Source organism: Ochlerotatus camptorhynchus, unplaced genomic scaffold (assembly GCF_037179485.1).
Source record: "Ochlerotatus camptorhynchus isolate MF236.1 unplaced genomic scaffold, CSIRO-AGI_Acam_v1.1 ptg000012l, whole genome shotgun sequence".
NCBI lineage: Eukaryota > Metazoa > Arthropoda > Insecta > Diptera > Culicidae > Ochlerotatus > Ochlerotatus camptorhynchus.
The window spans coordinates 1118909-1176786 of NW_027040504.1; the positions used below are offsets into that span (position 1 = coordinate 1118909).

A 57878-nucleotide genomic window follows, 5' to 3' on the forward strand; every position below is an offset into this window, starting at 1 on the left:
TTCGAAATCACTACGTCCTCCATTTTTTTCAACTGATTCAAATGCGATCACGTGTACAAATGCACCAGTTCCACCCGTTTGCTTCAATACATGTCAAACTTTCAAAACAAAAACAATCGAGGGGTTTTCCGATGGAAACTTATCGAAAACATACCGATTTTTGAAGTGGGCACTTTTTTTTGTCACTGTTTTCTTTTTCAATCCAAATTGATTTTCTTTTACTTCAAGTAAAACTTTATATTTTCAGTATTCCATAGGTGTAACTTTAAAAGAATAATAAAGGTAAGACATCGAAACAGACTACGGTGTGTTTATTTGAATTTGAACCAAATAAATGAGAGAAATTTCAAAAATGATGGGGTGGGCACTTTATTTTGCCTATCAGTGTAAGTCGAATAGGAATCTTTACACAAGTTTTTAGAGAAATTTTGTTCGAGCCTCCATGTCTGTTCTCTTTGGTTCGAGCCTCAACGTCTGTTCTCTGTGTGTTTAGTGTAAGGTGCAACGCCAGCCCCATCATGTTGTTAAAGAGGGTTTTTAAGTGGAGAAGTCGGCGTTGGTGGCTTTTACAGAAATTTAGTTTGAGCACAGAGAACAGACGTCCAAGCTCGATCAGAAACTTGTGTAAAGTTAAGCGGAAAAGTCGCCGTTACGTAGCGCGAGCATCTCCTGATTTTCTCTAAAAATTCATCACTTTCGACCAATTTGGCGCTAGTACCGATAAATTATCTGTTGAAAATTGCCACTTGGCGCTACCAGCACTTAGTGTCTAGTGTAAGTTTTGCAACGCCAGCGCTATCATGTTGTCAAAGAGGGTTTTTAAGTGAGGAAGTCGCCGTTAGTGGCGCTTAAGTCGAATAGGAATCTTTACACAAGTTTTTAGAGAAATTTTGTTCGATCCTCAATGTCTGTTCTCTGTGGTTTGAGCCTCAACGTTTATTCTCTGTGATGAACGGTACTCAAATATGAGGTAGATTAATTTAGCGTGCGCTTCTGAGAAATGCACGGCAAATGTTAACGACTCAAATTTGTGTTTATTTTACTCATAAATCGCAAAAAGTCAGGAAATCAGCGATGAGTAAATGTCGCTCATGTTTTCCTGTGGAAAATCTAAAAAATTAGCCGGAATGAGAAAAATTGACGAAATCTTTACTCAGTCTACTGTGTTACCTGACTTATAACGAATAAACGTTGTATACGAGAACCCTGAAGATCGTCTAATCTTACATTGCAAATGCTATGCAAAATAAGACGAGTCATACGTTGTATTCGGTGTACTCGTTTACAACGTATATTCGTTATAAGCACAGAGAACAGACGTCCAACCACCGACAAACCGACATGAATGACCATAGCAAAAGCAAATAAAATTTCTTACCTCGTAAATCTGCTGACATTGCTATGTAATAAGATGGATCCAATCAACGGTACATGTCGAATTGTTTCAGTGTAGTCTGCCTACGCGCCTGTCACTGGGCTGGCAGAACCCAATTAATCATGTTTTGTTGTTTTTGACATCATCCACATCCAGAGGGCCATTCACTTTCGAATGTATGGGAATGGTAGGAAACCATTTGGAAATGCTTGAAAATTTTCAGTTTTTATTCATTATCGTCTTTATAGGCAGTTTAAGATGCACAAAAATTGCACGAGTACATTACTATGGTGATAAGGTAAACGCTCGTTTATTTGTTTTCTTCTGTAAAAGCATGTTTAGTCACAAATCGTGGATTTTCGGATATTCTCCATACTGTAAAAATGATTTTCCTACCACTGTAGGGGTGACATCTCTCGGATCTTCAGTATAGCTACTACTCAAATCATATAATTAATTGAATAGCTGCACAGAGAACAGACGTTGAGGCTCGAACTAAATTTATGTAAAAATTCTTTTTCAACTTAAGCGCTACCAACGCCGACTTCCCCACTTAAAAACCCTCTTCGACAACATGATGGCGCTGGGGTTGCACAACTTACACTAGACACTAAGTGCCGGTAGTGCCGAGTAGTAATTTTCAATCGAAAATTTATCGACACTAGTCCCAATTTGGTCGAAAGTGGAAAATTTATAGAGGAATTCAGGAGATGCTAGCGCTCCGTAAAGGCGACGTTCCCACTTATCTTTAGACAAGTTTATGGTGGAAGTTGGACGTCTGTTCTCTGTGATAGCCGTATGCTTTGTGAGTGAATCCAATTTTCGACCAAATTAAGTCGAGTCCCACTCAATTTCGAGCTGATCTCATCAACCGTGTACGAAGCTCAAAGTGTCTTCACTAAGTTTATTGCACTAGCGTAAAGTTGTCTCCCATTCGAAATGTTTTTGACAGTTCGTTCGTCCCCCCGTATTCGCCACCTGGGCCAATGTGTGCAATCAAAGCGCATTCGTTTCCATTCATAAAACATCACTCAAACATCCATCTTCGGCTCAGAGCGAGTTTGGTTTTCCTTTCGGTCGGATCGCGTTCCGCGTTCGTTCAACCTTCCTTCGTCCTGTGCGTGTTGGTAACAATTTCTGTAACTACTGCTACCTATCATATTATTACCGTAACGTGTACCGCAAAGTGAAAATCGAATGTTTGTGTAACAATGTCCTGCGGAATGACATCACGGGGCTGAATTTTTTTTTACATCGACTACCGAAGAGGCTGCTGGGTGGAAAAGTTTGCAATTTTCCTGTGTGTTTTACGCCTCCCCACCGTTCATTTGTTTACCGTGTGATGGTGGCGACTGCTGTTGGGGAAATGTTTTAGTGTTTTCGTATGGAATGGCGGATGTGTTGGAAGATTAATATAGCACAAGAAGCTTAAATTTTACAGCATAACAACAGCACCGAAAAATTACGAACGGATTCGCACTTATTTTGGTGTAAGCACGAAAGAAGCAAAAACCAGAAAAGTGAAAATTTTCAAGTGGAATTCCGCCACCCCCAGGCAGCAGCTCTTGTTTGCGAAGAAATCGAAACGGATTACAGCAGTGGAAAATGGTGCAAAAGTACGAGTCCTCCGTGAGGATATATAAATATCCTTTTGAGCTGGTTATGGCGGTAAGTGACATTTTCGGTAAAAGCTAGTCCCATTTAATCGACCCCGTTTTTTTGCCCCTCGAGAATAAATGTATTTCGACATCGTTAGCGACAAAGAGAGTGTGTCACCAACCACCACTTAAACACGCGAAGGTTTTTGCACTCTGTTTCAAAGAAAATCTGTCGAAAGAACTGCTGCAACAGTCTACTACCATGGTCCGCTGACTTACAACATTGTACAAGAAAAATGCATACGCAAATAGCAAAAATGATTAGCTTGCAGAGCAAATTAATACTTATGATATAGATAGCCACTTGGCGAGATATGTCGCTTTTCAGCGTAAAAGGCTGTAATTTGCTCACATAACATTACTACCCACGCACATCATTTTCCCCTAAATCCACCAGCCCGCCGGAGTCTGTCTCCTTAGATCAACAAACAACCCAATCAAAAGAGAGAGACCTACTACATACATATACAAACCACTAACTGCAGCTATTGCTGCGGCCACAACATCAACCTCGAAACAGCGAAAGAGTGCAGAGTCAATCACTCTACTAAATGGTTACACGCGACGAAGCTTTTGCGCCATACCAAGCGAATGGTGGTTGCAGTTTTGCACGCCCTGCGCTTCCACCCATATGCCACCGCATTTTCCCTCCTTCGGTACATATAAACAACATTTATCTATCTAGGTACTGGGCATCTTCTCTTCATTCGTAACATAGTCTGAGCCTGCAGAGTGTTTTCATCTGCGTCTGTTGTTACTATTTTCGGCGATGATACCTATCAATGCGCAGTTTTACAATATTCAGTTTATTGAATAATATTGGAAAATGCATTAAGGTAAGTATGGCGTCACCTTCAAAAAGTTATTCAAAAAAAATGTAACGGAGATTTTGGTAATTTTTAGAAAATAATTTTCGGAAGTCCTGTTCGGTAAATAATCGGTGCTAGGTAACACTTGAACCAATTTTTTTTTTTCGAAAATTGTCGAACCTCTTAACGGAATCCTTCTATGAGCTTCTTGAGTGAATTGATTTATTTCCGTTATAATTGCTTATCTTTTGACAGATACGCGTATTTCGTCTACTACTTGCTCAACAGCTGGGTTTCTGCATACAAAATTAAATGCCATGCCAAAAATCCAACATTCGATAATACACTTTCAAAACAAACCGTATTAACATTTTACCGGAACGTTAAGTATTTAGTTGCACATAGTACAGTATTTTTTAGTTTTAGTTATACGCCCAGCCCCTTTTTTATACGGTCTTAATTTCCTTATTTTCCGATATTCATATGAAACCAAGCTTGATGCAACTGGTGTCGAAATATCAGAAAAAAATCATACCTACAAAAAAATTTAACTTCCCAACAGGAATAAAAATTTAACCGCGTTTAAAAAGGGTTTACAGTCAATTTTAGTAATATTTTAAGATCGACGTAGAATGCTAGTAGAAATTATGTGAACAAATTAGTGTTGAACATACGCCACTATGTTGAAGCAAACGGTCCTTAGATATTCAAATCGTCTTCTCCCATCAGAAGATTAGATTTACCTTTATCAATGAGCTAAAGTAGTATCCTCCTTAAATCATGCAATCCTACAGTTTATTTAAAAAATACTACATTGTGAGAGACTTCCAGTTACTTTTAAAACGGGATGAATTGCATTAAAAATATTATTTGGTCATTTAATAACAATGATTAGCGCTGGTACTAAACCTGTTCAGATTTGATTTTGATTAAACCATGTTGAGTTGCTACGACTACCATGACAAACTCGCTCTGTAACATAGCTCAATCGGAGTGGTGAAAAGATTATGATATAGGGTAGAGGACTACTTCGGGCTAATCGCCCAGTTTGGCCCTATCGAGCAGAAAACTTCAAATAAATCCATGATTTCAGAGTTAACAAATCTATTATGCGTTTGATACGATACTTTAGTTAATAAGCTACCGAACAAAGTCAATTAGAACGCGTGATATGAAGGTTTGCACCCACAATTCCCAAAAACAAAAGAAGCGCTCCGACCGAATCAATTTTTATCTTCATCCGATGGGCCGAAGTGATTTCATTGGCGTTTCAATGGCGTTTCAATGCGTTAGGCCGAGTTTAGAATCCGTAGGCCGAGTTTGGCTTCAAGAAGCAGTGTTAGACTTTTGACAATATCTCAACGATTGGTTTCTCTTTATCAAATCTTACGGTACATAAAGGTAAATAAATTTGGAAGTCATAAGTAATAATAACATTCCGTTTGGTGCTAAACTGCGCTAGATTAAGAAAGATTAAATGCGGGTTGTGCTTAATAGGCCGGAAATGGGGTATTTAACCCTATTGCTTACCTGCTTTGTTGCAATATACACGGTCCTATGTCCTATGTTCTCAGCATGATCTGAATCAAGAAAAGACATAACAAAAAAATGCCCATAAGGGCTCTGAACCATATGGTGGATTTTTTTAACTTTTGGTTAAAATTTGACAGATGGAAAGTTATCGATTAACCCTGCTATTCGAGCGTGGTTATTTTTGACAGACAAGAAGTTAAATTTTGACAACCGTGGCTGAGTTCTTCTCGAAAACCGGTCGATCGACAGCACAAGGATTTTCGAACATACAGAATAACTTTCGAAATGTCACTTTTTTAACCACGAATTAAATTTAACTCGGCAAATGGTTCACAGCCTAACATACGTGTATCATCATCGGCTTTACTTCGTGAAGCAGCTTACCAACAATTTGCTCGTTTTCTTGCCCCGACTGAGCTGTGTCGCACGGACTGCTTGTCATGAACAAAAAGGAAGAAGATTATATCATTATTGCTTTCCACTTCTGACATAGCGTTATCATTTGGTTCGTTGATCGCTTGTCATTTGGAGATATTTTTGATTTCTTGATCCCAGCTCTTCTGATCACGCGATGTTAAATAGCTGACACGAAAGTCACGTTTCCCTAACCCCCTTCGAGATTCAAAGGGACTCGAGAGTGTACCAATCGCGTCAGTTGATCCAGAAATCCGTACTCAGGCATAATCTGCCATATCTCGATCGATCGATTATGTCGTACGTGGATTTCAAATCGATGAACAAATGATGAACCTGCCATGATGCTGTCTTCATAAAAGTTGTTTCTTATATATTAAGCTACATGTGCTGAAATTCTGAGCTTAAACGTGTTTGCTGAACCAGTTTTATGCACAAAAGAGTAAAGGGAGGTTCTTTCTCCATGCATTTTAACCAATATCTATCGATCTATCTTCTATATATATATATGAATTTCTGTCTGTCTGTCTGTCTGTCTGTCTGTCTGTCTGTCTGTCTGTCTGTCTGTCTGTCTGTCTGTCTGTCTGTCTGTCTGTCTGTCTGTCTGTCTGTCTGTCTGTCTGTCTGTCTGTCTGTCTGTCTGTCTGTCTGTCTGTCTGTCTGTCTGTCTGTCTGTCTGTCTGTCTGTCTGTCTGTCTGTCTGTCTGTCTGTCTGTCTGTCTGTCTGTCTGTCTGTCTGTCTGTCTGTCTGTCTGTCTGTCTGTCTGTCTGTCTGTCTGTCTGTCTGTCTGTCTGTCTGTCTGTCTGTCTGTCTGTCTGTCTGTCTGTCTGTCTGTCTGTCTGTCTGTCTGTCTGTCTGTCTGTCTGTCTGTCTGTCTGTCTGTCTGTCTGTCTGTCTGTCTGTCTGTCTGTCTGTCTGTCTGTCTGTCTGTCTGTCTGTCTGTCTGTCTGTCTGTCTGTCTGTCTGTCTGTCTGTCTGTCTGTCTGTCTGTCTGTCTGTCTGTCTGTCTGTCTGTCTGTCTGTCTGTCTGTCTGTCTGTCTGTCTGTCTGTCTGTCTGTCTGTCTGTCTGTCTGTCTGTCTGTCTGTCTGTCTGTCTGTCTGTCTGTCTGTCTGTCTGTCTGTCTGTCTGTCTGTCTGTCTGTCTGTCTGTCTGTCTGTCTGTCTGTCTGTCTGTCTGTCTGTCTGTCTGTCTGTCTGTCTGTCTGTCTGTCTGTCTGTCTGTCTGTCTGTCGATTGGCGTGAAAATTGGTATACAGGGGTTTTTGGGGCCGTGGAAGGTTCTTATGATGGTTCGAGACCCCTCCCCCTTCTGTAAGGGGGGGCTCCCATACAAATGAAACAGAAATTTCTGCATAACTCGAGAACTAATCAAGCAAATTGAACCAAATTAGGCATGTGGGGGCGAGTGTGGGAGTATAAGGAGATAATTATAGGGGGTAGCCCCTTAGATAATAGGGGGGGGGCTACGTATATAATAGCATGCTTTTTTTTATTTCGGTGCATAAACTCAAGCTAATATTAAATCCCGAGCAAGACCGGGCACACTCAGCTAGTCCCCATATAAATTTTAAATCAAAAGCGCCAGCTCGTGTTACATCCGAATGAGCTGAAATTTTCAGAGAGTGGTTTTCTCACCTAATGGCACAAATTTATTGGTTGGCCCGTAGAAAAAATGATAAAAAATCTCCCATATAAATTTGGGCCAGCCTATTTTTCCGAGCCGTATTTCTTTGTTCAGTATTTGCAACTTTATGTTTTTTTCAGGGCGGCTTGTCTCGCCGGGGGACCATCGTGCAAAGCTCTGTTTAGAGTCCCACGCTGCCTCTAGGACGGTGATCAGCCGCTCGTAACATGGAGAACTGACGCCGTTTTGAGCCGCACCTCCATGGTGAACAGACGCTCGGGTTTGGAGAAGCATTTTCTCTATCACCGTACTATGGATACCGCGCCAGTGTTCGCGTGGCACCTCTTCACTTTGCTATTGGCGGACTGGCAACATTGCTCAGGCTGTTATCGTTATCATATGACTAGAGGGGCGTGAGGTTGGAACTTGTGAGGACCAGAGCTAGGTATTCCGCTCCTTCCAGTTTGTCAACTCACCATTTTGTAGCCCAGGGTAAGATTCGACACCCGTCTGATCTATTAATTTTTCGGGTTGGAAAATGTCTTGACTTTCTTGGGCATAGGATGGTACATTAACAAGTGGAAGTACTTCAATGAACACTAAATTGATAGGAGGAAAAACACTAATATGCTATAAGCAATAAGCTTGAAATGCCATTTAGTAATAGTAATACAAGTGGTATTCTTAAGCAATGAAAGCATTTTCTTTTGAGAAATTGCGGATTTCGTGGATCAAGTTTTGAAAATCTTGTAACAGCCCTGTATATGAAACCGAAGAAGCCCTGTATAATAAAGAAAGAAGAAGTTGTGCATCCAGAAAAAAAATCGGTTTCAAGAGCCACACAAGATTGGTAAATAATCAATGGTAAAGTTCACCAACGGCAAAACAAAACACTTCTACAACCAATGCTACATCCTTACCACAGTACTCTCAGCGCCATCGAGTAATCTCGCATGCTTAATTTTCAATCATTACACAGCTTTTTGCCAAGAGCTTGAACAAGGGCTTCCCTGCCAGCAAGTTTCATTTAAACGACGTCAAAAAAAAAAGTTCTCAATTACGCCATCAGCAATTATTATAAACTGTGTGTACGATAAAAAACACATGAAGCCAGTATATTTGAAAGTCATTCCCGGGTATAAGTTCATACGTACAGTGCCATGCATATTTATTTACATGTTAGAAGAGCTATTGAGTTACCAGGGAAGCCCCGCTAAGCATCGAAAAACAATTTTCGATCTTACGTAACCTTCTTCAAGTTGTGCATGTACATATTTATGTGCGACGTATATCGATACGCAGTAGTGGGGGGGGGGATGATTAACATGCCTCATGGCTACCGACCGACTGCGAGAGCATTTGAACCGAAATATGAGTTAATTGCAGGATAACGGCCTTCTTTTTGCCGCCTGGAAGACGTGGTATGGTTCTCCTAAATTACCACTTGTCAACGAGATTGTCGTCACTGCCTGGTACTTGCGAGAGCATACTACGCTTAAAAGGTCGTTATCGCGCTTTGACGACAGACAATGCGATTGTATGTTTCGCAGCGAACTAAACAAGTAAAGGACATTATTTCACGTGAAACTGTTGGTATATAAAGCCTGGGTCAGTGGACTTAATACAACTTTTATTAGCTCGTTTGACCGGTACCATGAATTATGACTAAAGTGATTGTGGTAGCATTAATAATTCTGGTATTTTTGTTTCTGTTTGGAACTTTGATTATAGTGATCACAGTGCTTTCGTATAGCCCATGCAATTCTACAGGAATTACTCCACCAGCTGTGGTACTTTATTTGCTGTTGATTTTTTTAAACTGATAAAGCGTTAAGTTATTGAAGTAAACGAAATGAAAATTGTTTTCTTACACATATGGGACAATAACGCGATTATGGACACTACTAGACAGATAACATCAGTAACACGAATACGCATCCCCTGCGAAGACATAGAGCCATTCAACCCGGACGTGGCGTCCTGTTCCAATTTCAAATCGATAAGCTGATAACCCTAACAGCTCTTGTGCAATTTCTTATCTGCTCGTAAATTGAGACGATTGCAAATTAAATCAACATGTTACGAAGCGATTAAACGAGAAGTGGAATGGATTGGAATTCTCGTTCGTTCGTTTGAACTTTTAGCTATTCTCGTAGTTTCCAAAAGAGATGGCAGATGGAGTCCTTCAGCGCTCATTTTTTGTCAGAGGATGCATCATCATATGTCAGAGCATCGATTAGCCAAAATCGAGCGCTGAAGGAATTTGAAGATGTACAGCACCCTAGTCTCTTCACAGCAAAGCTTATGCCTAAATGTATTTGTATAGCGTAATTGTGTATTTATGACCCGGTAAGGATCGATTCGCCCCAATTAAAAGCACCTGTTGAAGTTCCCTTTCGCTTTCCGTGGAAATGTGGCAACACATCATTTTCTGATCCTCATTTTCAATTGCCTCCACCACCATATTGCACAACACCGTGTAGCAAAAGCAACAATTTATAGGCACCAAGCATATGTATGTATGATGCTTTTTTCCATCAATATAAAAGTGCGCGCTAAGTGGAGGAACCACGGGTTCAGATCTAAAGGGGGTTTAAATATTTGATAGGGCTTTGCCACGTTGTAAATCGCGTGTTCGGATAAGGCTGGACTTTTTTTCTTCTTCAATCCCGTGAACCATTTAGCAATAACATCAATCACATAACAATGGATGATTGAGTGTTTAAGAAAATAAATAGCGGTTTGGATCTATGAACTAAAGGTTGTATTTCAGATAGATGTAACCAATGTAACTGCATTGAGGTATTAAGGAAATTGTCGCTGAAAGTGATGTGACATGGTTGTTTGTCATTCCATTAATAAATCAAATTTTTAAACAACCCCTAATGTCAATATGCTGCTAACAAGCTTAAATTATACAGATTTTTTTAAAGTTCCATCCAGATTAGCTGCTTCGTCTCTTTAAGGGAAGCAGGGTGTAGAATACCTGAAAAAAACCTGGAAAACCAGGAAATTCATTTTTGAACCTGGAAATCAGGGAATTTCATTCAAATTCAGAGAAACATTTCTTAGACACAGAAATTTATTAATGAGTATGACTAACTTTGCTAGTTTCAAACAACTGCAGGGCTGTTACAACAGGCGCGGATTTCGCGATTTTCGCGGATTTGTCGCGGATTTGAATTTTCAGTCGCGAAAATCGCGGAAACATTAAATGATGTCGCGAAAATAGCGAATTGAATGATGTACTGTCACACAAATTGTGGAATTCATTGTAACTTTTCCGTCCCGTATTATTTAGCTGTCATCAATTTTGTTGTTCATTTGGCTTTCAATTTTTTACCGGTTCAAACTAAACACCCTGCAAATAATCTAGAAATGATCTTAATTCCATAAGTCACACCGGATTTACACGGAAATTCCCTGAGGTCTGTCCAATGTGAGACATTATCATGTTTTTTTTTTATTTCCAATATGAAAATAGCATTTTTCGTTGTCAAATCATAAACGAATCGTATATATGCGAGTAATTGCCATGTATACTGGATATTCTAGGTTCTCCAAACCGTCCTGGAGTTCAGTTGAGTTGTTCTACTATATCAACCAAGACTGCAATAATGTCTGTAGTATCGAAATATGTCCAAACAGATTCAAAGTGTCTATGTGGATTGTACCCGACCTATTGCTACGTATACAAGATGTTATAGGTTCTGAAATCATTCTGGAGATCAGATTATTTTTCTACTTGATCACCCAAGACTAATTCAACAGCTGTAGTATCGAAATATGCCCAAACAAATTTGCAGTGTCTATGTGGATCATGCCAACCTATTTCCGTGTATGCCAAATGTTCTAGGATTTCCAAATCGATATTTCAATACTACAGATATTATCCTAGTTTTTGTTGATCTAGTAAAACAAATCATCTGAAGTGCAGGACGATTTGGAGAACCTAGTCATCTGGTATACGTGAAAATAATTAAACATTATCCATATAGAGACTATGAATCCAAACAATATTTCGATACTACAGACTTTATCCCAGTCATGGTTGATCTAGTAGAATAAATCATCTGAACTCCAGAACAATTTGGAGAACTTAAAACATCTGGTATACATGGCAATAGTTCATGCATGATCCACATAGACACTATGCATTTGTCTGAAAATATTTCGATACTAAAGACATTGTCCCAATCTCAGTTGATCTAGTAGATCAAATTATCTGAACTCCAGGACGATTTGAAGAACCTACAACATCTGGATTACTCGGAAATAGATCATGCATGATCCACATAGACACTTTGAATCTGATTGGACATTTTTTGATACTACAGACATTATTGTAGTCTTGGTTGATTTAGTAGAACAAATCAACTGATGTCCTGGACGATTTGGAAAACCTATAATTTCCGGTATACATAGTAATAAGTCGTTCATGATCCACACAGTCACATGAATATGATTCGGCAGACCCCAAGGAATATCCGTGTAGATACAGAACCGCGACGTAACCAATAAGTGTGACTTATGAAACTCTGGCAATTTCTCGATTATGTGCAGGGTGTTTGGTTTGAATCGGTCAAAAATTGAGAAAACTAGAGCCAAATTAACTACAACATTTAGGACACCAAAATACGTCAGAGACGCAAAGGTTAACTTTCAAGAAAATTTGCATTTCAAATGAAAATACATAAATTTTTTAAATAATGTTTCATCAAATCTAGGCCGGTATTATTCAATAGAATCTCATAATGTAAGGGTATTACATAATTACTCAGAATTTATACTATGCATGAATATTTTTTTTTAAGTTTACAAACGATACTCCTTCAGCTCAGTTGGTAAAGACGCAGCTACAAAGCAGGTCCATGCTGGAGGCGACTGAGTTCGATTCCCGTCCGGTCTATAAATTTTTGGGGTTGGAAAATTTAGGATAGGATGGTACAGGTATAGGTCTTTAGCTCTCAATTAAAATGTTAAAGTTGAAGTACTAAGTTGAGAGAAGGCAAAAATCTAATATGCTATAAGCAATAAGCTTGAAATACCATGTAAAGGGTGTCCACGATGAAATTGCCACACTATGAAATTGCTCTAACTTTTTAACCGTTGGGTAGAATTTAATGAAAATTTGGGTGGATTTAGTTCATAGTGCATTATTTACATCCTGCAATTTTTAAAGTCCTGTGATCAAAACTCGCGGAAATGGAGTCGAAAGAACAGCTCGTGCGTGATAAAATCTTGCGCATTCATCACGAGAACAAGGATCTCTCGCATCGTTCCATCGCTAAAACGTTGGGAATCGCGAATTCCACGGTGTCGCGAGTGATTAAGCGGTTCGAGGAACGGTTGGCCACCGATCGGAAGCCCAGAAGTGAAGGAAAAAGTATTCCGTACAACACCAAAAATCACAACCGCGTAGTTGGGGCCTTCAACCGAAATCCGAACGCCTCCGTTAGGGATGTGGCTAAGAAGCTGCACCTAAGCCGAAGTTTTGTCCAGAAGGCCAAAACTAAGGCTGGACTTCGAACGTTCAAGGTACAAAAGGCCCCTAATCGCGACGAGAAGCAGAACAAGTCCGCCAAAACCCGTGCCAGGAAGTTGTACCTCAACATGCTGACGAAAGTTGAATGCTGCATCATGGACGACGAAACATATGTGAAGGCCGACTTCAAACAGATCCCCGGCAACCTGTTTTTCACGGCCAAGGATAAGTTCAGCGTTCCGGAGCATGTCCGCACTCAGAAGAACCCTCCCAACACTCCGGAGCTCCGCCCCATCGAGAAGTACTGGGCGATTATGAAGCAGCACCTTCTTAAACGACCTAAGGTAGTGAAGACAGTCGAGGAACTGAAGAAAGTATGGGTTTATATGCAAAAAACGGTTGATTCACAGGTTGTGCAGAATCTTATGGCCGGGGTTAAGGCCAAGGTGCGGGCATTTGCGTATGGACTGTAAATAAAATACGAGTAAAATGGTAAAATGAAGTTTAATAGTTATTTCTCAATCCCTGAAAATTTGATGGCAATCGGATGAAAACTCGAATTTTGCGAATCAATTTTGAGTGTGGCAATGTCATCGTGGACACCCTTTAGTATTATACAAATGGTATTTTTAGGCAATGAAAACAGTTTTTTTTTGTCGCGGATTAGTATTTGAAGTCGCGGATTTATTTTGAGGAATCGCGGATTTCGCGGATCGATTTTAGAAAATCTTGTAACAGCCCTGCAACTGAATTACTCGGTGTAGTTTGAGGAAGGTTTTTCATTTTATATTTTAAATAGAGCTTGATGTTGCATTTTTGCAAGTTGAGCAAGAATTGCTCAAATGAAAAGATAGTTTGATGATTTTGCGCCCAATATAATTTCAGCTCCCACTGGGACACATTCCTGAGTTGAACTGAGATACGGAGGGTTGATGAAAATCTTTCCGTAGACACTATACGTTGTTATTTGTTGCAAAATTAAGCCTCCAAATGGGAATGTGCGTCACTTCGTAGATGTTACACTTAATTGCGTCTGACGAAGATCCTTTGGGCGCATTGGAGAGCTTTTGCGTAAATTCAACACTTGTAGTTCTTGTTCCTTCTTGTGTTATTTATAGCCTGATTTGCTCAGAGAATCAACTAAATAAAAATTTAGGATAATGGTCTTGCTTTGGTGGATTTTTGCTTTGATTGCTTGGAGTAGCACTTTTATGATTAAATAATGATTCATAGAAACGTAGACAAGGATTGCCTCGACAGCATAGAGTGGCTTTATTTAGTATTCTACACACTTAAAAAAATTCATGTAAATTTAGGTGCTCTGAGACTGACATATACGAGCGTCATTTTTGACATAAAATTGAGTCGTAATAGACGCAAAACTCAGCTCAATCAAACGTACTTTTCGTCGAGTAACGAACTTTTCAGTCTCGGAGCACTTAATTTTACATGACATGTTTGTTTACGTCTCATCCTTTATGTCAAAGATGGATTCCGTCACGTGTAAAATTAGGTATTTCTAAGTGTGTAGGTCTTCACTGTAAATCTGGTTAGTTCGGAAAATGATCTTCTCAGTGAAGCTTCAGCATTGCAATTGCGATGAAATTTATTTACAGAATTTTGGTGGTGAAGGCACTGTTCTTACGATTTCCCAATATAGGAATCTGGCCGCGAATTAGTGTTTGGTCAAGTGTATTATCCAGGATAATTTTCTTGTGGACCTGGGCCTCAAATTGTGCTCAAGGGAATAAAAATATGAAGGGATTAAAGACAAGTGTTTCATATGTAAGATGTAGGGGAACTGGGTGAATTTCTGTCCCTAACGTTTAGTTCGGAAACAGTAAGAAAATAACTTCAAACCAGGGTCGAAAAAGTTCACGATATTTCACGAAGTTCGACAAGAGAAAAGTTTGCGAGTTATAGTGAGTTATGGTGAATATTTTCAACACTGCTTCTAATACCCCGTTCCAGGGCTGAAAAAGTCACTAAAATTCATCAAAGTTCACTATGGATGAAAAATTCATTTCATAGTGAATGCTGGTGATTTTTTCATGATTTTTTCAACTCTGCCCCGTTCACTTTACAGCGTATATCACGTGATATACGCTGTCTTGCAATGAGCACTTATACATCTAGTTTTCACTGGAAATCCTATGTATGAGTGCTCATTGCAAGACAGCCTATATTACGTGATAGGCTGTAATGTGAACGAGGTATAAGGGCGAGAAAATATCCATGCCAAGGACCTATTCTCATATCATGGAATAATTCGAGCAAACTTGCTGAAAATTTTAAGCGATTAAGTAAGCCTTGTTTGCTGCTTCTGCGGTGCCTTTCCGTTTTTGGCAACACGTGATTTCTGTCTTTTCTACATTCAATAAAATGCATCGAACGCTTTATTCCATTTGAGATTGTACTGGACCACTCTTCATGGGTTAGAGAAGAGGTCCACGTGGTATTTCATGGAAAAAGTCCAGAAAGCACTAGCCAACTAACAATTTCGACTGCAGACTAGCTTATACAGCAAAAAATTGCCTTATGCAGCTAATTTGTAAAGGCTGGTCTGCAGCTAAAATTGTTTGTTTGGTGGCACATATCTGAGGAAAGTAATAGCTGATGAGGTCGTGTTGACAAAACCATGTAGACACTGCATCTGAATTTTTTTGAAAATTACTGGAACATCAGGGAATATCAGGGAATTTGGTTTTATTCATTGAGTTGACACCCTGGAAAGGGACTCCTGAGGGGTCCCCGAAAAAAAATTACATAGTGTTTATTACAAAGTTTAAGGATCTCACAGTTCTGTGTCGACTGTTGTAAGAGTAAGGGAAGTGAACGAAGTTGTGATTATTTTCCGAGAGAGGGTCAATGCCCGTAGCCTGCGGGGTTGTCGTCGTCGTTCTTCCGTTTACCATGTCATTTAGAGAGCTGGTGTTGACCAAGTGCCGTCGTTCGTCCATTGTCGTGTCATTTTTCGTTGCGAGATTGGCAATAGCCGGTGTCTTTAAGGAAGTCGAGAAGTAATCTTTCCCTGTCTGGGTCATTGGATAATGCGTCTCTGATGCTGGGACCGATACCGTATTGCTATTGGAGGTTTTGATTTGCAGGACAATTTATTATGAGATGCTCAACTGACATTTTGGTTAAGCACCCCACACATTGTTTGTGGAACCCATCACGGGATCCGAGATCGTGTGGTGCTTCCAGTTTATAGTGACGGACCAGCATTTTGTCTCTCCTTTTAGTTTCCGTAAGAAAGGGTCTCGGCTATTAGCAGTGTCCCATGCCGAAGCCGATGATCGTTTTGATCCAGAGTACTTCCGGTTCTGCTGGGGTTTTCGATCTGCCGTTCGCTGAAAAGCTTGGCCGCAGCCTCGTTTTCACTGATACCGCAGTGGCTGGGAACCCAGACATATACGGTGTTACGAAGCCATTCTTATTGCTTGCACCAACGGGTGTCGGTTCTTCGAACTCTCAAGGGCCTTCAGCACACTGGTCGAATCGGTAATGATGACCTTCCTGGTAAAGCTGGATTCCTTACCGGCCGGCAGCTGCCTCAGCCGAGAAGATCGACGTAGGTTTAGGAAGACCTCTGATGGTATCTAGTTTGGGGCCGAATACGCCATAGCCGACTTTGCTCGCTGTTTTCGAACCATCCGTATAGATGAGCTCGTAGCAATTCAACGTTGTTCTAATGAGCTCATTGAAGCACAGGGCCACAGTGTGGGGGTTCAGATTTTCTTTGGTTGGTTTATTTAATGCCCATATGATCTTGAGTGGACAATGGTCCCCCCAAGCTTCGTCTCCGACCCGGTGAACCCTGGACACTGGGGGAGGTTCTGATGGATGAAATCTTGGAGGAGCTTGTTTGTCTCTTTGAGGAGGGACACTCCCTCGTCGTCACCGGTCGTCTTCTCCAGGAATCTGGTGGCTTTAGAACATACGGCTTTTGCGAATATGTATCGGAAGGAGAGGATTCCAGCCTCGACACACGTGGCTGCTGCAGGACTGCAAGGGAGAAGTCCGAACACACTGTGGATGCATCGGTTGAAAGTTGGTGCGAGTTTATCGGTTACAGTATCAAAGTTTCTACACAGTAGCCCTTCGCTCATTTTCAGCTTCTCTTCAATGTTCATACTGCCGTACTCTAGCGGAACTATCCACCTACCCTCTTGAGATCTTTCTCTATCTAATAAATTATCACACTAAAGCTTCATGTTAGATAGCATTTCAACCAACTCGGATGTTTTAAGACCTCTTTTATACCGTTGCCATTATTGCGAAGAACCTTATGCTTCCGACTCCGACGAACCTACACTCTTAAAAACGGTCACGTCCGATTTACGTGAAAACATAGGTGGTTTTCGTCCACCCTATTTTTCACGTAACTTTTACCGGAATTGCACTTAGCCGATCAAAATTCAACTTCGATTATCTTCGTAATTATTCAGGTAAATAAGACCTGATTTCCACGTACTGCTTTCGTGAAATTGGGGTAAAAAATACTGGAAAACTGGTAACTTTTACGTGATATTCCGTTTTGTTTAAAATGCTGCTTCAAGTAATTTGAACGTGAATTTTGAATGAGAATAATGGAACTTATATGTAGAAGCAATTAATATTATGCAATTTCATCAGGCAGATATAAATTCTACGTGTTTAAATTGATACATAAAATTGAAATGCTGATGCCACTGTCTGAAATTATAAAACTTGAAAAAGGCTACATATAATCGTAAATAATGTAAATGAATCAAATTACCGTTCAATAGTTGTAGCAAGCTGCTGGGAAATTTTGAATTTTTGAGGTGTTCTTCCACCACGCTTGGTGACTTTTTTGCGTACCTGAAAACCACGTAAATCACGTTTCGCGGAAATATCGAAGTCCCAAACACACAAACACAAATACACTAAATCTATTTAAGTGAATATACGGTCGATTTCACCAACATTTTTAGTGGACATGCCGTGTAATGCATGTCAAAGTTACTAACGTCACGTATCATATGAAATTTTCTAAATACAGTTCAGTTACGTGATATTTCACATAAATCGGACGTGAGGATTTTTTAGAGTGTAGAAACGTTTTACAGGGTGACAAATAAACTTCGCCCTCTCTACGGAAAAAAATAAGATTTTAGTCCTTGGAATGTTTTCAAGGCCATTGGACTGGACTAGATTTTCAGAATTGTCACTTTGTAGAATAGGCGAATCCAAATGAAGAATCAAAGTGACTAACGTCACGTATCATATGAAATTTTCTAAATACAGATCAGTTCAGACGTTCAGAGATCATCAGATCAGACGATTGACTCACAGATGGCGAACGGGTGAAAATGATAATGACGCTTTGATATCTGTCAAATTGCTTGACATTTCTTTTAGTACATCATCATTTTTTTATTGCAGATCTTAAAACTAGGTGTCGCATGATCAGTTTTGGCTTTGCTTTGATTTGCCAATAGAAACTAAGCGATCGTTTCAGCCTCTGGTGGTGAATAAGGGAACCATCAAACGAGTGATGAGGGCTGAAATTGTTTACCTTTTCTGATTAATTTATCCATCGCATGTGCTTGTAATCATCATCTACACGGAATATGTTGTTTTCGGTATCGATTTTATAGTTATTCCGGCTGGTGATTTCACATTTTTTTTTTGTGATGTAAAAATTGTAATTTTGATGTAAACAAACGGTTTGGTTGACGTTTCCTCTCATAATCGCCTAGCGCGCTCTACGTTGGTGGCAATGACATTTATATAAGGTCTGGGCCAACAGGCAGCTTGCTGGTGTTAGAAGCAAAAATGTTGTAAACATTGCTGAACATCTGCGAACAGATAGAAATACGTCACTGCCAACATACTGAGAACAGATAGAAATACGTCACTGCCAACAGCTGTTTCGTGTAAAAAGATTAACATTGCAATTAAATACGAACACCACTAAACATTTGCACATTTAACTAACACCAATAAGCCCTTTGGCCCAGACCTTATATAAACGTCATTGCGTTGGTGGTGCATAGAAACAGCCTATTGAAAGCATTTCAAATGAATTCATGGGATAACAGCAAGCTCAAGATATTTCCGGATTAGCGGCAAGGAAGTTTTGACTTGAACTGCAGGTGAAATTTAAGGAAAGTTCTGAGTAGAATCCCATGCCGATTGTGAGGAAGATTGTCCAATTCTAATGAATATTCCAAATAAATTCAAGACAGTTCTGATGAGGGTGCAAAAGAAATTCATAAAAGCTACTGAATTCTAACGATTATTCCTATTGTAGCCGGGACAACTAGGGTTAGGAATCAAGGCACCTCTTTTTAGCGTAGTTTGCTTTAAGCTGTAAATATTTATTGTTAGCTTACGTTTCGCAGGTAAATAATAGGTCTCATAATTACATTTAGTGTTTAAGTAGAATTTCACTAGTTTTAAGCAAGAAATACAATAATTTTAAAGAATACAATTCAATCACTTTATAGGTTGCAAATTACTGTTCATCTTTTTTCTATTCATTAAATCTTCAACGATTGACAGTTACGTTGACGGCTGCAGCGATGACAAGCGGTGGTAGGGCTACCAGCATCTTTGCTCGTCCGTCCGTTACGAGTTCAAGGGGACTGCAGATGGATTGTAGCAGTGCCAACACCTATGTAACTCTAAAGCCAATTCCAAAGAATGTTTGAGGAGTGAATTCTGAAAAGAGTTCCGAGAAGCATATTCAGTAGGATGGGTCATCATGATCATTTTATCAGAACAATGTTTTTAAGTTCCATTTGGGGACCCCAACAATCGTGCAAAATTTGGGGACGATTAGTTGTAATCCGACTTTCCGTATTTCGTTTGAAATTTGTATGGAAATTACTATGAAGAAACCTACTTTTTTGCATTTCCATTCCTAGGGACCACAATTTGGCTTGAATCATATAAAAGTTAAGTCCAGGAATTACCAAACAACTAGAATGTCTCTAAAAACAAGTTATAGTTTCGAATTAAATGCCAAAAATCACCTGTCAACACTGCTGGTGTACCAATGAAAGTCAGATTCCAAACTGAAATAAATTCGAATTCGTAGTTAGAGAGATGGAGACCTGTTTACCTGGGTGCTGCGGAGTCGTTTGATTTTATTTTGCAAGCCAATGGAAACCTGCTTGAAAATTTTCCCAAGTTTAAAACTGTTTTGCTCGTTCTCAGTTGATTCCCGCCCAAAACTCTGAGCCAGGAGGGCTCGAGCCTCCATGACTCTATCAAAGTTTGTTTGCATACATGTTTCGCCTAATTATGTTTTACTGCTATTGAAAAATCAGCTGAGTCATAAAAATTGTGCTGGATTTTATACTTTCATCACTGAGTCTGCTGGTTTTTGTCTATGCACTTAAAATTAAGAATGCGTTATGAAAAAGTATGGATCATTTTTATGAGATTACAATGCTTGAGAATGGATAAGAACAGTAACTGCATTTGTTGCTTCTGAATGTTTGGCTCCCGTTTGACAGTTCACACTGGCTCCCAAGTGACAATCAGATTGAGTGAGTCCGCAGTGCTCAGTCGTTTACGTTTGCAGCATTGGCCCTTATGAAAGTAAGCATTGACGTTGACGGCGACTCTGCAACTCTTTACTCCTTGTAAAATCCCATAAACATCTGACAATCTATGCATGAAATCTAGCGGACTTTGTCTTATCTCTTCATTCCTCCAGCAAGCCGCCGTTTCTTCACGCAAAGATTGACAGAATCATATGGAATTTTCATAGGAGTGAAAGGGCTAGGAAATGTTCACCAAGTTCCACGCCTACACTGATGTTTGCTTATGAGATTTTACCATAGGAGTGAAGAGTTACAGAGTGACCGAAGAGGCGAATTGTCAATAGTCACGGTAAGGCATAATGAGCATGGAAACAGGTGAGGCCCAGATAATTTGTCGCCTCTTTTGTTCCTCCGCTGTTTAAATGCTTGACGGAGTTTGACGTGTGGGCATTCTTTTTTCGACTAGTTCTACAGGGGGCTTCTCAAAGGATTTTTAACTAATATTTTCAAGTCGGTTAGAAGCCAATCAAGAGTGTTGTTATTCAGTAATATTGCCTATTTACAGATGCAATATTTCTTCGACTCTTCGATCTTTTTGGTTTGCATTGGATTCATTACGGAAATTTTGTTGATTGCATGTAATTTGATGCAAACATTTCGAAGATTTGATGATTCCGTTGAATAGGTGTGAAACTATCATTATATCTGTGGTATGTTGAAATATTGTTAACTGTGCTTTTAGGGAGTCAACTTATGATTACAGCATGAAATATCCAGTTGATGCATATTAACGATTATTTTCGTTAGTAAATAGTGCTTAACTTTGATACATCTTGCTGGGAGTCCCACCCTGGGACCTTAGCCATAGTGGTCGAAAAAAATTTCAATTGAAGGCAATTGAAAAACATAGGGAGTGTTGAAATCTTGGATATTACAGCGCTCGATACCATTTATCGTGCTCCTTGTAAAATGTAAGCACTTAATTGAAAAATTTACATGGTCGTGTTTTTCCTCTTACGAAACCTAATGAATTTAAAGTTTGATGCAATTAGTTCCAAGAAATTAGAAAATGTCCAAATAAGGAAATGTTACATACATGTTTCTTCTAAGTTTACCACAGTTTTGCTGTGTGAATAAAGGTGATGAATTTGTTAAAGTTAGCTATATAATTATAAATAAAGCACATAAATGCTTAAGGAAATAGTAAGACATGAGTTCAGGAGTGCTTGGAACACATAGAATTATAAACCACGGTAGAATTATTTAAATGAATTGACAAGCCCCTTGATCCCTTTTCTCATATTACAGCTGGTATAATCAATTTGACAGATCAATGACCATTTATCAATGAAATGGGGTCGATTTTTGATGATCGAGTTCCACATATGTTATGTGTCCCAATCGAAGAGTCAGAATTTAAAATAATATGTTAATCCTGGAGCTTGAATTTCTGTGTACGGCATCATGAAAAATTGTCAATGTTTGCTTAGATAAGTTCAGAATTCACCTAATAGTACTCTTTATAATTTTCTTGAAATACCTGAAATTTCTAGACAAATTTCATTGAAAGTCTCTCCCAAAATTCCGTTATAATGTTCCCTAAAATTTCTCAAAACTCATTTGGCATTCTCATCATAATTCTCTAGCCAATGCTTCGAAGTTTCAGAATCCTGAAATTTTGTTAAAGTCCAAGAGGCTTTGTTTAAACTTCATTTGAAGTCAGAAATCTAACAAACAAAAATGCGAAAAACTGGCCTAGCCTCAAATTATTGAAAATGTTCTCAGGTAATTTTTTTAAAAAAGTTCTGAGCACAAGAAATCAAATGTTATTCCGTGGAACTCATTGTTTCTAATACAATTTATATGCGCAATCTATAAGTTTGGCTTAGAGCTCTTTGAATTGTTTACATGTAATATAGAAGACGAATTTCAAAATTCGGAGGCAATGTTCTTGAAAATTTTGGATTTCAACAATTATGTAAATTATGGTAATTATGAAACCTAAGAGCAGGCATGGAAAATCATTTGCATTCACTTCGTGCATTCATTTACATTCATTTGCCTCTAACTTTTTTCATCAACAGCATTTCGCAAAAAAATGTAAAGAGCTTTTGTAGGTTTTATTATTAGCTACAACTTTTGTTCATAACTCAAATCTGTATCTCTTATGCATGACGAGCCAAAGCGAACAGAAGCCACTAATGTTTTTCAGTGAATGTATTTTACATTCACTGAAAAACAGTAACAAGTTCTGCCCGGTCTAGTTCGTGATGCATAAGAGGTACAGATTTGAGTTATGAGCAAAAGTTGTAGCTAATAATAAAATCTACAAAAGCTCTTTACTTAATTTTGCGGAATGCTGTTGATGAAAAAAGTTAGAGGCAAATGAATGTAAATGAATGTATGAAATGAATGTAAATGATTTTCCATGCCTTCCTAAGATATTTTCAAAATTTAGAAAATTTACGTTGTTTCTCAATAGAGGGGTGGAGGAGAGTTTCATTTTTACCATTTTTAGTTATTTATATGAAAACTGAAAAAATATATTGAGCACCCGAGAAAAAAAACCGGAAATTTTAATTTTTTAAATTGAGTGGCAACCCTGCAAAAAGCAATTTAGAAGATTACGCAATAACGTAAAACTGAATAGCCGATATGAAAAGCCCCATTCTAAGGTCAATGTTTCTAGAAACGGAGATAGAAATCTTGAATGCATAAGAATCACGGAAAAATCCAAGACTTTCAATGGCACGTGCAATAGATTTTTGTAGAACTTTTGCTGACGAATGCCGTTGTACCTAGCTTGTGATTTTATCGATATTTCCTCGCAGACATACTTGGACATGAACAGAAAAATGCTTCAACTTGGAGCCTAATCTCTGATATTCTTCATAGAACCTGTTTAAAATTTGATCAAATCAGAATACAAGTTTTCTAGTCCTATAGAAACCTATTGAAAACGAACAAATGAATGCTTGCATCAACATCAGCTGTTGGGCGACAAAATAAAGCAACAAGCGAGCATACACTGACCATTAGATATATTTATCGCCTCTCTGTTGTTGTCGGTACAAAAACCGCCCCGAAGCGCGTGCACGGCTACTAAGTCTCTTCGCGCCTTGCACCTAAGTAGCTGTTTATCACACTTTGGCGCTCGCTCCTGAAGGCACGAAAGAAGGCGAGGCGGTATGTGACCATGTCGCCAACGTCGTTGCCAAATATTTGCTACCTTACAAGTAAACAAATTGCAAATTGGTAGCAGCGATTTTAAAGCAAGCTTTTGGCGCGCCGAAGGTTTGATATTGTACCACACAACTAGGTTTAACCGGACGTGCAACTTATGTATGTATTGTTGTTACTTTCTGCTCTGATTCGTAATAATCAGTGTTGACTTTGGCTACTGAATTATGGCGCCAAACATTGTACCTCGCAGATCTATTTGAAATCGAACAGTTCAAGGCGAATGGTTTGAAATTTTCTGTTGAGAAATTCAAAATCTCTGCATTTGGTTCCATTTATAGGCGAGCGCAGCTCTCCAAGTGTGCTGACCATAACAAAGAAAAGGGTTGGGAAGGTTTAAGTATTAGTAAATAAACTGGCAAATAGTCTAATGGAAATGAGTTCAACCAATCAATCGATGTTGACTCAACAATTAACATGTACCTAATACATTAGTCATTAGTCATCGCTCCCAACGTGCAAGCATGTGTCGAGTAGAATCACTCGAGTAAAACACGCACAAGCTATTTTCTGGCATTCCTACACACTTAAACAGAGACCCTGAGTTCGGTAAATAAAATTACCGTCTTAGATCGGTAATCCTAAAAATTACAGACGTTTCGGTATTTTCTCGCTATATTGCTGAAAACTGTAAATAAAATTACCGAATTTCGGTGATTTCATTTCAATTCAACGAAAACGGTAAAAAAAAATACCGGCAGATCTGTAAATCAGCTTAATCACTGACTTCGGTGAAATATTTTACTGAAGTTTCGGCAAACAAAGCGTTCCATTACCGAGTTCGGTAGCTTTCACAGCGAGAAACGTCAAATCCGCCGTAATGTGTTTTCGACCTTTAAAAAAAAGTGTGTGAGTGGAAAATGTTATGAAAAACAAAAAGTGAAATGATGGAGGCTTTTATGGACCAGCTGCAACGCATAAAGATGAGCAAATCGTAGATATTTTCCGTAAGTATGGTATTTCGTTATCTAAATAAACACCCATTGTTACAGATGGCCGATTTTTTCTGTCGGTCGCAAGTACCAGGCTATGTTACCGGACTGCACCGACATATCAATGACCATATAAGAAGAGAAATTTTATACCGGCAGCAATTTTCAACTTTAATACATTGACCACAACTGGAGCCAAATATTTGCATGGATTGCAGTGACCGCCAGCGCTACGAGTAAGTTTTGGGTTTTTAGATTTACGAAAAGCATATCCGTAAGAATAAAATAAAATAAAGGATAAGGAAAATTATTTAATTCAATTGATAAAACCAAGAAAATACCTTGAAACAATATTTAGGCGAATTACAGTTGAGTCGGTAACCTTTTAAAAAACTACAGATCTTTCGGTAAATTTCATTTTCCATATCGACTTCAAAATTACAGTTCTCCGGTAAAGTCGATTACAAATCATGCTTATTTTTTCGGTAAACGTTACTGATCGTTCGGTAAATTTGACAGCTAATTTTGCTGATTCAGTTTACAGATTTTTCGGTAATGTTCTCGATTACCGAAAACATTACCGACCGTTCAGCTGTTGAGAATTCGGTAAATGAATTACCGAAGTCGGTAATTTTTTCTAAGTGTGTAGCGAGCTCCAATCATCATAAAAGTGGAAAACCAAACCGCGGAAAAACAGAAACTTGACGCCTGTTTGTCGAAATTTTTTACCAAAAATCGAACCGGCATGACTCATCCGCATCAATTACTTATTTACGTGGTGACCTTCTAAGTAATGCATACACACGTGCGCTTTTTTTTTCCTGTCAGATGCAGCAGCCTCATTCAAATGGAGACAAGTGCACCGCATCGTTTCGCACTACATCATAAAGGAACAAGAGCAACAACAACAAGACAAAGTTATCCGATTATATCCGAGCAGAGATTTATTGTTACCAAAGACCAATTCAGCCGGTACATGGACACGACGAGATACACCGCAGTAGTTGGAACAGAAGAAAAACGGACGAATAAGAGTCTCTCAAAGCTGATTGAAAGAACCTTGAAAGTAGCATAGCTAAGCACCATCATCATCATACACATCTACACTCAGACTCTCGCTGGCAAAGAGTGGACATCAAGATCGATGGGCTGAAGAGAACCAAAACCTAGAAACGTGCCGGTTGCAGCTGGAGATTAGCACTTAAAGACATAAATATATACGCTACACTTTGGATATCTGCGGGATTGGGAAGAGCTTTTTTATGGTCGGTTGGATGGAATATTGATAGTGGAAGAGTAAGAGTATTATTGTTTCCTTCGGCTTATGTAGCACCATCCGGGGAACCAGAGGAACTGGGCGGATGGTTTATGATTGCTGGGAACTCTGGGTGTTGGTAAACAATAGTATCCCAAAGTAATAAATTCAGGGAAGTGGGGGGCTGTAACGTAGTTGGCTATACCGTTTGCTTCATAAGCAAATGGTCATGGACTCGAACCTGCACTGGAAAAAAAAAGTTGTTGAATATTACATCGAAACTGCTGCACAAAGGTCATTCCATCGGTTGTGTAATATTACATTGTACGATGTACACAAAAATTGCGATCAAATTTACATCCATGGGTGTAATATTGTATCTAGCTTTTGCAATCACATCAATATTTCATACATCACCATCGATATTATTTATTTTTTTGTGTGTACTAGATTTTTTATTTGGCGATGTGGTCGAAAGGCACAAAGGATGATGCTTCGGGAGGAGCATTCTCGTTCAACCGCCCTACAGTTGCCAGCAGAAAAACTTGACCCACATAAAGGCACTTCCATCACGCATATTGGAACGTGAACTATTACCCGTTATAGCCTCAGATTACCAATGTAAATAGAAGCAATAGGATAATCTAAAATTAAGCATTAAATTAATTTGGAACTGCAAATTGAGCATCCACAAAGTTGGCCGATGTCAGTTTTTCATGTTTGCTTTCAAGCTACTTAAAAAAAGACCACCAGATCGGAGGTTAGTTGAATCAACTCACTTAAACCGTGTATTTGCGCCTACAGAGGAACGTACACGGTTCACCCGCGATCTGATGGTGACTTGAAAGCGAACCTTAAAAAACAGACATCGGCCAACTTTCTAGACGCTTAATTTGCAGTTCAAGTGTGTTGAACTTCGTCGAAATCCAACTTGTTCTATTCGATGTCAAGTCACTTTGAACTACAAGATTGGTCAGACCTTAAAGGCCAACATAACCGGTTCAAGTGAGTTGATTCAACACACCCCTGATCTGGTGGTCGAAATACAAATGTCAGTGGCGTTTCCTTAACCTCAATCTACCTGTGCACCAACTCTCAAAACATTAACAATTATCAAAATATTGCTTGCAATGGATAGATATCGAGTAAACTAGAAGATTGAGTGTATTTTTCAACCGATTCGATTATGAATATGGCATTAAATCTGGTTTTGAAAGTTTGTGCACAGGTAAAAAGTGAGGTTAGGGACGCCACTGCAAAAAGTTGAACATTGACCAATTGAGTTGAACGCCGAATTAAAGCGTCTAAACAGGGCTTTAGCCTGAGAAATAGTATCAGTCGTACACACTAGCATTGTACCTTATCTGTGATATTGCACTGAACTGTAAAAACCGGCAACTAACCAGGATCCAAAATCAACCGAAAATTTTATTTGTATCTGTTTTTTTCTCTTCTTCTTCTTCTTTGCTTTGTTTTCCGCCGATCTTGTTTTCCGTACTGAGTACCAATGCTACCGATGCCAGGGAGGCAGCTCCCACACCTGGACCCTACCTTTAGACCCATCATCAACTCATGAACCGGGGACCAACGGCTTAACTTCCCTTCCGAAGGAAGGCGTGATCAGAGATTGTATGTCTCAGGGATTGAACCCAAGACTTTTGGGGTGAGAGGCAATCACGCTTACCACTACACCACCACCGCTATTTGAATCTATGTGTATTACGTCCATATTAATGAAATTCTGTTATTAAACTTTCCAAGTTTGATATCTCGAATATTTCTCTTAGAAATTTGAATATTCCTTGATTTTGTTTTTTTTTTCATTCGTTTATTTGAGACTCAATCACCAGATAGATTTACGGGGCCAATAGTTCATGTGCATCATATGTAGTATCAACTAAATATGCATATATTGAATGTTCTTACTGATGTTGTTTATTGTTTTTATAGGGTTTCAGGTAGCTGAAACAAAATATGACAAAGGAGAAAATTTTATGATAAGCTCTTTCCATACATGTATGATTAATGGAGTCAATGCTGTAATGATTCTTTTAGTGTTAGTATCCTTTACAAACGATCCGCAAATAGTATTTGTTTGCATCTGGCATAGTAATGAAAACATTGGTTGCGGGATTTTGTAAATCCCGGATTCGTTGCGTCTTATTTCAGTTATACTGCTTTCTGTCTAAGATGACTACGTTGTTCATGACGAGAGGAGCAACACAATAGTTGGGTAAAGAAGAATAAAGAAGGACACACAGTAAAGAGATGTCAAACTGTTAGCATCACAGTCGCAAGTATTTTTGCATTCGTACACCTGCGAGGTAAAAAAAAACTAAAAATAAATAAAATTATGTAGGTAAGGACACTGGCTCGGACACTGGTTATATTTAATAAATGATACTTGGAAAAGAGTCTGGCGATTTTATCTTTATTATTCGTATATTGGTATCAACGATCTTTTACAGTTAAGCTGGAAGCTCATATAGTGAAAACAAATTCAATTTACTGAATTTCATAGTTTAATCAGCAAAATGCTGCCAAATGTCAAAATTTTGAATTGCTGAAAGATCAGTAAAGAAATATTGCTGATTTTCAGTAAAAGGTTGTCATTTTGACAGAAGTTGGAATTGCTGAAAAATTCAGCAGCATTATTTTGCTGAAACGTGTGCTGATCTTTCATCAAGTCTAAAATCAGCCAAATTTTGCTGATTTTCGGCGATTTAAATTTGGTGTGTAGGACACTGATTAAATTTAATAAATTATACATGGAAAAGAGCCTGTCGATTTTGTCTTTATTTTGTATTAACTATCTTTTATAGAAGCTTGAAGTTCCCAGTGAAAACAAATTTGATTTACTGAGGTTAAAAGTTTTATCAGCATAATTCTACCAAATGTCAGAATTTTGGATTGCTGAAAAAATCAGTTAATAAATATTGCTGAAATCATTACTGATTTTCAGTAAAATGTTGTAATTTTGACAGATGTTGGAATTGCTGGAAAAGTCAGCAGCATTATTTTGCTGGAACGTTTGCTGACCTTTCATCAAGTCTAAAATCAACAAAATTTTGCTGATTTTCAGCGGTTTAAATTTGGTGTGTAATTTTGATGTCACAGAAAGTTTCTTCTCAAGCTGGATGAGTTTCGAATAAAGCCCTCTAGTTAAAGTCTGGACGACTGTCACCACAAAACTGAAAAAAGCTGTTCCAATCGAGCAAAGCGGTGCATTTTGACGGTTCGATTGGAACAACTTTTGACAGACGTCCATACTTTTACTGTAGGGCTTTAGTTTCGAACCCCTTTCGGATACGGTTGTGTCTAAAGTTTGCTCTCTGTTTTGTGCGTGCTTTCGCTTTCATAGTTTTCGGCTGCATTTGCCGGATAGCGCTGGCACTCTCCCTCCCGGACGGTTATACGTGTGTGGTGGATTTTTGGTTTTCTCGCTTTCCGAGAAGTTTTAGAATCGAGAAAGAAAACATGATTCATCATGTTTCAAAAATTTCAAGCATCAGAAGATTTGGCGCTACCTGCGTGGTTTGATTTTTTCTCCCGGACTAGAAATTTGTGCTATCGCGAGTGAAAATTTTGATTTCAGTTTATTTACGTGGTGATGAGAACGGCCCTGATCTATTGTTAGGGTTTTGCGATGTGCATTGCTTTTGTGCACGGAGTATTTTGAAAAAGAAAAGTGATATTTGGTTGTTGTGTGGTTGGAGTCGCTGGAGGAGGAATTGTTTAGGGATGACTAGAGAAAAATATGCGTGGAAGCATCGGGAATGCGCTCCCGGGTGTAGTGATTTGGTGAGTACGTTCCAGTTGAAGAGTGTATTTGTGGTGATGCAAATTAGGGTTTAGATGACGCATGGCTTCAAACATTTTGAGTATCCAAATAAAACATATTACATACTAAATACGCACAGGGCATCGTCTGCTGACCATTGCCGCGGGTTTATCGTGGGAGTCCCAGGTACCCGGTTCAAGCTTTAGTTGGCGGCGGTGGCTCTTCTTGACCTTCTACCCCCTGAGTAGTTAGTGTGAATAAGGGCGTCTATGTGATGTTTTGCTGTACCTGTTGTGGACATCTAGTGCATCCTGTTCCCTTAACTTGTTGAGGACACCCTGTCTTGCCTCAAAAGTTACCCTTTTTGAAGTACTAGCATAGAGGTAACTCTAAGACCAGAAGGTCCCAAAGAAACGAGCTCAACTTTTTGGCTCAGCTCTGGTACTCTCTTCGGTCCCAAGCTAATCGATTCACCTCTCGAAACATAGGAAAATCCACTAACCCCTCATTTTATCTGTCAAACTTTCATAGCGAATCGAAACAAACATAGTGTAGTACTAGAATTTCGACTAGAATGGGGTACGTTAATCGTTTGCTTGGGACCAATAGGCTAGTCAAGTAGTGAGCCAATTTAAAATCGTTAGTTTCGTATTGATTGTTGGTTCTACGTCATAATGCGGACGTGTCTAGGACACAACTCTTTAATTTTTTTAGAATATAAAACAGGCATTAAATTCAACTGTCACACCCAAGGTTTTGTTTACTGAACGAACTGCACGAAAAAGTTAGGTAAAAATTGAACTTCGTATATTGAAATAAAGACATCTGTCTTATAAAACGAACAGTCCTTATTCTCTATTTTTCAAGCTAAAAACTACAAGGGACAGCCCTATGTGGTTGTACGCAATGGTGACGTAGGACTAAGTGGTATTATATAATAAATCCGGAGTGATTTGAGATTTGGGCGTAATTGCTTTAGTAAACAAACATGTCAATCGCCGATTTCTCGTGAATAAAACCTTAATCAACAAGCTATGCCAAATGAAAGAAGAATAATTTCTTCACCTCATAATGTTATTTGTTTTCAAAATTGAGCTTTCATTCACGCGAAATCGGCGATTGACGTGTTTGTTTACAAATGCAATTACGCCCAAATCTCAAATCACTCCGGAAATGTTATTTGTTAACTGCCACATTGTGATTTGTGTAGGAATAGAAATTTGAGCGGGTTTCTCCCTGTGTATACTAAAGGGTGTCCACGATGAAATTGCCACACACAAAATTGATTCGCAAAATTCGAGTTTTCATCCGATTGCCATCAAATTTTCAGGGATTGAGAAATAACTATTAAACTTCATTTTACCATTTTACTCGTATTTTATTTACAGTCCATACGCAAATGCCCGCACCTTGGCCTTAACCCCGGCCATAAGATTCTGCACAACCTGTGAATCAACCGTTTTTTGCATGTAAACCCATACTTTCTTCAGTTCCTCGACTGTCTTCACTACCTTAGGTCGTTTAAGAAGGTGCTGCTTCATAATCGCCCAGTACTTCTCGATGAGGCGGAGCTCCGGAGTGTTGGGAGGGTTGAACATTTTCGGCACAAAATTGACCTTATTGTCCGCATACCACTTCAGCACGTCCTTGGAGTAGTGGCATGAGGCCAAATCCGGCCAGAAGATTGTTGGGACGTTGTGGGCCTTCAGGAGAGGAAGCAGCCGCTTCTGGAGGCACTCTTTTATGTACACCTGTCCGTTCATCGTGTCCTGGGTCACGAAAGGTGCACTCCGCTTCCCGCACGTGCAGATGGCTTGCCAAACCAGGAATTTCTTCGCAAATTTGGACATCTTCTGAGTGCGGACATGCTCCGGAACGCTGAACTTATCCTTGGCCGTGAAAAACAGGTTGCCGGGGATCTGTTTGAAGTCGGCCTTCACATATGTTTCGTCGTCCATGATGCAGCATTCAACTTTCGTCAGCATGTTGAGGTACAACTTCCTGGCACGGGTTTTGGCGGACTTGTTCTGCTTCTCGTCGCGATTAGGGGCCTTTTGTACCTTGAACGTTCGAAGCCCAGCCTTAGTTTTGGCCTTCTGGACAAAACTTTGGCTTAGGTGCAGCTTCTTAGCCACATCCCTAACGGAGGCGTTCGGATTTCGATTGAAGGCCCCAACTACGCGGTTGTGATTTTTGGTGTTGTACGGAATACTTTTTCCTTCACTTCTGGGCTTCCGATCGGTGGTCAACCGTTCCTCGAACCGCTTAATCACTCGCGACACCGTGGAATTCGCGATTCCCAACGTTTTAGCGATGGAACGATGCGAGAGATCCTTGTTCTCGTGATGAATGCGCAAGATTTTATCACGCACGAGCTGTTCTTTCGCATCCATTTCCGCGAGTTTTGATCACAGGACTTTAAAACTTGCAGGATGTAAATAATGCACTATGAACTAAATCCACCCAAATTTTCATTAAATTCTACCCAACGGTTAAAAAGTTAGAGCAATTTCATAGTGTGGCAATTTCATCGTGGACACCCTTTATTTAGTGTGATTGCCCTGAAAAGAACCTTTGGATATAAATTTTAGCTGGGACATGTTCAGAAATTTAACTCTTTTGGAAAATCTTGGTGGCCCTGAAAAGGGCCGATGGTAGTACAGGCTTAAAGCCTTTGGAAGATGATGATGACGTGTAGGCAGCTGGATCAGCAAATCGGACTGGACAATCGCATATTCTTCGGTTCAATGATTGGGCCCTCGCAAGACTGTCGGCCCGTCTGCTGCTGGACAGGGGTTGAACTAGTGGCTGCAACAGGTTGGAAGGCCGCAGAATATCAGTGTCCACCCAGCTAAAGCTAAACAATTTATGATCCTGTTTCACGTCATGGTTCTTCTCTAAGTCTGTTCAGATAAATTAGTACTTTTATTTATTTTCTCTACTGCGCTAAATCAAACGAGTAGAAATAAGAAGGGATGTCGGTTACGCGCTCGAATAATTGAAAATTCGATAAACATTTAATCGAATAGCTGAAAATGTCGTACAGCAGAATTGTAACCAGCAAGTGTAACCCAAGAACCAAAAGCGGTGCGATGCTAGTTTCCATTGTTATGACGACTACTTAATTAAGGGTCTTAGAAGCAGAGGGGTGAAAGTCAATTCTCTTCATCGATTTTCTCTTTTGATGACCATGGCTTCCCTAACCTGTTTTGCACTATTTCTGTTATGCTCTTCTATCATCCAGAACAACAAACAATGAATGTGTTTGTCGTCGAGTTATTAAAGAAACAGAAAGTCAATGAAGAGAATCGATCAAAATCACTTGCACTCCTGCTTCCAAGTTTGGTTACAAGATTACAACTCTGGAGAGCATTTTGTGTGGTCGTTCTGAATATGGCAATGAGTGTGCAAAATATTACGCAATTGCATTATCCCTATTCGCACACATCCGAAGATTGGAGGCGAATGCCACTTCGACTTGTTTCATTTACTAACGCCTCTCTAATGACAGTATTGGGGAAGCAGCATATGCATGCACGCAATTGGTGGATTTGTTAGTTATTCCAACGCTTTTGGACAATGCTTGACATTTACCACTTTTTCAATAGTTTCTTGTTTCAATATTTCTGATCGACAGGTGTTAAAATTATTGACATTGGTCCGGGGGCAGCTGAGTTACTAACGTTCAAAATCTTTCATAATTACGTTACATGTTCCATTTTCGATGTTCACAAATTGTACCCCCATAGAAATCACAGAGGTAGTTCTACGTCAAAAAATCATCCAGAAATGGGAAGTCGTGAAATGGGATCAATTTTCAGGACATTAAAATTCGGAAGCGGTTTTCTCGATATGGTTATTTTCAGCCCTTTTCAAATATGAGTCTAGAAATTATGTTTTTTTTTCTACTTTTTCATGTTTATTGAGTAGTTTGTGAACTGTTCTCTCTATACTTGGCAAAATATAGTTTGTTAACATTTAGGCTCTTCCGCCCTTTTCAAATGTTAGTCAAGATATGTGGTAGGCCCCAAGTCTAGCGTGACTGACAAAAGAAATGCCACTCGATTAGCTCATATACCGTCTACCTGCAGAGACAACTCTAAATAGCGATGTTCTGAATCCGGTAGCTTAGTACCCTTCGTCGATCTTCCTAGCGAAATGAATAGTTATATCCTAAAACAAACTTACAAAACAATCCTCCATTGTAATTCTGTTCCTCCCTTTAACAATGAATAATTCCTCAGAAGAAAAAAATCGCCCAGGTTAACGCACCCGTATTTGACAACAGTGATGACTGCAGATAATGAGCGATTATACTAGGCTATCTACTTTGCCTGGTTGTGAGTCCTACCAAAGAAACCATCAATCATGCAAAGAAAAACATCATGTCATCTCCATGTTGTACTGTGTTAACAGTAACACGATGCGTTGCGATTACCTACGCTTCATCGATTTTTGTTTTATTTTGGTCTTGTATATGCACGGAAAAAACAACTACCCAACGGTTGTCAAAAAAGGGAGAGGTAAACCACCCAATAGGGGTCTTCAGATGCGGGAAGTTAACGTTATGTAAGTGATGCACAACTTAATATTGAGTAGTTTAAAGTTGACGTTGGGTGAAAACAACTTAGTAGTAAGTAGTTTGTTTACCTGTGCGCGAAAAAAACAACTACTTCAAGCCTTTGAATTGAAAATTAACTTCCCGCACGCAACCTTTGACCTGGGTGAATGGAACTCAATATTAGGTACCTTTTCGTTGTTCCGTGTAGGTATATCAAGGACCACCTTTATTAGACTTTATGCCTTATTCTATCACGCTTGCCCGAACCCGTGCTCGGTCTATTGTTGTACATTGTGGAATTTTGGACCGATTCTGTCGCGCTCCACGAAGTGGAGTGGTTACGTGCGCTATTATCCAAAGATTAAAATTTATTTATACACTCCGGGGGCACCACAAGCACTTTTTGTATCCACTGAGCCGTAACAAGTCTCGTCCGTCCTACGTCATCTCATCCTGCTGCTGTGTCATTGTTAGCCTAAACTACATCCCTCCCTACCGATAGGACGATGGCAGTTAGCAGTGTGTCCTGATATGCTAGCTCACCCCATCAACCACCGGTATGTGGTGGGCGGTGGAATAATGTATGGCGGAATCTGAGTGCACATACATCAACACATGTGTTGAACGAAAGAAGCGCCTCAACCTCTCCAGATACGCCAGTGTGAGGGTTTTTCCACTTTTCAACGCCCACGCTTGGGTCGCACAGTGAATTTGGGACATTATGGGGTGTTGACTTTGGGTGGTTTGGTGGTTTGATGGTTAGATATATCCATTTCAACGCCTTCTATTCGCGCTAAACCAATCAATTAACTGTTTGGCTTTGACCTCCATTTGTTGTCCTGCTATTGAGTGACGTAGAACGCCCACAAACCGTTAATATTAATTATTTATTGGTGTTTCGTTCGGTTTCATGGTGAGCGAAGGAACGTTGACAATGTTCTGCCTAATCAATGTGAATTGCCTAGGCGAAAGGAGTGATTATATCATCCAACTAATGAACTGTTAATCCGAACTCAATTTACATATCGTTTGACGCAATGATTGATTGATGTCCTTTCGTTTTTATTTTTATTTTCCAGGCATACGAACGCCGCTTCCCTATTTGCCCCCAGATGCCAATCGTGCTGGACTGTGAAGTCATCGAAGATGCAGTCATAGACAACGGAGCCAAGCGGGAAACGAAACGACGCTGCAAGTTGGCCGTTGATGCGCCCTATCTGTTCAAGAAGATCATCGGCATCGACGTGGCTTACTTCCTTCAGATGAACTTCCTGGACATGAAGGCCCGAACTCTGAACATCGAAGCTACCAACGAAACGTTTTCGTCGAGAATTGAAATATTCGAAAAATGCCGCTACTATGCCCATCCGGAAAACCCTGACTGGACCTGCTTCGATCAGACGGCGACGTTGGATATTAAGAATTTCTTCGGCTTCGAACACTCGATGGAAAAGATGGGCATGAAGCAGTACTCGCAAACCACGCAAAAGGGCAAGGAAATTATCGAATTCTTCATCAACGAACTGAAAAAAGAAGGAATCACGCATGTGGATAGGTGAGTGACTTCGAGTACGAGTTTCGTAAACACTAATCTAACGATTTTTATTCTATGCAGATGGAAGGAAAGCGAAACTACGGAGCCCGCGGCTACCAGTACAACGACAGTATCAATTTCCAGCGAAAAACCGCCCCTTACCCGTGATAACAGCATACTGGACGCGGACTACATTGCCACGTACTTGGGCCAGTTGTCACCGCTGCAGGAATCCCAGCTGGTTCAATTCCGGAAAAAGATCGAAGAAACCAATCACGAACGCAAAGTGCCAGACTATCAAACATTGCTGCGATTCCTGAGAGCACGTGACTTCAGTATCGACAAGGCCAGTAGCATGTTGCAGGAGTCGTTGCAGTGGCGCGAGGAACACCGGCTCGATGACATTCTCAGCGAGTACAAGACCCCGGTGGTGGTGGAAAAATATTTCCCCGGAGGATGGCACCACCACGACAAGGACGGTCGACCGCTGTATGTCCTGCGGTTGGGAAACATGGATGTGAAGGGTTTGCTCAAATCCGTCGGCGAGGACGAACTGTTGAAACTGGTAGGTTTGTCTAATATTCTTAAATCTAGTACTCGGTCATTACGACGTGATGTACATATAAATCTATTCTGCCGATTGATTCGGCACTAAACAATGCAAACATGCAATTCCCAGGTCAATCACTTTCCGCATACTTAATTGCATACTGTATAATGGGACTCGTTTTCACTGAGTAATAACTAACATGCCGCAGCAACAGTTTACTGCAATCGCGACCTTCTGCTTCCGCCTTTGTTTTTACCTATATGTTCGTTCTATTCTGACTGCATTTTACGCCCACACTGAAGATAGTCTATACATACTCATACACCAATCCAATGCAACATACACTGATTGCGATTCTGCTGCTCCTCTCTTTCAGACGCTGCACATTTGCGAGGAAGGTTTGAAGCTCATGAAGGAGGCTACAAAATTTTTCGGAAAACCAATTTGGAATTGGTGTCTGTTGGTTGACCTGGACGGACTATCGATGCGTCACCTCTGGCGACCGGGAGTGAAGGCACTGCTGAGGATAATCGAAACCGTCGAGAAAAACTACCCGGAAACCATGGGCCGGGTGCTGATCGTGAGGGCACCACGTGTGTTCCCGGTCCTGTGGACCATCGTTAGTGCGTTTATCGGTACGTTTCGGTGGTACTCGGCGATCTATTCAGCGAAATTAATGCCTCCTCGTCTATTACACAGATGAAAATACCCGTTCAAAATTCTTATTCTTCGGTGGTCCGGATTGCTTACACATCGAAGATGGATTAGAGCACTACATACCAACGGAAAAGATCCCTAGCTTTCTGGGAGGATCCTGCAATGTAAGTACTAACAGTTCTGTGAGGGAGACAGTACTTGTACAAAATAAATTAACCAACTTTGAATACAACAATCCCCCAACCGAATGCCAGCAGTGGGACGAATAAATTACCCAACGCACCGTTCTCGGGGAACTGTTGTACTTTTTAAAAAAATACTGTCGAAAACTTGCATTTTGTGTAATTCTATCTTCTTTTCAATCTTTTTCTCCGACTATCGTTACTAAAAAACACTACCTTCGACTATCTTTTGTGTACTAACTATCCCATCCCTTCCTATTATCTCTAATGTACAAAACTCTGTATATCTTCACTGTCACTTCTACTACAACACTCGTGCTGCGTGCACTGGCTGCAATTATTGTGTACATGCAGCCACCAAGCATTCCGGCAGTGGCGGAACCGGTGCCATCCAAATTGTACACACGATGCTTTCTGAGCGCGTGTCACTGTGTAAGGAATTCTGATAACTGGATCACATTTTTTTTGTCTCTTTATCTTTCACATTCACACATCCGCAAGCGAAAAATGTTGATCACTTCTTCACAACGCAACACCTCAGACCACCCTAAACACCAGTGGGGAATGTAAATAAATTGGTGATCCTCATAATCAATCAAAAGTACATGTATGTTGGTAGCACTGTGACAATTATGGCTATCGAAAGTGCCGGTTTGGGGTCACAAAATTCACACAAATTAATCCACGTATCATTACGTCATCGATTGAATCCTCAAGTCTAGATAGAGCTGGAATTAGGGCCTAACAGCTTTTTTAAACAATGACTTCTCTCGATGATTTATAGGAATTCAAGGCGCGCCCACGCAAACAAACATAACCATCAAATAGGGCAAGGCTTCCCCTACCTAATGGTGATATTGAGTCATTGTTTACAAAAGCTGTTACGCCCTAATTCCAGCTCTATCTAGAAGTGATTTGTGAAGTCGCATGACTGAAGTGCCAACATTAAGCTGTCTAGAAACACTACGACTTGGATAAATCTCGCCATGCAATACAAAAATATGGATTATTCGAACACCGTTTATTTCATATATATAGTTCTTATAGTTCTTTGTTAGCTAAACAGCCTCACATTCCTAAAATTCAAGCAAAATTCCCTTATTGAAGTTTTGAATGACATTTATCCAAATAAAGAAAAAAATGGCCAGATATGAAGTCAGAGGACAAGCAGAAAACAATTGCGATGTTTGAATTAAAGAATGCAGGGTTAACTACCCCATTTCCGGCCTATTCAGCAAAACTCACACTAATTCTTTCTTAATCTAGCGAAGCTTAGCACCAAACGGAATGTTATTATTACTGATGGCTTCCAAATGTATTTACTTTTCTGTACGTACCGTAAGATTTGATAAAGAGAAACCAATCGTTGAGATATTGTTAAAAATCTAACACTGCTTCTTGACGCCAAACTCGGCCTACGGATTCTAAACTAGGCCTAACGCATTGAAACGCCAATGAATTCACTTCGGCCTATCGGATGAAGATAAAGATTGATTCGGTCGGAGCGCTTCATTTGTAATTGAGAATATTGGATGCAAACATTCATATCGCGCGTTCATATTGACTTCGTTCGGTAGCATTTGAAGTAAAGTATCCTACCAAACGCATAATTTACCTGATAACGCTGAAATCATGGATTTATTTAATGTTTTCTGATTGATAGGCCCAAAATGGGCGCTTAGGCCGAAGTAGTTCTGTCCCTACTTTATCTCGTAATGTCGTCAATATGGATTTGGGTTGAGGAAATTGTAAAGAATCAGTTGGACGTTAGACTTAAAAGTGCTACTGAAATATTTACTAAAGGGTGTATTCGTTAAAAATAGCACACACATATTTACTCATCAAAATTAAACCGATTATCAGATTTTCTTGAAATTTTCAGGGAATGAAAAACTATTAATGAGTTATGATTTAAAAAATTGTTTTATTCTATTCCGTCTCCCATCCCACCTTCCTTTTTGCGAAGTTCCGTCTTCATAATTGCCCAGAATTATTCAATTGGGCGAAGTTCCGGTGGGTCACAAAAATGAATCCGTTGGCTCGGTAACACTCCAACACGTTTCGAGCGTAGTGACAAGATGCTAGGTCAGGCCAAAACAGAGTTGATCCTTTGTGCTTCCTTATGAATGGCAAGAGACGCTTCTTAAGGCACTCTTCCGTGTAAATCGCACCGTTGATTGTTCCGGAAGTTATGAACGGAGCGCTTTTTTCACCACATCCACAAATCGCCTGCCAGATCAGGAACTTCGATAATTTCTTCTTTCGAACATCCTCCGGAACATCGAACTTAGACTTGGCAACGAAATATTCTTACCCAGGAAGTTGACGGAAGTCGGCCTTGACGTAAGGCCGCGGCCAGGGTAGACGCGACACGCGACGCGACGCGATGCGTCTCACGCAAGAAATAATAATAAATAATAAGATTCTTTTGAATTGGTCGCGTCGCATCGCGAAACGCGTCTACCCTGGCCGCGGCCTAAGTGTTGCAATTTGATGAGCAACTTCGTGTAAAGTTTCCGGGCGCTGGATTTCGCAGTAATGTTTTGCTTTTTATTCCGGTTTGGGGCTTCTTGCACCTTGTAACCCAGCACGCTACATGGTTTTCTGCACAAAACCGTCTGGCACCTTGAACTTTTTAGTGACACCTCGAATTGAAATGTTTGGACGGTTCTTGAACTATTGCACCACTTTCCTGGACATTTGACTGTCCATTGGACCACTTTTACGACCACTCCCTTCCTTCCTTCGGGCACTCAGACGCTCCTTGAAGGTTCTTATCACACGAGCCACAGTTAAAGGGTGATACGGTCAAAATTTGGTCAAGGGAAAACGCGTGTAAATCGGTGAAATCGTTTATTTAAAAAATCAAATTAAATTTATTTTTCAAGTTCAATTAGTATAAAATTCAGGAAAAATATTCAGTTAGGCTTCCGCTTTTCAAAATCCGAATTGCCGGACCTTACGCTTGACCCCATGCCATCAGATTTTGTACAGCCACCTTGTCCACCTTCTTCGCCGCAGAAAGCCAGTTTGCCTTGAACTGCTGCTCGCCCTTAGCAGTTTTTTTGGTCTTCTTTAGGTTCCGCTTGACAATAGCCCAGTATTTCTCAATTGGGCGGAGCTCTGGCGTGTTGGGAGGGTTCTTGTCCTTGGGAACCACCTGCACGTTGTTGGCTGCGTACCACTCCATGGCCTTTTTACCGTAATGGCAAGATGCCAAATCCGGCCAAAACAGTACGGAACAACCGTGTTTCTTCAGGAAAGGCAGCAGACGTTTATTCAAACACTCTTTCACGTAAATTTCTTGGTTGACAGTCCCGGAAGCTATGAAAATGCTGCTTTTCAAGCCACAGGTACAGATGGCTTGCCAAACCAGATATTTCTTTGCGAACTTTGACAGTTTCATGTGCTTGAAAACATCTGCTACCTTTCCCCTTCCTTTTGCCGTATAAAACTCCTGTCCCGGAAGCTGCTTGTAGTCGGCTTTGACGTAGGTTTCGTCGTCCATTACCACGCAGTCAAACTTCGTCAGCATCGTCGTGTACAGCCTCCGGGATCGCGCTTTGGCCGTCGTATTTTGTTTATCATCGCGATTTGGAGTCACTACCTTCTTGTAAGTCGATAGTCCGGCTCGTTTTTTGGCTCGATGCACGGTTGTAGACGATACACCCAGCTTATTTGCGGCATCTCGGAGAGAGAGGTTAGGGTTTCGCTTGAAACTACCGGCAACTCTCTTTGTCGTCTCAGCGGCTTCCGGTTTTCGATTTCCCCCCGATCCAGACTTCCTGGCTGTCGACAAACGTTCCCCAAACACTTTAATTACATTTGTAACGGTTGATTTGGCAACTTTTAGCGATTTTGCCAACTTTGCGTGCGAGTAGCTCGGATTTTCGCGATGCGCGAGCAAAATTTTGATACGCTGCTCTTCTTGCTTGGACGGCATTTTGACAACTGAAGAGTGAATTCCAAAATCAAAATAGGAGCAACATTCTACACACACACACCTTCAAAATGAGGGGTGTTCAGGTTTTTTAAATGCAAAATTGAAAGAAATACGTCAAGTTGATATTGACCAAATTTTGACCGTATCACCCTTTAGTTAGTTATCTTTATTAAGGAGACTTTCAGCCGAACGCTGGTTCGTTTCAGGGAACCCCTGAAGGGGGTCCTCAAGTCACAAAGTTGAAAAATTGAGGAGTGCCAATAGGGGACACTTCTAAAAAGAGAGGGAGGGTTCCTGAGAGGAGTTTCTTGATATAGAAATGCTGTCTTTTTATGCTGTTTCAGCTGGTGGGGGTTTCTTAGGGTGGTTGACAGGGGAAAGTTCAAGTTCGTAGCGATGGTCGTGGTTATTGAAGGTGTTCGTGATGGTGTTAAGCGGTGGTTGTTTCTATCCGCGGTATGCTGTGATGACTCTATCGAGTGAAGTTATTTCTCGCGGAGAAAGGCCAATAGCGCAGCGGAGAGATACCGTTTAGGTCTCTGGCTCCTTGGTATTGTGGGCAGTGGCATATCAAGTGCTCCACCGATTGATGGATCTGGCATATTGGGCAACGTCGATGGAATTCGCCATTCCCAGCAATGTTGTGCGACATTCGAGTGTGTCCTGAACTCAGTCTAGACAACACCACTTGAGAACGGTGACCAGGTAGGTCTTCCCATCCGTGCGTCTCTCCTTTTATCTTACGGATGAAAATACCTCTTCTGCCTAACCAGTCCTTGCTCCAGTTTTCCCATGTAATTTTTAACAGCCAATTTATTAAGTCTGGACCTGGAACTTCGCTTGTCAGTTTGTTCATTAGTCGACCAGAAGAGGCGAGGTGGTCGGCTTCAACGTTACCCTGGATGCCGCAGTGGCCAGGTATTCAGGCAACGGTGGTGTTGGGTGGAGCGGACTGGATGATGGCCTGGATCCACGGGTGTGTGGGGTACTCGGCGTCGAGGGCGGCTACAACGTTGGCTGAATCCATGAAGAGCACGATGGGTTTATTAGACGTCGTGGTGATGGCGTCGTAGTGCAGTGCACTGGTCGGGAAGACTGTGACATATACTTATTTCGCGGCCAGATATCCCAATTCCGGTTCTACCTTGTGCGACAGAACCATCGCAATAAAGGGTCCTGTGATTTTTATATCGACGATTTATAAAGTCCATGTGTGACTGGTTCACGGCGAGGGTGTTAAAACCTGCTTTAAAATTATTCTTCATTGTCGAATCGATTGAAATTTTGGGCAGATTCCAACCCCTGGCTCCACACCAGTGAACCGTGCACACTGAGGGTAGCGCCTTGTTGGCTGTGCTGGCGAGGAGCTGGTTTGCCTCCTCTAGGAGGAACACTCCGTCGCTCGAAACAGTAGTTTTTTTCCAGACACCCGACGGTTCGGCGGCAGATGGTGAGTGTGATGAGACGGTCGAAGTGGAGGACACCTCCTTTGACGCATGCTGCTAAACCCGGGGTTGACGGGAGAAGGCTAGAGGTGATTCGGATTGCTCTTTGATATACAGGAGTGAGTTTCTCGATGAGGGTTGTTCTGGACATACAGGTTAGTTCAATCCCGTAGGTGAGTCGTGTGTCGATGACAGCTTTGTAAATCCGGATCCGGAGGTGTCAATTGTTGTCTGGGTGGCGTCTGGCGATCGAGCGAATGAGGTTTAACCTCGACCGACATTTAGATCTCACTTCATCGAAATGGGGTACGAATGAGAGGCTGCGGTCAATACAAACTCCCAGAATCTTAACAGATTTGTGTTGCGGTACGGCCTGAGATCCGATGGTGATCGGTGACGTCAGAGATCGGTGGTTGTGAGAGCAGATGTGCGCCGACAGCTCGAAACCGGCATCGATGCTCCATCGGTGAATATATTTGACGACTTGGTTTAACCTGATACAGAGGGTTTTAATTGTACTTTTGACGGCCATTAGTACAATGTCATCGGCGTAAACAAAGATGAAGACCTCCGCTGGCAGGTTGCTAAAGACTCCATTCATTTTAATCAGGAATAAGGTGACCGCAAGGACGAAGCCACCCGTCTCTTCGCGGAACGTGTTCGATTGGTAGTTGCCGATTATAACCTGGAAGGTCTAGTAGGTTAGGAAATGTTAACAAAATGTAGGATGTGGCCTTTCAAACCCCAATCTGCTAGTTGTTTGATGACATCTGGCATCCAAGCCGGTTGTAACTCTAACACCAGAAGGTTCCGAAGAAACGTGCTCAACATTTTGGCTCAGCTCTGGTACTCTCTTCGGTACCAAGCTAATCGATGCACCCCTCGAAACATAGGAAAATCAACGAACCCCTCATTTTATCTGTCAAACTTTCATAGCGAATCAAAACAAACATGGTGTAGTACTAGAATTTTGGCTAGAATGGGGTACGTTAATCGTTTGCTTGGGACCAATAAGCTAGTCAAGTAGTGAGCCAATTTAAAATAGTTAGTTTCCATCGGTTGGTTGTACGCTTTCGAGACGTCCAGCGTTGCCAATTCCACATGTTGATTCTTTTTCATTGCATCGTGGAGCGCCTGACCGAGCGTCCCAAAATATGTGTTAGTGCCATGCCCTGGACCGAAGGAGACACAGTTGTATTTGCAACTCTAAGCTTTTTGGCGATCCATCGTTATCACCTCTGGGCTCTTCTCGTCGAATTTCCTATCAATGTGCCATCTAGAAGACTTCGCAATGCCCGTTTCCTCACCATCCCTGTTCCTTTCTGTTCGTGCGTAAAGGCAATTCAATGATGTTTGCTTTTAGTTCGATTTTCACATGTCCAAAGTAGTTTTTTTTTTAAGAATAGGATAAGAAATCTAGAGTTTCATTCAATATGTACGGCATTGTCAAATGTGTGGTGGTCAAATTCTAAAGAGAGTTCCATGGGAATTCCGTGAAAAAATACCAAGGGATTCGAATTTTGAGAGCACAATTCCAACGGAATTCTGTGAAGAGTTTTAAGGGAATCCCAAGGGTATCTCGGGAATAATTTCTATAGAATTCTAAGAAGAATTGCAATTCTAAATTCAGAAGAATTGCAATTCTAAATTCAGAAGAATTTAGAAGAGAACTCCAAGATAATTCTCAGCAGATTTTCAAGACAATTCTGAGATAAATTGCATGGGAATTCTAAGGAGAATTTAAGTGAATTTTTAATTGAATTGTGGAAGGAAATATTGTTGAATTATTGGAAGAATCATTAAAGATTAGAAGAGAATCACTGATTGAATTCTACAAATTTTATGAGGTTTCTGCAGAGAGAACTTCAAATTTATGTTAGCTGGAATTCACGATCCGGAAAAATTAGGCTCTCTTAGTAATGACCCATTTAACCTCAGTGATCACTTCTCTTGCTCAATCGCATTCAGGTTTATGCTTAAAGGGTGTCCCACATCAAATTGCATCACGGAAAAAACGCTGTAGAAAATTACCTAGTTGACCTATCCTTTTTAAACTTTCAGACAATAAAAAATAACCCATAAGTAAGCTTTTGGCATATTTATTTAATTCAACTTCAATACCATAACCGTACACTCGCACCTTACGATTAACTCCACTCATTAGGTTCTGTACAACATCTGGCTGCAGCTTCTTCTGTACGAAAACCCACTTTTTCTTCATGTCTTCCTCAGATTTGACCTCTTGCGATGCTTCCGTAGTGCCTGCTTCATAATAGCCCAGTATTTTTCGATGGGCCTTAGTTCCGGTTCATGTCCTTGGGTACGAAAGTGACCCCGTTGGGTTCGTACCACTCCAGGACAACATTTGAATAGTGGCACGAAGCTAGTCCGTAGGGCCCTCGTGTTGCTTCAACAGAGGAAGCAGACGCTTCTGTAGACACTGCTTGAGGTAGATCTCCCCGTTTACAGCCCCGGTAGTCACGAACAGCGCACTCCGTTTGCCACATGAGCAGATGGCTTGCCAAATCATGTATTTCTTGGCAAACTTTGAAAGTTTCTGCTTTCTTACTTCCTCCGGAACATCAAACTTGTGCTGGGCGGTAAAGAACAGTAGCCCCGGAAGCTGCCGGAAGTCCGCCTTGACGGCTTCGTCAGCATCTGGGTGTACAGTTTCCGGGCCCGTGACTTTCTCACCGTATTTTGCCGTTCGTCACGATGTGGAGCCTTCTGCACTTTGTACGTATGCAGTCCCTCCCGGTCCTTGGCTCTCTGAACGAAAGACTTGGACAGATTCAACTTTTTGGCCACATCCCTGACCGAAGCATTGGGGTTCCGCTTGAACGCTTTCACGACACGCTTGTGCTCCTGATTACTAAAAGAACATCCATTCTGACCGCATTTCTCCTTCCGTTCGATGCTCAGAGTTTCGTAGTAACGTTTAATCACACGACTCACCGTTGACTGCACGATTCCGAGTTGTTTTCCGATGTCCCGATGAGAGAGTTGAGGATTTTCCATGTGCTTGCACAAAATCAATTCGCGACGTTGCTTTTCGGGTGACGCTTGTTGGAAAAAATAACTGCGATAAAAATACAGTGTAAACAATACAGTCTAAACTACTTCTACCCAAATTTTCAAGAGAAAATACACGGCGAATGAGAACAACCCAAATTTGAGTTTAGTTCACGCATAATCGCCAAAAGTGCAGGAACTCAGCGATGAGTAAAATTTGTCTCATGCTTTCCTGTGGAAAACCTAAAAAATCGGCCGGAAAATGAGGAAATTGACGAAAAATTTATTCAGTCTCGGAGTAGTACCAACAATCAATACGAAACTAACGATTTTAAATTGGCTCACCACTTTAGTAGCCTATTGGTCCCAAGCAAACGATTAACGTACCCTATTCTAGTTGAAATTCTATTACTACACTATGTTTGTTTTGATTCGCTATGAAAGTTTGACAGATAACATCAGGGGTGTGTGGATTCATGCAGAACATGCAGGGGTGAGTGAAATAGCTTGGGACTGCTTGGAACCGTTGTTCTGGTACTGAGTGAGCCAAAAATAATAATGATTTTCTTCCGGACCCAGTGGTCTTAGAGTTACCTCTATGGTAGTACCAATAGACTGAGTGAATCCAATCTTTACTTTTCTCAAATTCGGGAATTTTTCCCTGGAAAAACCTGGGAAAACATTAGGCAAATTTATTCATCGCTGAGTTCCTGCACTTTTGGCGATTATGAGTGAACTAAACTCAAATTTGGGTCGTTCTCATTCGCCGTGTACCCAATGGATAATTTTCTACAGCATTTTTTCCGTGATGCAATTTGATGTGGGACACCCTTTAATGTAAATGCATATTGCACAACCGAGAAATTGATCAAAATTCAGAGAAAAACAGAGAAAATGATAATCGGGATTTGCTGGTCATAATCAAGCCTGAAAAATGTATAAATAACATTGGAGACTGTACAATATTGTTATTCCAGCATCTTGAAATGATATGAGCTAGTTTGTTTATTTATCATGTTGTATTTCAAAGTGTTTTTATGTTACTTCATACGCGAAGTTCGCGATTTTCAGAGTTGGTTGGAAATGCTATCTAACACAAGGGATGGTATTGTTTTGCGCCAACTTTTTTCTCAGTGTACCTCAGTGTGCCGCATCTGGCACGGCAGTGCCAAAAAGTAATTGTACTGACTTTTGTTTGCTTGTGAATAATGAATTGTTTGGCAATCCGGTATTTTGACAACTCTTGATTTGGTTTTGTTTTTCGAAACCTGAGAACTCAATCGACGACGACGATTTTGGGCGGCCGGAGCCGGAAAGCGACAGCGGTATAGAAAGTGGTGCACGCTTTGTGCTAGTCACGACTGTCGGATCTTCGGAATCGAAAGGCGCTAAGCGGAAAGCCATTCCAAGCGACGAACAGACGAAGAACACCAACACACCAATGAAGATGATCAGAGCCATGAAGCAGCTGTACAAACCACCGACGCGACGGTAGAGGAAATAAATCGGTTGAAGGAAACGGAATATTTCTACCACTCGAATCTGTTCCGTCTGCAGGTGGAAGGGAGGTAAAGGTAAAGGTGTTAAATTATATTGAGCGTTGGTTGGGTTATTTCCGGAAGTTTTTGAGGACGGTAAAAGATACGAACAATGAACGTCCTCTGAAGGATGTGGATTATGAAGGGGTTGATTGCCAGACATCGTAACCGAGACTATATGCTTCAAATCACCATAGGTAGGGGCGGTGAGCTTCAATATTCGGAAGCAAATGTCGTGTTTTCCACCAGCTGATAAACACTTAGCGTAGCGTTGTATGGCTCTACGACGGTGGGAGAGACTTTGTGCGATGGAACGACGGAGAACGGGTTCATGATGCGATCCGGGTATTCTTCTCGAATCTTCGAGATCAGTAGCGTGCCCATGCCTGTGGAGAGGAAGGTATTTTTCCTACTGAATTCCGCCAACGTTACAAAAGATTTAAAATTTACCTGAGCCAGTTCCACTGCCGAGCGAGTGCGTAAGCTGAAAGCCCTGCAGGCAATCGCAACCCTTGGATTTCTTACGGACAACATCCAGCACAGAATCCACCAATTCGGTACCCTTGGTGTAGTATCGTTTGACCCAGTTGTTATCAGCACCGGATTGTCCGAAAACGAAGTTATTCGGTCAGAACAGCTGTCCAAATTGATGGCAGCACTGCGCCATTCAGCATCGCGCGTTCATTCAGTCAGTGTAAAAGCAACTGAACAACCATTCATTGTCGTGCAAGTGGATGAATTGGCGTTGACGGCGACTCTGTAGCTCTTTACTTCTATGAGAAAATCCATAAGCAAACGTCAGACTGTGCGTGAAACATGGCGGACTTTGTACTATCCTTTCACTCAACCGAAAATTCACATAAGAAACTGTCTATATTTGCTGGAAGAACAAATTTTTCGACGGTGCCGTCAACGCCAATAAAAACCTCACTTGAGATTGTTGTCTTGACCAGTAAAGACGTGTTTTATTTACTCTTCTACTTTACAGCTAACAGGTTATGGGCCTGTGGAGTTAGTTATTTTGTTTTGTGAGAAAAGTTAACACGCTTCATCAAGTCGATAAAAAAAACAAGTGCGATTTATTTTTATTGAATTTGTTCGAACATTTGATTCAATAAAATTGAGCGAACGGGAATCGCGAAGCTTACGAACGATAATTATGATTCGTGGAAATTGGAAGTCGAGTTTCTGTTAGTGATAGAAGGACTTTGGAAGTACGTCTCGCCGGGAGTGAAGCCGGGAGCGGCTGCGGAAGGTGCAAATGCGACGGTGCTGGCTGCCTGGGACGAGGGAGACCAGAAGGCGCGCGCAACGATCGGTCTGCTGCTGTCAAGAAGTCAACACGGGCACATTCGGAATACGAATTCCGCGAAGGCAGTGTGGGACAATTTGGAGCGGCAGCACCAGAAGAAGACGCTGACGACCAAAGTGCATTTGCTCAAACGGATCTGCGACATGAACTACCACGATGGTGACAACATCGAAGAGCACCTGATGGAGTTTGAGGATTTGTTCGAGAAGCTGGCTAACGCTGGTACAAAGCTAGACGAGGATCTTCAGGTGGTTCTAGTGTTTCGAAGTTTGCCAAATTCGTTCGACGCTCTAACGACGACGTTGGAAAACCGGTCCGGCGACGATTTGACGCTGCAATTAGTGAAGGGGAAAATTATCAACGAAGTACATAAGCGGCGGAAATCGTCGGTAGTGGATCCGGTTGTTCTGAAGACGGACGATAAGAAGAAGAGTGTTGTATGCTTTTATTGTGAAAAGCCCGGACATATGAGGAGAGACTGCACGCTGTGGAAGCGGCAGAAGAACGAAGGTGGTGCCAGCAGTTCTGAAAGGGGTGAAAACAAAGAGAAGAAGATTTCAAAGCAGCAAGCGAAGGCTAAAGTCGCGAAGTCCGAAGTGCAAGGATTCGCATTTGGTGCCAGTGAAAGTGCGGTCAAGGACTGGATTGTCGATTCTGGTGCGAGTTCGCACATGTGTGTAAATCGCAAGTTCTTTGTGTCGCTGAGTGAACCACGAGCAGATACGCCGAAATCGGTGACGGTTGCCGATGGCAAGCGAGCAGCGGTGAAAGGTGTCGGATCGTGCATGATTTGTTGCTACGGTGAAGATGGTGACGAAAGGGAAATTTCGCTCAGTGAAGTGCTATTTGTTCCTGAACTCGATATGAATCTCGTGTCGGTTGGCAGGCTGGTGCAGAAAGGAGTACGAGTCATTTTCGACCAGAAGGGTTGCACGATTGCGAGTGGGGACCGAGTTGCTGCTGTTGCGCTGAGAAGCAAGGTCTCTATCATCTTCCAATGGTGGAACGAGCGAATGTGGCATCGGATCAGTGTCACAAGAAGGGTTGCATCCATGAGTGGCACAGGAAGTTGGGACATCGTGATGCTCAAGCTATCCTGGATCTCGAGCGGATGCAATTGGCAACTGGTATTAAGGTAAATAGCTGCTCTATTAATACTACTTGTGAACCTTGCTTGCAAGGAAAGATGGCTAGGCTGCCATTTCCCAAGAAGGCGAAGCGGAAGTCGAAGGCGATTTTGGACCTGGTACACAGTGATTTGTGTGGACCGATGAATACGGTCACGCCCGGTGGTCGGCGATATTTTTTGACCTTGATCGATGACTACAGCCGTTATACCACTCTGTATTTCTTGTCCAAGAAGTCGGAGACGGTGGATGCTATCCGAGATTTCGTGCGCAGTATGAAAACGCAATTCGGTAGGCCGCCAAAGATAATCAGGTCTGATCAAGGAGGAGAGTACCGTAGCGCAGATATGGAACGTTTTCTGAAGCAGGAAGGTATACAGCAGCAATTCACGACAGCATACACGCCACAGCAGAACGGAGTCGCTGAGCGCAAGAACCGTTCGCTGGTAGAGATGGCGCGGTGTATGGTCATAGAATCTGGATTACACTATCGGTACTGGGCCGAGGCGGTCAGTACAGCCAATTGCTTGCAGAACATGTTGCCTACGAAGCCGGTACAGGAGACGCCCTTCGAGATTTGGTATGGTTCGAAGCCGGACATGAGCTTGCTGCAGGTGTTCGGCACAGAGGCGTACGTTTTCATCCCGAAGGAGAAGCGAACGAAGTTGCAGCCGAAGGCAACGAAAATGACTTTCGTTGGATACTCCCATCAGCATAAAGCGTGGCGTTTTATTGACTTGAAGACTCACAAAATTGTTTTCAGTCGAGACGCTCGTTTCTTGAAGTCGAATGAGGATGTCCAGGATGTCATCGAGGACGAATTGCTTCAGTTACCCCCGTTGCAAGTAAGGCCGAATAGCGGTGAGGAACTGGAAGAGTCGGATGATTCCGATACTGAATCCGAAGTGTCGGGTGAAGAATCGGATGAAGACAGTGACGAAGTTTTTCGTGGCTTTGAAGAAGAATCTTGCGAAGAAACGATGCGTGGCCTTGAAGATCGGAGTCTCTACGAAGATGCTAATGGTAGTGAAGTGTTCCGCCAGGATGATGAATCTATCTCTGTCCAGGAGGAGTCGGCTCGCTTCCAGGGGGAGCAATTCGTAGAAACACCTCGTCGTTCTGGAAGGTTAACCAAAGGTGTTCCACCTGAGCGTTACTTGGCAGATGGCAAGATGGTTCAGTGTCGACAGGAAGAACCTCGCACCTATCAAGAAGCAGTAAATGGTCTTGAATGTGACCGTTGGAAGGCTGCCATGGATGATGAGCTGAAGTCTCTGAGCGAGAATGGAGCCTGGGAGTTGACAACATTGCCATCAGGAAGCAAGGTAATCGGATGCCGTTGGATCTACAAGAAGAAACAGGATGAGCAAGGTGAAATCATACGGTATAAAGCAAGGTTAGTTGCACAGGGTTTTACTCAGCGGTATGGTCTTGACTACGACGAAGTTTTTGCTCCGGTCGTAAAGCAGGTGACGCTTCGTACACTTCTAACCGTCGCTGGACGTGACAGAATGCAGGTTAGGCACGTTGACGTGAAGACTGCATATTTGAATGGTGATCTGGAGGAGACTATTTACATGCGAGTACCACCCGGACTGCGCGTTGGAAGTAACACAGTTTGTCGGTTGCGTAAGAGTCTACTTTGAGGCAATCAACAAGAGTTTGGAACCAAAAGCTGAATGATGTTCTGAAGCGACTTGGATTCAAACAGGCAGACGCTGACCCGTGTCTGTACGTACGGAAGAGGAACGGCAGCACAGTGTACATCCTGGTGTACGTGGATGATATGTTGATCGTTACATCCAACAACGAAGAATACGATGGAGTTGTGAAAGCCTTGGAGAACAAGTTCCAGATCACAAAACTTGGTGACGTGAAGTATTTTTTGGGTATAAGAGTGACAAAGCATGTCAACGCCTACTGCTTGGACCAGAAATCTTATATCGACAAGCAGTGATGGAAAAGTTCGCGAAAACTCACTATGACTCACGAACTTTTCTCTTGGTGAACTTCGTGAAATATCGTGAACTTTTCCTACACTGTCGACAAGTTGGTTGCGCAGTTTGGACTTGCGGAAGCTAAGGGATCACGGATTCCAATGGACGTCGGATATTTACAGCAAAAGGAGGAGAATGACAGGCTTCCGAACAATGAGAAGTTTCAGAGTCTCGTCGGAGGTTTGCTGTATCTATCGGTGAATACTCGGCCGAATATTGCTATCAGTACATCGATTCTTGGAAGGCAGGTGAGCAAACCAACGAATGCGGATTGTACGGAAGCAAAAAGGGTGTTGCGATACCTGAAAGCGACAAGTGATTTGAAGCTGAGACTGGGTTCCAGTGTTGAAAAACTTCAAGGGTATGCGGACGCCGATTGGGCCGGAAATGTGAAAGACCGGAAGTCGAATTCGGGCTATCTATTCCGATTGGCTGGTGGTTCGATTTCATGGTGTGCTAGAAAGCAAGCATGTGTGGCACTTTCATCGACCGAAGCGGAGTATATCTCGTTGGCTGAAAGCTGTCAGGAGTTGCTGTGGCTTGTAAAGCTAATGAAGGACTTCGGGGAACCTGTGCAGAAACCGGTGCAGATCTTCGAAGACAACCAAAGCTGCATAAAAATGTTGGACCAGAACGCAGGACTGAAACGTTCAAAGCACGTGGATACCATATTTCATTTTGTGCAGGATTTGGCGGAGAAACAGAACATAAGTGTAACTTATTGCCCTTCAGCGGATATGTTGGCGGATATTTTCACAAAGCCGTTGAACCGGGTAAAGTTGGAGGATATACGCGAGAGGATTGGTCTTCAATCTCTGCGCAATGAGGAGGAGTGATGGCAGCACTGCGCCATTCAGCAACGCGCGTTCATTCAGTCAGTGTAAAAGCAACTGAACAACCATTCATTGTCGTGCAAGCGGATGAATAAAAAACCTCACTTGAGTTTGTTGTCTTGACCAGTAAAGACGTGTTTTATTTACTCTTCTACTTTACAGTTAACAAAATGGTCTCGCTCGGACCAAATCCATAGTTCCCGGCTCAAGGTTGATCATAACCGCTCGTGAGACGTACTTTCCTCCGGTCACGGGAGTCGATTTTGGAGAATCACTGGCGGGACTTGATTGAGATTCACGGTTGTGGTTTGTAAAAATTGGATTGCATTGTGGCAACATCAATAACAAATTTTGACACATGCACACTGCGCAGGCGCAAAAAAGTTCATTGTTGCCAGTAACTTTAAAGATCATAAAAATTGTAACCATGGGTGCCAAACAGCGCCAATGACTGCGCCCGAATGTGCCCAAGTTTGATTTTGGCACACTGTGTAGAGTAACCAACTGATCTAACATGAAGCTTTAGTGTGATAATTTATTAGCCAAAGAATGAAGATGGTAGGTAAATAGTTCCGTTAGAGTACGGCAGTATAAAAATTGAATATAAGTTGAAAATGAGCGAAGGGCCATTAATGCGACAGTACAAAGTCAAACGCACATTTCTTTGCCTAACCTGTACGATGTACGCGGAGATTTGATGCACAGACAAACAGACATAACACATTGAATATTTATCAATGTAAACATCGTCGCTAAAACATTATCGCCATCTGTTGAGTACACTGTGGTGGGCAGTACGCTGAACAAATGGCGGTAGTGTGTAAACGTCAAACGCAAGGGAATTGACTATACGCGTTACAGGTGGCGTTACTACCAACTACGATACTTTTAAATCGACCGTTAAATGCTTGTTCGATCAACAGCTTACGAGTGTTATGTCTGTTTGTCTGTGTTTAAAGTATGTCTTCAAATCTACAGGCAAAAAAGTGTGCGCTTGGACTTGCTCATATAGTCTGCGGCTGTGGAATAGATCTAGCGACGTTTCAGTCGTACTCTAACGGACTATCTACACAGCAAAAAAATGCAATATAGATCAACGTAATTCAAGCTGATGTATGAAACAATGATGTAATAGCAAAAAGCAGATACATTATTACATCAATGGACATAATTTTGTTCGCAAAATCGATGTACATCGTACACCGTAATATAACATAACCGGTGGAATGATCTCTGTGCAGCGGTTTGGATGTAATATTCAACATTTTTTTTGTTTTTCTGTGTACCTACCCTCTTCTAAGACCATTCTCTAGCTAATAAATTATCACACTAAAGCATCATGTTAGATAGCATTTCCAATCAACTCTGAAAATGTTGTATTTGTTTTAAGGTATCCAGATGTTATTGAAACTCCTAGAAATTCTAGATAGAGCGGGAAGCTTGAATTAAGGCGTAACAGTTTTTGTAAACAATGATTTCTCTCGATGATTTCTCGAAAGTCATTGCTTTCCCTGACAAATCGACATTACCATTGAAGTAGGGGAAGACTTCACCAGATGTATATGTTGGTTTGTGTAGGTGTGACAAGAGAAGTCATTGAAGATTTTACGCCCTAATTCCAGCTCTATATTGAATTACTTCAGCCTAAAACCGAAGATGTTCAAAGCATGGGACGAGGTATGGGAAGTTTTCTACAGCCGCGAAATACTTACAAGCATAAATGTAGATATTTAAAGGAGCCCAAACTGACAGCAGAACATTAAGCGGATCTTGCGACATACGAAGCGATGGAGAAAAAAGAAGATTGGAAGAGAAGAAAAATAGATTGATGAAAAAATCAAGATAATCGCATTGAAAAAAATATTAGTCCCTAGACATCGACTTCTGATGACATCGACGATAGAGCTCAGCATACGAGAACCAGTTGTGAGGCCACCAAGCACGAAAGTTCTTTGATAAATATATTTATTTGCTTCCCAGCAACTACTGGGCGCTCATTGTACCAATTATGTTAAACCAACGACTGTAAATAGCCATAGTTTCACGCTACCAACTCGCTCTTCAAATTTCTCCACATCGATTGGGCTGTAGAGTCACGTGTTAAAATTATCAACCGTAAAATTCATCGTCCATGAGTATTTATGTCAAAAGTATTGTTCAACAACCGCATTCTTGCCACTGCTTGCTCCATTCATAGCTACTGTTGTTTTGACTATCTCATAGCGAATTAAATCACATTATTCGGTCATTTTTTAGCTCGGCAAACAATAACAGCATCCCGCTAACAACCAGCGCCACAATGATCCTTCGAATCAATTCACCCCAATTCACCAATCCATCCATTCGAATCTAACACGATAGTCTGCAGAACTTAATACTCGCCAAACCTATGCTTTCTATTTGTTTTCAAAAATAAAGAGCCTGTTTCTGTTTTTAAGACAAGCATCGGTTGAAACACTTTCGGTACCGCAATGTTGACGTAATCCCACATTTGCTTCTAGACGCTGATCCACGAGGGTGGTCTCATACCCAAGCACCTGTACAAATCGGAATCCGTTGAGGAATGCAACGGCGTACCGCACGTCCATGAGCACCATGGGTTGTACAAATCGGTCGATCTCAAGCCGGGGCAAATGTTCGAGCTGATCATCAAAAACAACGATCCCAAGTCGGTGTTGACGTGGGACATTGATGTGCTGAAGAACGATATCCTATTTGCGCTGTACCGGACCGATAAGGAGTTGGAGCAAAGTTTCAATGGTAGGTTTCTGTGTGGTTCGGGTCGGGTGTGATGAGTCATTCTAATAATGCGTTACAGATTCGTTCTCATCCGTGTTTGACAACTCCGAGCTGAAAGAAGGTGTTCACTACACTAGACTTGAAGAGAAGGTCCGGTGTAAACCGAAGGAGGGCGTACAAGTAAGTACCGCATAATAAACTTCCTAACTACTCAATATTAAAAACGGTTATTTCGTATAGGGTTCCCACGAAATGGCCACCGCCGGAACCTATGTGTTGCAGTGGATGTGTCCGCCATCCTGCGATGGTCCAGCTCAATTGATGTATTTCCACGAGATTCTTAGCTCCGCCAATTACAAGGGCTCAATGACTAGTCTACAGTCGGGGTTCTCCTCCAACAGTCTGCAATCTCGATGAGATGAAACAGATGAGACTGATTCGCTGCCCCACGCCACTAGGGGGTATCACTAGCAAAAGCAAATCTCATTCTCATTATCTCGAACCAGCAGAATCTCTCTTGATGGTAAAACGACGAACATTTCACTAGGTGACACGTGCAAAGTTGCATTTGATTTGACAAATTATTGCAATTTCAAAGGTTGTAAAGTAAGTAACGATAAGCAAACAGTCGCAAAACGAAGAATCTTTTAACGGTATGCTTGATGGATGCGCAAATGGTGGAAGGGTGGATTGTCCTGCATGAAGTAACCAAATCCGATTCACATCAACTACGGTAAATGCAGTAGAAACAGTAGGTCAACGGTGATTAGCAAATTCATGTCCTTGCGGACCTAGACATAAGACAATATCAGACAGCAGTAAAGTGCAGAAATCTACATGTAAAAGCAGATTATGGTCTTAGATTCTACCTTGCAACACAAATATACTTAGCTTGAAAATCATTTTATACAATAGACACAACTTATTGATGTTGCACGAAATCAGATGCTTAAATGAACAAAGCCATTTTTCTACCCGGTTTTAACCAAACCAAATCATAGTGAGTTTATATTGTATACAAAGAAAGAAAGAACAAATCTCAGCTATTCAAACAAACAGAAATCAGTGTGAACCCCTATTTTAGAAACAATTTGTCCCCTAAGCAAAACTCTGTACATAACAGTAAATGTACGGCTTTATGTGTAGGAAGCGCGCAGCTACCAGACAAGCATCAATCTATTATACCTCACATCTATCAACTTCACCGCCAAGTAGAACGAACTTATGACCACTCTTTCGAATATACTGCAACTTTTCCAATGTTCTTTAGGTACAGTTTACATTTATACCATTTCCGTATGATCACTACTTAGTATGGTTATAACGTTTCATTTGATTAGTATCATGTGTATCACGGGTAGGAGAGTAATAGTAATTATATAAAAGTGTTAAAGTAAATTCTCTGTGATAACTTTAATAAAAGATTTTTGTTCTGAAACGGAATTGCAAAGTCGACGAAATGTGAAACATCAGAAGCAGTATACGCTCCCATTCTTATAATTGTGTTTGTCTATAGAGTTAACCATGAGTTCTTTTTCATGACTATGTTTCAAAAACATTTTTTTTTTCTAATTCTCTATATCTCAGTTACATAACGATCATGTCCAGTCAATACAGCAAACAGATTCCAACCAATGAATATACGTATAGAAATAGAGAAATCATAACCTCCTTCGAACAGTAAACACAATATTGTAAAATGGAATAGATTATATCCATATATATTTTTGGAACAACTCAGATACAAAACAAGTACATAATCAACCGTTTTATCCGAAAGGCAGATGCCTTTTAATATAAGTGCTTAAATCATATTATACTGGTGAGTTCAAGTCAAGTTCTTGCGTTTCTAATCAGGTACGATTGTTTTTATCAAGTTGAGCGCTGCTGAAAAATTACAAAGTTAATTTCCCTCTAGGTTTAGTAAAAAAAAAAAAAACAAAACAAAATCGTACTTTATTGTTGGGATTGAGCATCATTATTATATATTATAGTTGTGCGTTACATTCAGCAAAACAAAAAACGAACCTGCAAATTTTGATTAAAAGTAGAAGTAACAAAAATGTTAATTATGGCAAGCGAAAACCGATACCGAGATGATGCTGCGCAGATCACCCATTCAGAGAAGTGAATCACAGAAAATGCGGTTTGGTGACCGTTGGGAATGTCAATCGGTAAATAAATTATTATTATTAACTGGTACAAAGGTTTGTGGGTTATTGCGTTACGAAAGAAATGCCCTTATTTTTGCAGCTTTGGCAATTGAATGACATTTGCCGAAAAGGAGTTTTAGAAATTAAACTAAGAATCAGAGGTGTAACTCACAATCACATTCTTCGCAAATAAGGTTTTAGTTGGGAATGTGCTTGCATTTGCCATGGTGGCGCCACTGAAGCGTTAAGCAAGCCACTACATTTAAAACTTATCTGTGATGCCAGTTCTCAGGTCAATTTAGCAGATGTCAGCTCGAATGATAAGGGAACCAAGATATCCCACTGGAGACATATACGGTAATGACCCGATTTTGTCAGTCCCCTTTTGCACCAAATTATACCTTAAACACTCATCTTGAAGATCCATGAGGAATGATTTGGAATTACGATTTTATGAAATTATTTAATGATAAAAGTCTGATGCCCCTCCGCCGACAAAATCGGGTCATTACTGTACCACATACTAATCTGACGAATACAGAAAAAAGTTTTTGAATATTACACCCAAACAGTTGATTGGTCATTCCGCTTGTTGTGTACTTTAACGCTGGGTGATGTACACAGAATTTGTGAACAAATAATTTTAAAAAGTGTAATAGGGTTAAAT

General features: G+C 41.0%; 1 protein-coding gene across 2 annotated transcripts; it reads left to right on the forward strand.

Moving 5' to 3' along the window:
- Positions 1 to 2427: 2427 nt before the first annotated feature.
- Positions 2428 to 57236, forward strand: retm (real-time). Of its 2 annotated transcripts, XM_065221260.1 has the most exons (9): positions 2428 to 3043; positions 35269 to 35744; positions 35805 to 36288; positions 36650 to 36908; positions 36973 to 37094; positions 37467 to 37544; positions 54821 to 55079; positions 55138 to 55238; positions 55299 to 57236. In XM_065221260.1, the coding sequence occupies exons 1-9, from the start codon at positions 2981 to 2983 to the stop codon at positions 55473 to 55475; spliced, it is 2019 nt and encodes a 672-aa protein (XP_065077332.1). In that variant the 5' UTR covers positions 2428 to 2980; the 3' UTR covers positions 55476 to 57236. The 2 variants fall into 2 exon arrangements, with proteins under 2 accessions (XP_065077332.1, XP_065077333.1); XM_065221261.1 differs by lacking the exon at positions 37467 to 37544.
- Positions 57237 to 57878: the final 642 nt, after the last annotated feature.

What these genes read in the sequence shown, in the direction of transcription:
- retm (XM_065221260.1), top strand. Translation starts at nt 2,981, where the DNA reads ATGGTGCAAAAGTACGAGTCCTCCGTGAGGATATATAAATATCCTTTT. An exon ending in GGAATCACGCATGTGGATAG is followed by an intron (nt 35,745 to 35,804) that starts GTGAGTGACTTC and finishes TATTCTATGCAG; the next exon opens with ATGGAAGGAAAGCGAAACTA. An exon ending in GTTGGAGCAAAGTTTCAATG is followed by an intron (nt 55,080 to 55,137) that starts GTAGGTTTCTGT and finishes AATGCGTTACAG; the next exon opens with ATTCGTTCTCATCCGTGTTT.